Source organism: Camellia sinensis, chromosome 1, assembly GCF_055761805.1.
Source record: "Camellia sinensis isolate YWXY chromosome 1, ASM5576180v1, whole genome shotgun sequence".
NCBI lineage: Eukaryota > Viridiplantae > Streptophyta > Magnoliopsida > Ericales > Theaceae > Camellia > Camellia sinensis.
This window is the reverse complement of record NC_138961.1, coordinates 148,563,216-148,624,163: the sequence shown is the minus strand read 5'-3', so window position 1 is coordinate 148,624,163 and position 60,948 is coordinate 148,563,216. Positions and strand designations below refer to the sequence as shown.

Sequence of the window (60,948 nt, the reverse complement as noted above, 5' to 3'; positions counted from 1 at the left end):
CTGGCCTGGTACATGTATGGGCATACATCAAGCTCCCTACAGCTGATGCATATGGAATGTCCTTCATTTGTTTTCTTTCCAAGTCATTTCTTGGACACTGTTTTTCACTTAATTTATCACCTTTCATGATGGGTGCATCACCGGCTAAACAAAACTGCATATTGAATCTCTCCAAAACACGATCAATATATCCTTTTTGAGATAGTCCTAGCAATCCTCGAGATCGATCCCTAAAGATCTCTATGCCAATAACATAGTTTGCCTCACCCATATCGACCATTTTAAAGTTCTTGGAGAGATATTCCTTGGTTTCATGCAATAAGCCAAGGTCATTACTAGCTAACAAAATGTCATCCACATATAGCACCAACATAATGAACTTGCTCCCACTAACCTTCAGATATATGCACTGATCAACTGTATTTTCCTTAAATCCGAAATAGGTAATGGTATCATTAAACCTTAAATACCATTGCCTAGAAGCTTGTTTAAGGCCATATATGGATTTTTTTAATTTGCAAGCTAAATGTTTTTTACCTTTCTTTGCAAATCCTTCGGGCTACTTCATATAAATTTCTTCATCCAAATTCCCATTTAAAAAAGCAGTTTTCACATCCATTTGATGCAACTCTAAGTCATAATGAGCTACCAATGCTAAGATGATTCTAAGCAAGTCCTTCTTAGATACTGGAGAGAAGGTCTCTGTATAGTCTATGCCTTCTTTTTGAGTAAAACCTTTGGCAACAAGTCTGGCTTTAAATCGTTCGATATTGCCTTTTTCGTCACGCTTGGTCTTGAAGACCCATTTACACCTGACCTTTTTGCAGTTATTAGGCAATTCGACGAGATCCCAAACACTATTATGTTCCATGGATTTTAACTCTTTATTTATAGCATTGACCCATTTAGAAGAATCATCACTATTCATGGCTTGTGAAAATGAGACTGGATCTTTGTTAATCCCAATATCAAAATCAGATTCCTGTAGATACACCATGTAATCATCTGGAATGACAGGCTTTCTTTCCCTCTGAGATCTTCTCAGAACTGCCGGTTGTGGTGGTTCTACAATATTTTCAATGGTGGTATCTTCATGAAGTGGTGAAACATGAGGTGGTGAAGGATTTTCATCATTTTGTTCGTTTTCCTCAGCCTGTGGAATAGTCTGAGGAACAACAACTTTTCGATAAGGGTCAAATGTTGGCACATCTACCCTAATTTCCTCGAAATTCACCACTCGTGTTTTCTCACTCCCACTAATTTCACAATTCTCTAGGAATCTAGCATTACCAGTCTCCACTATCCTCGTACTGTGATTAGGACAATAAAATTTGTACCCTTTAGACTTGTCTGGATAACCAATGAAATATCCAGATATTGTTCTTGAGTCCAACTTTTTCTCTTGTGGGTTGAAGATTCTTGCCTCTGCTGGACAACCCCAAATATGTAAGTGTCTCAAACTGGCTTTCCTACCAGTCCACAACTCAAAAGGAGTTGTTGGGACCGCCTTACTAGGAACCCTATTTAAGATATACATTGCAGTTTTTAAAGCTTCACCCCACATTGAAATAGGTACAATTGAGTAACTTAACATACTCCTAACCATATCTTTAAGTGTACGATTACGCCTTTCAGCAACTCCATTTTGCTGTGGCGTACCAGGCATTGTATATTGAGCACAAATGCCTTTCTTTTCTAAGAATTTGGCAAATGGGCCAGGATTTTGGCCTGACTCATCATATTTACCATAATATTCACCACCTCTGTCTGATCTCACTATTTTAACCTTTCTATCTAATTGTCTCTCGACTTCAGTTATGTACACCTCAAGGATGTCAACAGCCTGAGACTTTTCATGAATTAGATACACATATCCATAACGTGAGAAGCCATCTATAAATGTGATAAAATATTTTTCACCACTAAGACATGGGATGTTGAGTGGCCCGCAAATATCTGTATGAATTATCTCAAGAAGCTTATTACTTCTTGTGGCACCTTTCTTGGTGTGTTTGGTTTGCTTTCCTTTAATGCAATCCACACATATCTGAAAATCAGTGAAGTCTAGGTTTTCCAAAATCCCATTCTTCACCAATTTTTCAATTCTATTTCTGGAGATATGCCCCAACCGTCTATGCCACAAGATCGATGATTTTTCATTAATTAGACCACGTTTTAAACCAATATTCGAATGCAGAGTTACTAATGATTGTGCAAACTTATGATTTAAGGTAATTTTATATAAACCATCACATAAATTACCAGAACCAATCACTTTTGAATTAAACATTAAATTGAGTTTTCCACAATGAAATAAAACTGAATATCCAACACGATCCAATTTGGATAACGAAACTAAATTCCTAGAAATTGAAGGAACATAAAAAGCGTCTTCTAGATCCATCTGATGACCCGTCTCTAAGATCAGTCGATAGGTTCCTACAGCTACGACTTCAGCTTTGAGACGGTTCCCCATATAGACAAATCTTTCACTTTCCTTCGGTTTCCTGGTTGAGAGGTATCCCTGCATGTCATTTGTAATGTGGGTCGTGGCCCCAGAGTCAATCCACCACGTATTAGAAAGTACTTCAGCAAGATTTGATTCATAACAAACAAAAGAAAATTTCTTACCTTTCTTTTCGAACCAAGCCTTTCGCTTGCTGCAGTCTTTCTTCACATGTCCCTTCTTGCCACAAAAGTAGCACTTGACAGTGAAACCATTCTTAGCCTGATTTTCTTTCCCAGGTTCATTCTTTTTCTTTGGTGGATTTTTCTTTGATTTTACAAACTTACCCTTCTTTTTCTTTATAGCTCCATGAGTTACAGCCAATGCAGTTTGACGTCCTTCCTCCCCCAACCTCACTTCCTCCTGAACACACATATTAGTCAGCTCATTCAAATTTCACTTATCTTTATTGGTGTTATAGTGAATTTTGAATGCGCTGTATTGTGATGGAAGTGAGTTGAGAATAAACTGCACGAGGAAAGTTTCATCAACTTGCATTCCTAAAGTTTTAAGCTTTGCAACTTTGTCAGCCATATTGAGGATGTGATCCTGAACTCCTCGGTTACCATCATATTTCATTGTTGTCAATTCAGCCATAATAGTGCCAGCAAGTGACTTGTCAGCAAATCTAAATCGATCTTCAACAGCCTTTAAGTATTCCAATGCATTAACAGTTTGAGGTAAGGAGGTCTTGATGTTATTTGCAATGGTCATCTTCATGAACATCAAACTGAGTCTATTGGACTTTTTCCAGGATTTAGAAAGGGCAACTTGTTCTGCAGTACTATATTCATTAATGTCTGCAGGTTTATCTTTAAGCAATGCCATATCGAGGTCCAACACACCCAGTGTAAACTGAACATGTTCATACCATTCCAAAAAATTCGAGCCAGTAAGTAGAGGGACGCCCGATGCAAGAGAGTGCAATGAGGTGGGAACTTTTACTGAAATAAGATAGAACAATATACATATTAAAGTTTTGAGAATTATGATGAACTATTGATATCACATAAGTTTTTCCTTTGGGCAAAACTTAGGTATATCCATTGTCTATTCGTCAAGAATCGCTTATGTAGGTCTAAAGTAATTTATGCAATTTTTCAGCTAGTCATGTTACCTTTGGGTATTCAATTCTAATCTCTCAAATTACATAAGTTACATTATCCTACTCAGTTCATAATTATTTGAAAGTGACTCTCCTTTGGGCTAGTCTCAATCTCCTAATTATAACTGCAATTGAGAATATTATCGACCTTAATGTTACCTTTTTTAACAATTCTTTTATGTAGTTCTATATTCATAAGTTTTACAAATCTAGGCCACTTTGGCAGCTACTAAATTAGTAAACCCTATGAATACGGAACTAACCAACAATATTCTCTATTCATTAATTTTGAGTCATTTAATTATCATTAATTCAATCACAATTTTAATGAGATCACTATTTTTATGATTTCTAAAATTTCTTTTATGTGATTGCTATTACCAATATAATAATAATAACTCTGGATGAATGGGAATATTTATATATGTATTATAACAATCATGAATATCTAAAATAATGGTTAATAAGAATTACACCTAATATGAATTAACCACTTTAATATTTAATATTCAATGTCATAAAATTATATCATGATATCAATTTTAAATCATGAAAATATATAAATATTTAACAATAATAGACAATAAGTGTGCATAATTTAAACAAAGCAAAAACATAATCATCTAATGTGATACAATCAAATAAATATATTTATTTAATAGTCCGAACGATTCAGCAAAATTCTAAAATTGCTTTTAATCTATGCACTTTATCATAACGGCAAGCAATACACTCAATTCAATAACATATTATGATGATTATAAAAATTATTATCACTAAAATTGATAATAAATCAAAACATGCATATGAACAGCATATAGAATTACATAAAAGTTTGCACCTAACATATCACAAAACAAAGTGAGTGAGGGAGTCCATGATGTGCATACTTAGTTACGATTTAGAAATCAGGAATGAAATCTTCTTTCACACAACCTTTGACTTTTAACAACACAAAAAGAGTTTCTTTGATGCATAATGAATATGAAAGAGATTAGATGTACTATTCAGACACTGCCTAATAATATGGCATGCAGCTTACAAGGTTGAACATACAGCGTATATTCAAGATAACCAACATATGCCGAGAGTTCAAACCTTATGAACAAAAAATATGTTGTTATGAATAATTATAATTATAATATAATAACAATATTTATAAATATATTATTATTCCAAGGTGTATTGATTCACAAACTAAAGCTCTGATACCACATGTAAGATTTAATAATACATGTAACCATAATAATAATGCGGAATTAAACTTTACAGGATCTTGAATTCAATACAACTCAAGAATAAAACGAATATACCTTTGTCAGCCATTGAATTAGAGAAGTTGAGAAAATACCCCTTAGAATTGAACCTTTAATTTTTTGGCTCACCTTCTTCTCTCTGTCTCTCTTAATTAGGATGACTATAAAATTTAAAGTGATGGAAAAATACTCATGATATGAAAGGGGAGTCACCCATCCTTATATAGAGGAGAGAAGAGGGCCAGATAAACTCTATCAGAAGAATTCCTAATCCATCAAGGTTTCCTTCTTATCTTAGAAGAGTGATTATATTAAAATTCTATTTACTGAACTTGATCTCAAATATTGGCTTTATCTATTTGTGGAGTCCAAATAAATTAAAACATGTAGAAAATATGTAGGCTATTGGGCCACACTAGAAAAATAAATCCAACAATTACTCCATGCACTTTCTTTTCGAAACATAAGAGTAGAGGTACTTTGATTGTTCACTCGATCACCCCGATTGTTCATTCAATCATCTTACTTTGATTGTTCACTTAATCCTCCCAATTATTCACTCAATCATCTTTCTCTATCTCCCTCATTTTAAATTTTCTTTCTCCATTTTCTTCATTCTTTTTAAAATTTTTCTTTTCTCTACACTTGGCAATTTTAAAGTCCTCTTCATTGAGGCAAAAGAACCGTCAACACAATCGCTTGATAATTAGTTTGAATTTAATCTGTAAGAATTTTTCAATCCCCGCTGGCACGCTTGTATTTATGATATTTTCCTTTGTAGAAAAAATAAGTCAAAAGTTTTTTGGCACGCCCAGTGGGACATCAAGTTTATGAAATGAAAAGTTAATTGAATTCGTCCATTCCAAATAGCCTAGATGAAATAATTTGGCGTAAATAAAAATTTTTGGATTTTCAAGAAAAGATCCATGTTCTTGATTAAATAAATTTTCATTCGTTACAATATTATTTGGTGGAAGAAAAAAGACACAATTTAATTGGAGAAATTCATTAATTTGATATAGAAATTCGCCAATAGAATGATGAGTTTTCAACTCTCATTACTAAGTCTTTAACTAAGGCTTTAAAGGTTGAAATTGGTGACTTTTTTAAAAAAATTTCCATGGTTGAAAATGGCAAAAACAAAGAGTTGATTTCATCAATGACATGGGTGATCGGAAAACCTATTTTTAAATAGCCAACTTATGAAAATAACATGGCTAAAAAACATGTTGTTGAGCCAAGCATGGTTAAAAATGATGTTCCATATGGAAACAACATGCTTATGGAGGATTTTCATAAGCCATTAACGGTTAAAAGAGAAAAACAGTTCATTAGGCCAAGAATTGATGAAATTCAAGTGGCCGAAGAATATATTCTTAAGCGAAACATGGCCAAGAATAATGAACAATCCAATGTTCATGAGTCCGAATTTTTTGAGATTGTTCAAGAAGTTAGGGTATGTGAATTTTTAAAGCCCTTTTCTGTGATGACTTTCGTTGTTCAAAATCTACTTTGGATTTGTGGATCACACCAAAATATAATTTTGATGATGTGGTTAATAAAATTAACAAATTGTTCTTATGAGTTCGAGACACTAAGAATAGGAGATAACCACTTAAAATGCATTAAACTTGGCTTGGAAAGGCCTCTGCATTTAAATCAGTGGTTAAGAATGGCTTATCTTTTCAAATTGATGGCCAATTGTATTTTTTATTTTTATTTTTTTGAAGGGCACAAATATGTATCCAACAATTGTTCCTGCATTTAACTGACAAAATTGTGAACATTTTGTGACTTATATGTATACAATCAAAGCATCAAAAGTACATTCGAAGCGTCAAGAGTTGTTTCGAAAGTTGATTACTTCGCCTTTGAAACTTTACAAAGCTTCAAATCATATCATGAAATAACATTACCTTCGAATATATATATATATATATATAAATATATATGCATATAGGCAATTGGTTGTTTAAAATTGCCTGAAATTTCGAAGCATATCATTATGTTAATAAAAATGGCCAAATATGTGGTTTGAACCACTTTGGTATTTAAGCAAGTTTGTTGCTCATACCAAGCAAAAAATGTTTTTTTGTATGTTTCTTATTTCATAGTTGAATATGAGAACCAATTTTTGGGTTTGATCTTTAAGTATTCAACCAATTACTGGTTTGATAAAAAAATATATTCGAAGACTAGCCACATGCCATATGTATTGACACACTTCATTACCACACCATTATATATTTCGAAGTAATTTACTAATCAATGTCAATATTAGCGGTTTTTTGTATTGAAGCCACATCTTTTAGTGATTTTAGTCTTCTTTTATGGTCTTAAACAACTTTGAAGCTTCATATGCTTATGAAGTATGCCGCAGGTGCCTTTGAAGCATGATTTTGGCTTGCTATTGACTTCTTCGAAGCATGATTTTCATATGTTATTAACACCTCTGAGCATGATATTGGTCTATTACTAATAGTGGCCACCCAAAAATTTATTTTCACTTGTGGTTTACACTCTAAGGTCACATATCTATATCCCTAGGCATGTGTTTATGTCAAATAGATTTGGCAAGTGTTCTAAATTAGCCTATAATGGATTTGTGAGTGTATGATGTTATTTGGAGTTACATGCAAACAAAAAGTTCCATAACGTATGATATGTTGCATCTAGGGGTGAGCAACGGATATACCGATCTGTCAAAACCGACCGAACCGAACCGATCAGCCGCATTTTGGACGGATGCGTGATGATGAGCGGACGGTTGCGGATTGATTTTCTCCAATCCGCCAATCTGGCGGATGGATGACGGATTTGAGATTTCTTTGGTCGCAACCGAACCGCCAAACTGCGAGCACCCCTAGTAATACTTTATGTGGATGAGACATGCTGTGATTGTAATATGTGGATGAAGTATGCAGTGATTGTGATATTCTAAAGTTTCAAACTTTCTTGCTTTGGATGAGACATGCAGTGATTGTAATATTTTTTTAAGTCATTAACTGTAATACTTTTTTCTTCTTCTTTTTTTGAGGAAGTGCACAAGTTGAATTATGTTGAAAATTTATAAAATTTTAAACCGCCAAACCGATTCGTATTCATCCGCCAAACTGCAAATCCGCTCAATCCACATCCGCCAGATTGGCGAACGGATGCGGATTGATTTTCTCCAATCCGCCAATTTGACAGACGGATGGCGGATTAGAGGTTCCGTGGCCGCAACCGACTCGCGCTCACCCCTAGTTGCATCTATGAAAAACACATGTTAGCTTTGAAAACCCACATTCGAAGCTGTATAAGTCTCTCTAAAAGCTTTTGTTAAAGCATCTGGTGACATTTTCAAAACAAAGTTTGTTCCTCTATCATCGCTCTCGACCTTCGAAAGGAGGATTTGGTCTCTTGAAACTTTGTTGCAAGTATTTTCGCAAGATAACCTTCGTCCTATAGTTTTCAACCTTCAAGGGGTGATTTTGATCCTCCAAAGCTTTGCCGCAAGACCTTCGAAGGATGAATTTAGTGATTTATAAACACTTTGACCATAAAAAGGGTGATTTTGGTCCTCTGTACCACCTTCGAAGTTTGTTACTAGTCCATAATATTAATAGCTAACATGTGTAACAACTTATTAAGGTGAATCATATTTGGATATTGGCTTTGCCTTGAAAATATAAGGTTTTGAATGATTCTAAGTGCAAGCAATATCAACCTAATTCAAAAGATTCCAAATTTTCTAAGTATTTAAAGTACAAATAAAACCAAAATTGTTTTATTTCTTTTGAAAGATTGATGCTGATTCAAAATACCACTACAACAAATTTAGGTTTTTACTGCACCAAATACACGCCGTGGATATGATTCTACGACGCGTAAGGTAAAGCCGTGTCATGACCAGTCATGGAAAGTCAATCACTTCGATGGCATGTCGTAGTACGTCGTTAAATATCCTTTAACAGCAAATCTTGTGCACCGTGGTTGATTTTTCTACAACTACTTTTGCACGCTGTTAATTCCTATCACAAATCACAACTCTTATTGCTCGTCGTAGAATATGCAATACAACGACCTATTATGCTTGTCGTAGAATATACATTTTTATTTAATTCTGCAAGTTCTATTTGACTTGTTCTGTACAATTTAACAAACATTAAAAACAAGCTTCACAAAATATCAATCAACCACCAAAATATTGTTTCAAACATCAAAAAGAAACTATATTCATAAATTATGAACATTCAACAATTGTCTATACATTTCAAATATTCAAAAACTATATCCTTAAGTTCTAAACCGTCCAAAAAGTTTAAACCATTCAAAAACTGTGCATATCTGAGTTTCTACACATTTCCAAAATTATTTAGACATTATCCAAAACTATCGGTAACAGTTCTTGCAACAGTTGCAGCTGCAGCAAACCCGCTTGCTCCTATCACATGGACAAAAGGGTGCCCAATATATGTGCTAAGGCACCTAAACCCGCAAGAATAGTTGGATCAGCTAACTATGTTGCCAATAAAATATGAATTCATCAGGAAAAAACAATCATGTCATTAGAAGCTTGTTGGCCAATGGCATTTAAAATGTTCAAAAGCCTAAGCTGAAGATGTCATACCACCAATAATTGCCATTAAGGTTTCTCAGGTTAATATAGCTGCACCTATTATACCTCCACGGTTCCACTTGTCCCAAGAGTTGTCTAGTGATTGGTAATTTCCTCTTTTTTATTGTTCCCTTTTTGCTAAAGCCATTGCAAAGCAAGCAACCATAATCTCCATGGCTTCCTATAGACAAAAATTTTCTCTTTAGTGAGGGTAAAAATCTAAAGTTGAAAAAAAGAAAATTTCTTGAGTAAGAGAGCAAAAACAAAGGGAATCAACACAAATGCCCTAACATGAAGATATTAGAAGAGAGTTGATATCAAAAAAATGATGAATACCAGCATGTTGAATTGTAGTTTTGTAAACTTAAGCCAAGTTTTAATCATTAGATTAAATCCTTTCTACGGTTCAAAGGCATTTCTACGACCAAAACAAGATGAGCTTAATTTAGGTTACGTTTCTCAAGAGAACGTAAGCGTTTAATTTGTGGATGCAAATTTACTATGCTCATGGCTAGACTCTCTTATGTTGTGTTTGGTTGGGGGATTTGGGGAGAGATTTGAAAAGAAAAAGTGAAAAGGTGTGTGACACTAGGTGAAATGTAGGAATATTATATTTACATTTCACCTACCTTTTTCATTTCTATTTCCAAATCTATCCTCAAATCCCCTAACCAAACACAACATTAGTGGTGAGAGTTAATCCATGTTGCCACATACGATGCCACTTGGACTATAAGGGAAAATTCTGGTTACATGAATGAAACTCTGGTTTCCATTCCATTTCATTTCACTCATCAAGCTTTCTCATCGTCGAGCTACTGATAAAAGGCTCAAAAGAAACAATCCATTACAACAATATTGAAGCTAACAAATCAGAATTAAGGGAGTTGTAGAGGGACATTTCAAATAGAAAACATCAATGCTTTAATCAACATCTATCACTCAACTATAACTTCCTAACTGCTCAACTATAAATTACTAACTGCAATTCTATTGTTTGGAATCATCTGCCGTGATGGGCTGAAGTCTATTTACTACTAGTGAACATGCACCAGTTTAGGAACCAATTGTAACTACACTATTTCATTCTCAATACAAAATGCTGTACATTCTAGAACCAATTTAATGGAACCAATAAGAAACCAAACACTTACATGCTTCTTTTTTTGCATCATTTAACATCATTTTCTGAAATTATCATTAGTGACTTTATGGTAATTTTAATACATTTCATCCATATTCAAGTATCTCTTCATACGTACAATACAGTGACTGACAATTTGCTACTTTGACAATCTTTGGGATGGTAAGATTCTAAATATACTGCATGCAAACTTAAAGGGGTTTTATAGGTATTGGAAGAATGGAACAACTAAGCCTATTCAAATTCTATCCATAACTACAGAGTAAAATGATTCATGAATAGGATCAAAACATACTCCTGAGCGGGACTCAAATCATTTGTGCTCTCTGCTGCCCTACAAATGCCCAAAGAGAACTAGTCCTACTCAAATCACTAACAAAACCTGCATACAGAAGGAAATTCATTAAAAATTAAACAAGCTGACATCATTTAAAAATAAATAAATAATTCAACTTCCAAGCCTATAGCTGATACTTCTTTTTTTTTTTTTTTTTTTTGATCAGTAAAATAGAATCTTTATTGATGGAGAAAATATAGATTACATATGAGATTACATCAATAAAGAGGAAAGAAGAAAGAAAGAAATAAAGGAACAAATCACAATGTTGGTGAGGAGCCAACACGAATTGAACAAAACAGAGGAACAGTAGTAGCAGCAACAAACATTAGCAGCAACAGCAAAGAAAGTAGAACTTCACAATATATTAGCAGCAGCAGCAGCAGCCAGCAACATACATTAGCAGCAACAACATACATTACATCAATACAGTAGCTTCCACACTTCTTCTATATCTGACAACAACAGCCACACCCAACAAACAGACCACACCTATTATTCAAACCAACAGTAGAGGAGCAAAGTAGAACTACACTTGATGCAGAACTTCAACAAAGCAGAGGAACAAAATAGCCACACAACCACATAGGCCTTCAACAACCTAATCTATATAACATCACACAGGCCTTCAATAACCACCCAAAGCCCAGAGTTACCTAGAAAAGACAAGAACAAGATAGCATCATAGCACCCCAACCTAATCCCAACTAGGTTGGCACCAAGAGGGGCACCCAATCATGTGCTAGTTCAAGTCTAAAAGTTGTTAGATCTACCAAACAACAGTCACCTAACCTACAAACAACAATCTTAAAATCCAAAAATTAGCCCAGATCTCTGCTTCTATTCTGCTGCCTTGAACAAGATCTAACTTGCTGAAGGTTGAACACCACATCATTAATAGAAAAAGGTACCCCATATGTATTATACTTCAACCATAAAGCAATTTTAACCTTAATCAGCTCTCCAATAGTTGACACTTACTTTTTCTTTACTTCCAAACAGGCTACTAAGTTCCTCAACTAGCAGAGCTTATGCTGCAATTCAACAAGAATGACAAGTTATTCAACTTGAAAGGAATTGCCGTGAGTGAGACAAATTTCAAATTTGCATTGCAAAAGACCCAATTTTTCTTCAATTTGATTTTCACTTGCTCTAATACCATGTCACTTGAAGAGATCAAAAGAATGATCATTTTCTTCTGGGTGGATCTCGATTGAGTCCATGCTTCTTCAAAGTTGTAATATAATTTCTTCTGAGGGTGAATTTCTTATTCCCAAGATGATACAAATAATTTCAGGTATGCCTCAATAAGCTTTGGTATGGGTATCACAATTTTGTCACAATAAGCTTTGGTATGTAATTCTTGTTCCAAAAAAAAAAAAAAAAAAAAAAAAAAAAAAAAAAAATCCTTTGGTATATGATTTCAGCTTTATTAGAACATTGATTGCAGAAATTGTTCTCTTTTAAAACAATTGTTCTACTTCTCATATATACCAAATTTGTTTTGTTTTTATGTTTCACTCTTTTCTTTGCTTGTTCAAAATATCAAACCCACTTCTAAAATTTGCATAAATTGAATTATTTAATACCAAGCAATAATATCAAAGAAATAGTACATTGCAGATGCATTTTTAAAGGATAAAACAGACACATGATACAAGAAAACCTCATTTTCAGCAGTCATAAAGTCTAGCCTACAAACAAAACATATATGCCAAATAAGGAATTTGAAATTCTCTTTAGTAGCTAACAAGAAGTTCATGTAACAATGAATTGATGTGTCAATCTTTTAAGGACATAACTCATGCCAAGGTTAATTTTTTGTTTTAAAAAAAAAAATGTTTTATGTAATAGGGCAACTTGGGTCAATCTTTTCAGGACCTAACTCATGCCAACAAAAATAACATATGGTAACAGCATCCCAAGTAAGCTACAGTAGCCACAACATAGTATTGCAAATGCATTTTTCATGCCACGTTAGGAGGTTAGAATCAAACTTATGGGCAACCTACCAGCCCCTTTTCATCAACTGAGCAGCTACTGAAGAAACTTTTGCTTGTACATAGCCCTTGGGTGAACTAGCATGTTGCATAACAAAGCACAAACAAAAACTGCAACAAATGTAGTGATTATAAGTGTAAGCGATATATATATATAAATATACATATCAAGGTTGTAGGACACTGAAATAAATATTTAAAATTTACAAAAATATAAAAACAGTGAAGAATTTCTGTGTAACAATTTTGGGAGGTACCACAAGCTAGCAGCCTAGCGGTACCAGGAAGGGGTCTCAAGTAAGGGGAACTTATGAACCCTTGGAAAAATAAATGTAGTGATATCTTTAATAATAACCCACCCCCCAAAACAAAGGAAAAGAAAAATTAAAAATAAAAAAACTAAAAGCTAAAAAAAAGAATTTGATGAGTAATCTAGCATGATATGTTCCACAGTACCAAAGGAAAATTGTCTAACATTCATAAAAAGGATATGCACACCCATGCATTAGTAGCAATAATATGGTACTATGAATGGATTTTATGGAGACTTCCAACTTATAAATTACCTAATCAAGCTTGTCTTCTCATCAGCCGTAAGAAACACCCACTCTCTGATAGCTGCATCTCGAATTGCTGCTGCAGCCTGCATTTGCCACTTGAGAATTCTCTGGATAAAATGAAGAATAGAAAGCACAAGATCCATAAAAAAACAGGACAAGTACAACTCCATATACTGGAACCCAACACTTACACAATGAACACATTAAGCCAAGCAAGCTACTTTCTCCTTCATTATTTTTAAAAACCACAAATTACAAAGAAGCGACCAAGGCTAATTTTCAAACAATGACAACTTTTGCTAATAATCCGAGCTTAAGTACTAAACAAAAGTGAATAAATTATAATAAAATATCTCTTGAATATCATCATTCTCACATTTTTAACTACAAAATTGATTTATCAATTAAATCATTTTTAATGAATAAAATTATTAATTCATTCAAACATAAATATTTTTTGGAAGCTTGATCAAATAATACATCTTAAGTTGGTAGAAAAAAGGAAGGACACAAAAAAAAAAAAAATCCACCATTAATGACAACACAACAAAAGAAATTTGCTAAAGCAAACAAAGAAAGTTCAATTCAAATGTCCGTTTCATTTCCAAAGCAAATTATTATTACTAACTGAAAGCAACTCATGCTAGAATGTTTCTTTGGCTGCTTTAACAAATCACAATTGCATTAGATGTCCAACACCCACAATCAATACCCAGTGCACAATCGCCACTTCAAACCCCCACTAAGAAGAGAATCAAAGCAAGAGGAAGCTCACCTCACTTGGGACTTTTGTCAAACACGTTGTCTTCAGCAACCAAGCACCATGACATTGCTCTGAGATAGGTTTCGGTGTTGGCAACTATAGCTGATCATGACCAAGTGTAGTAATATAAGTAAATGATTTTCCCAAATCAAGCAATTCCAACCCACACCACTGTTTCCACCCTCACTCCAATCACCTCCATCCACTATTACCCACATGTGTTCCCACCCTTACTGCACCATCTACACCCAAACCCCAAATCATTGCCATAGCTTCTAGTATGACTAAATCGTCGTCAACACAAAGATCCAAGAGATCTAGTAGAGCTTGGTACAAGAAAAGAGGATGACGATGACCCTAGTGCATCAAACCCCAATTTGTCGTCGCCACCGCCGCTTTAGAGGAGGAATGGGGCAAGAGAAGAAAACCAACGATGCTGCAAAATGCAGCTCTTCGTGAAGGGATTTTTCATACAACTTGCTTATAGCGCAGGGCTTTGCCTCTAGTTTTTCATCTTGTGTGGAAGGAATGATTAGACAGGAGTGGTGGAGTGGTTTTAGGGTTTAGAGAGCAATTGAGAAATAAGAGAGATGGAAAATGATATGATAAAGGGTGAGAGTAAAGAAGTAATATCATGTTTGAAATATATATATATATATATATTTTGGTGTTTGGCGTTAAAATTTTTCATTTTCACACCTACTTTTTTTCTGGTCGTAATATTCACAATTGTCATTATATATCGTGTAAAGTGCAATATTTTTAATGGTTAATTTTTTGTGTATTGTTAAAATATAATATTTTTAACGACTCTTCTATGCGTGTCGTGTATAATTGATGTATTAACAGCATACCATATGCATGTCATAGAAAATTTTATTATTTATGACTAACATTGCAAGTTGTAAAAAAATCATCTTTATTAGCATTCATAGCCTACGCAACAAACACACCGTGGTTGGCAAATTATTTACGACATGCAAAAAAAGAAAGCTGTAAAAGTGAGAAATCACGGCTTGCATTTACTGTGTGTCGTTGATGTGAAGCCGTATAAACTCAGTTTTATGGTAGTGTACATATATAATATCCCTCTAAGGCATATATGTATAATTCGAGACATGTAACCATAATTTATTACTCATTCGAAGCACTTTATTAGTGCTATTATATTATTCGAAACACTTTGTTGATGTTATTCGAAGCAATTTGTTACTCAGATTAGTCCTATGCTTAGTTCGGCTATAACAACTCTCACTTTGTCTTAGTCATGCTCACGTGCATTTGCATGATCTTTGTCTTGCTTAAACTTGCATTTTTCGGACCTTGATTTGTTTTGTCTAAGTGTCAGTTGCATGCTTTGTTTCTTGCTTAGTGTGTGTTAAGCCGAGGTCATCTTAAGCCTAGGTCACACCTTCGAACCTCTTACACCTAGGACCATCTTGAAACCACTTTGGTTGACCTCCACCTTCACCCTAGCATATTGGTCGAGATGTTATCATCTAGGCATCCTAGATCTTTGACCCTTGTACTTAGTGATCTTGTTCCTAGACTGGTATAACCCAGACCGAGATGTGGCACAACTGGGCCAAGTGTTATCCTTCCTAGCCGAGATCATTGAGACCTTACTTGCCAAAGTCTATGTCCTAATCCGAGATCATTACCTGCCAGAGTACCCATGTCACCTTACTTGTTGTACACACTTTGTCATGCTCTTGTCTTGTCATTCTGCCACCTTTTTTAGGAAACCCAATCCGGTAGTGCCACATGTCTCAGCATAGGGTTAAGTTAGCCGGCAGTAGAGAAAACATATCATTTTGTCATGTCCTTGCCTTTGAAGAGAGGAAGAAGAGTTCTTAGAGTGAGAATAGATTTCCAAGCTTGATCTTCACACCTTGAACCGTTAGATCCGTGTTTTGAGGTTAAATTCTTGATCTACTCTTGTTATTCTTTATGTTGATCCGATCACATTGCATGATCTAGCATGATTCATGAGCCATGCATTGATTTAAAGCTTGTTTTAGAAAGAGAAAATGATGTTCTTGTGTTCTTGAAATAAAACCATGTTTTGATCCGAAAGTTTGCAACAAGTTCCATCTTTTTGTGTTTGTTTTCATAAGATCTTCAAGCATGGGTACCCTGGTCCATATTTTTGAATTCATCTCATGAAATCTCAGATTTTGAATAAAGAAGTTATGATTTTAGCATTCATGTTCTTCAAAAAGAAACCCAGAATTTCCAGATTCCATTTCCCTGAATGTGGTCATCGGGACCACACCTCGACCAAGAGGTGTGGGACCTCGGCCAAGACCTGGTTGGTACCCAGCATGTTTTTCCGAGATGAGAAACAGTGTTTTAACTCCTAGCGTGTTTTGCTTTGTCTTAACTTAGTTTTGAAAGAAATGCCAAGATCATTTACACTCATGAAAAGCTTGTTTTAAGAATGCATTTCATACCCATCTTTGAGCATCTCTTATTGTCTTCTTGAAGTACATTCAGTGGACTTTGCCATGTATTTGTAGGTCTTGGATTCTTGCCTTAATCCCTACACCCGAAGAGCTATGTGAGTGGTATTTTTAATAAAGCTATGTTATAAAGTTTTGATAAAGCTTTGCTTTGTTTTGGAAAAGTGTTTGTTCAAGTATGAATGATTATCCCTAATTTTGTATCAAGTATTATCTTGTTTTGATGACATTATTGGAAAGTCCTTAGTGCTAGGGGACTATAATGCAACTAGTACCCTTGTTTGAGATATCTCCCTTGCCACCGACGGCCTTGTGCGGGTCGGTTTGTCTAATCGATTCTGGGTCGATTATTCCCTTGTTTTGTCAGGAATGTCATCCCTTGTATTATGTAGATACTAGTGAGCATCCCTTGAAGCTTTGAAAGACTTGATAGATGAACTTGATTCATCCCTTGATTTTGTACAAGCTATGATATGTATTGTTTTGATAAAGATCTCGGATATCATTCATTTAAACATTTATTACTGATATCATTCACTGAGTATTCAAGGTCACCCTCCCCCTTATATATATGTAGGTGACGAGCAAGAAGGCGACGACGCCTAGATGTGTTTTGCAAGATGTTTTGGATTCATGTTTTTTGCTAGCATCTTGAAGATTATGCTTCTTGGCTTTGTATTGCATGTCTTTGTATATGTCGGCTTGAGAAGCCTTTTGATCAAGGTGTAATATTTAGTTTTAATTCATTTGTATTCAAGTTGTAAAACAGTGTTATGTATGTCATTTCATTTGATCTATGCACAGCTCTTATGGACTATTTAGATTCAAATTTATCGCTTCCGCACATGTAGGCCCCATATGTATACTCTGATTGTGTGTGAATTTTTGTAAGTTGGCCTTTGGTAACCTCGGATTACTGGCCATCACAGCACCATTCTACTAGAGGCAGAATGGGGTCGTGACATCGGCCATTCAAAAATTTGAATAAACATCATTTTTAAAGGCTACGGGGAGTAATGTTGGCACCATAAATTTGTAATTTTAATTGTTATTTGTTGCAGGACACATGACACTTTACTCACTTGAGGTTATAAAAAGTTACAAAATGATGTGGAAAGATGATGAAAAAGTGGAAGAACATGGAGTATGAAGTGGAGGAGTTAAGAGATCATGGAAAGACACATGGCAAGACAATAATGAAGATGGAAAAATAGGATAGTTATTGGATAGTTTTTTTCTACCAATGTTTGCCTATAAATAGCTATTCATGGCTACATTATAGTGATTCCGGTTTTGACCCGTTACTTATTGCATTCCAGACTCGGGTTGGTTTGGTTTTGAATAGTTATTCATATCTCTTTCCCTTGTCTTCCCCTTTATTTTGATTATCAGGTTGTAGTCGTACGTTTGGGACAGGTTGATTGCTTGTTTTTCTAAACCTTTGTTGTCTAGATTTTGGCTCTTCCGCTCGAGCGGGTTTCACAAATTTTGCTCCTCTGCTTGAGCAGTCATTCTTGTGCTCGAGCGGGATTTGCCACTTCTCAATATTTCTTTTGCAGTTTTGAAAATACTGGAAAAGTGTTTTGAATGCTCGAGTGTCTAGTCCTACGCTCGAGTGAGGACTTTAGTCTGTAAAATTTCTGGAAATGTGTATTTTACGCTCGAGCGCCAACTTTCACGCTCGAGTGGAACCTTGTGTCTGACACTCTGTAGACCTCCCGAACTCGCTCTGCGCGCCCCCCCTTTCGGAGAGGGCGCGGATTATGTTCTAGCTACTACTGTTCGGACTCCTATCACGGTTCTGAATCTAATCTCACAAAGTGCAATGTAAGACTGACAAATCACCAAAGAGTCCAAATCCGGCAAATCGTTTTAGAAAATCGATTGTAATAAAAAAGCGCCAAACATGAACTGCATTGCCAGATTACAGAGTCGCCACCTAAATATTTTATTTTGGAAAATTTAGGAAACCCTGACTCGTGCCTAAGGCTACGTGTCCGTCATTACCAAAGTTGCCTCGGCTCGAGAACTTGGGTACGAGAGGGGAAGGCCTTGAAATGAGAACCCGCGCTCGCCCAATCAAAGATCGGCCTCTACTAACATGATATGTTGTTTTTGAAAACACATGTGTTCTTGTCCGGTTATTAGCTAGCTTACTATGTGATGCGCACAACATATACTGTAACACGTCCGCGAGGGACCCCGCTACAGTTCGGACTCGATTTGTGTCACGGTCCTTAATCTGAACCAAAGAGTCCAAATCCGGCAAATCGTTTTGAGAAAACAGAATTTTAGAAAAAGAAGTGCCAAACATAGACTGCTTTGCCAGATACAGAGTCGCCACCTAAATATTTTTTATGGGGGAATTTAGGAAACCCTGACTCGGTGCCAAAGGCCACGCGTCCGTCATCACCAAGGTTGCCTCGACTCGGGAACTTGGATACGATTGGAGAAGGTCAGCTATGAGCACCCCCTCTCGCCCGATCCGAAGATCGGCCTCTACTAACCGTGATATCCGCTTTTGAAAACGTTATGTGTTCTTATTCCGGTTATTAGCCTAGAATTACTATGTTGTGCGCACAGCAAACAAGTATAGACCAAATCGCCTAAATTGGAACGAAACATTGCATATCCGTTTGTTCGGAAAACAATTTGAAATTTGCTACTCCTAAGTAGGCTAAAAAAAACGGATTTCAATGAGTTGTTCCAACTCAAACAATCCAACCTTCACCCACAGGCATTCAAGCAGTAATATCATGTAAACATATAGCCGCATGGCAAGCATACTGTCATGTTAACATTCATACTCATGTGAGATGCTAAAGAATAAATACTTACATCGTACTCCGTGCCAAAACAAAGAACTCGTTAGCAATCAATGCATGATCCAAGTCCATGTTTAAATGCCTAATGTAACGCATACGGAATGTCACTAGAGCAGGCTCGGCTAATCTATGAATGACATGTGAAAATGCATAGGTAGCATGTATTCAAGTTAGATTTGAAATACTAATGCTGTTAGCATGATGCGCCGAGCCCGGTGCATGCAATACTGATGAATGATGCACGCATGCATAGCATAAGGTATGCTAAATTAAACATGACCTATTACTAACCATCAAAGCAGGTAAGTAAAAGGGAGAAAGAAGTGGGGGTTGGAAGACATGCACACACTCATCCACACTTATTACAAATTCGCCCTCGCTCGGAGGAACCGAAAGAATAATACAAATTAACTAACTCGCAAGCTAATTAATTATTACAAATTACCTAATTAATTAACAAATTAACTAAGCTAAGAAAAACAATAAAAAAGGGGGCCTCGGGAAGAGGGTCCAATGCACGCATGCTCGGGTCTTGCTCGGAAGTCCAGTGCCATGCACAAGCCGCCTCTGTTTTCCCTGCTCTGCTTCTCTAAAGACTGCGAAAGTCTCAGGATGTGCTCACTGGATGTTGGGGAATGCCACCGGCTGGAGGGAATCATCATCGACTGTGATTTGGTGTCGATCGGCCAAAAATGAATCCATCGGCCACAGATGGATTGCCGGTCGGCACTCTGTGCAGTCAATCGGCAAAAAGTTCCTGCAAAATCTATTTGACAGCAGCAGAGGACAGAGCTTTGCATGGCAATGCAATTCAAGCAATGTATGCACCAACCATATCCCTTATCATGTTTATGACTCAAAGGGACATGATCCTCGATTCTCGGGCCACCAATCACGCATTTCGATGCATGATGGCCCAAAGAATCGAGTGTGCAACTTCAATTTCAAATGTAATGCAATGCAAATAAACAAGCAAAGGGGCTCAACCTCTACCATACTCAACTCAAGAGGTATAGCATGCATGTTAATGCAATGCAATCCTAAACATGTGAGCTAGCATGCAACATAGGCAATGCAACGTGTACATGCAAGTATGCAAGCAAACATACAAGAGGAGGATACAAACAAGCAAGGAGATGGACTTAAACTAAATTAGGCCACTCTCAAACAAGCCTAAATCAGCGGCCAAAGTGCTCAAACATGAGGGCCAACACACATACACGCATGCACATGTTAAGACCTAAACACTTAAGCATCGAAGGATATCCTTTAAGCACACTTCAAGGGGAATAATCACGGACATATGGTATGCATTGGAAGCTTTAAAATCATGCTAAATATGATACCAAATCAATTAAACATGACAAGCCAAGGCATGCAACCAAGCCCAAGGCCTAAGGCTCACCAAAGAGGCATTGGACTACACTTATCAAGACCAAACATGGCATGATTTAAGCAACTAAAATCAGGGTTTTAGCATGTCAAAATGAACCCCAAAAATCACTTAGATGACATCTAAATGACTTACACATGGAAGCATGCACAAATGCACTTTCAAGGAGCATGAAACACAAACTCTTGAAACATCAAAGAGCCATGAAATGCAAGTATACAAGCATGCTAAGTGGACTGAAATGACATGGAAAATAGTCCCAACTCCTAAATCAAAGCAAGTAATGCATGCTATACACTCACATACTTGAAGCCTACAAGCTAAAATGCAAAGAGGCTATGCAACGCATGCTAAAGTCGACCCAAACAACTAAGGATAGACCTTAAACATGGCAAAATAAACATGAAAGCTTCACAAAGCTAAGCCTAAAGCATGCTAGAACAAGGGTTAAAACCTAGATGCATGTTAAGGCAACAAAATGGCATTACAAGGCATGTATGTTAAGCAAGCATGGTGTACCAAAACCACCATACAATAATGCTATATTATGACATAATAAGCATAAAAAACAGCCAAGGCATGGTCAACATGAGCCTAAGCTAGGTGCTCCCTCAAGAGGCAAAAAGTGCCCTTTTCAAGGACAACAAGGAGAGGGGGTGGCCCTTTCCTTCTTGGGACCTCAAGGCACCATCCTCACCTCTGAAATCCCTCAAGATTTCAGTGGTGAGGAGGCCCAAACACCAAGGTCTCGGAGCTCACCCAAAATGGCACAAAATGGAGCCTTACAAGGCTTAAGAGGGGTCAAACAACCCCAAAGCTTGAAGCAACCTTAAACAACTATTTAGAGGCCTTAAAAATAGAACTTTTACGTATTATATGCAAGGCCAAAAAAAAGTTGCAAGATAGGTAAAAGTAGTGTGCAAAAATGGAGGGATAAAAGGGAAAAGTGATTACCCTTGTAGACCTTCTTCAACAATGGAGCTCCAGCAGCTTCTTGAGGTTGAAATCAACTTCAAAACTCTAAAAACAACCCTCAAGGGCCTCAGCTCCAAGGAAAGGTGTGGTAGTGTGTGTTTGTGTACAAAACTAAGGCTTAAACACACACAATACAAGAGAAGGAGAGATATAGATATAGGATAGATATAAAACCCTAAACCTAGAACCAGAGCTCCTCTAACAATTTTTTCTAGCCCTAATGCCAAGAGAGGAAGCCTCTTCTTATAGGCAACTCCCTCTTGTAAGGCTTCCAAAACAAGCCATCCAAGAGGGAAATCCCTCCATACACGTGTATGGGGGGGAACAGAGTGGGTGCCAGCTATCACAGCTGGCACAAAATATCTACTAAAAGTAGATGAATAGTGATCGGCCATCCAAAATTGCCACTTTGACAAAATAAATGGCCGATCGGCAACAAAGAATACCGACCGGCAATATATATTGCCGACGGCATAAAATCACTGGCCGGTGGCCTCGAGCCATGGCCGGTGATGTGTGGGGATGCCTCACAAGGCATTCCCTGCCCCTTCAAGGCAAAACATAAATGTTTGGTGCAAAACCAGACACAAAACAGTCGAGTCGAGAGGTCCCGAGGCAAGGCGCGTAGCCGAGACCTCTGGGAACTCAAGACGAACACGAACATGGATGATCACCGAGTGTTCGAGCGGTGACGTCCAAGTCTTGAGGACGGTCAAAAATGGGGTGTCTGCAGTTGCCCCTCTTTGACAGAACTCGAAAGTCATAATAATGACGGGAGTGAATGTCAAAGCCCAGAGACGACCCACTTTTGACAAGGCCGAAGACTTAGACAAACATGCAAGACAAACAAGATATGCGCCCGAAGGCAGGGGCAAAATGCAAGACAATGCACAAAGCCGAACATAACTTATGATCATGCAAAGAAAGCTGTAACGAAGCATAACATGCGACAGTTTTAAGCTAGCATACACCAAACTACACTACAATGCAGAAAGGATGTAAGAGAATTATGTAATTCTCGATACGTCTCATGCAAATGATACAATACCTGTCCGGTTCGTCTGGTTGCACCAGCCTCAAATGAACCGTACATACAATATCGTGCCTAAAAAGAAAGCAAACTTAACAGGTACAATATCTTTAGCAACATGCATAACATGCAAAATGATATGCAATATATACAAAACTATGTATAAACAATGCAAATGAAAATGCAATGCAATTGAAACAATGCAAATGATATGCAATGCAATTGAATCATGATCCAATCATAGGCGGTTCAAAGCCACACAAATGTCAAATAGATTGATGGAGGTAACAAGTCCGTCTACCATAGCAAAGGTCACACAAAACTATGAGTAATGTAGACGGACACAAGAACAAGTAATTGGGTGGAATGACATAAGTGGGGAATGATCCGCTAACGAAAGAACATGATCCTAATGCAGGATGCAAAAATTACACTACAATGTAATATGTATGATAGATATGGCACGCGGGTCAAACCAAATCTTGCCGAGGAAGGGCATGGATACACACAAACCACGTCTAACATAGAACGGTCATACAGAACTATGAGTGTATAGACGTAAAAGGTATGGGCACATACCAGACCAAGCTCAACATGGAAAGGCGCAAGCCCTAGATGGAGGTGATGCAGTCGATGCATGCAAACTACAATGCACTATTTACAAATATGCAATGGAATGGATACAGTGGAATAAGGCCTACGGCTATGCCGTATCTTGCCTAGGAAAGGCATGGACACGAACAAATCACGTCTAACATAGAACGGTCATACAAAACTATGAGTGAATAGATGTAAAAAGTATGGGCACATACCTGACCAAGCTCAACATGGAAAGGCGCAAGCCCTAGATGGAGGTGATGCAGTCGATGCATGCAAACTACAATGCACTATTTACAAATATGCAATGGAATGGATACAGTGGAATAAGGCCTACGGCCAAGCCGTATCTTGCCTAGGAAAGGCATGGACACGAACAAATCACGTCTAACATAGAACGGTCATACAGAACTATGAGTGAATAGACGTAAAAAGTATGGGCACATACCTGACCAAGCTCAACATGGAAAAGGCGCAAGCCCTAGATGGAGGTGATGCAGTCGATGCATGCAAACTACAATGCACTATTTACAAATATGCAATGGAATGGATACAGTGGAATAAGGCCTACGGCCAAGCCGTATCTTGCCTAGGAAAGGCATGGACACGAACAAATCACGTCTAACATAGAACGGTCATACAGAACTATGAGTGTATAGACGTGAAAAGTATGAGCACATACCAGACCAAGCTCAACAAGGAAAGGCGCAGACCCTAGATGGAAGTGATGCAATGAATGCATGCAAGCTATAATGCAATATCTACAATATGCAATGGATGGGCGTAAATATAATATTTGCAGTATGATGCATGACATATGCACTATTTACAATGATGCATGACACATGCACTATTTACAATGATGCATGACATATGCATTATTTACAATGATGCATGACGTATGCATGTTTTTTTGTTTTTGTTTTTGTTTTTGAAATGCAAATGCATGATGATGCATGATTTTGAAGTGCGCGACAACGCGCGGCTTTTGAGATGCACGTGAACTTGAATATGCGATGACGCGAGTCGCTTGAAATACATGTATAATGCAATTTATCAAAAGTCGTCCGGGTACGACAAACACCGAAGGACTTGCACCTTCAGAGGATTTAGGGTCTCCTAGACCGTCGTATGTACAAGACGGTGTGATGTGCAAAATAGCGCGATGGAATGCATGCAAGATGCAATAAGATGCGCAAAATAACGCGATCGAATGCATGCAAAATGCAATGAGATGCGCAAAACAGCGCGATGCGTTAGACAACGCGAGTGCACAAGACAGTGCGATTGATTTGAAATGCACAAGACAGTGCGATTGATTTGAAATGCACATGGGGCAACTTTTGAGTTTTGTAAAAGCCAAAAGGATACGGAAAGGATACACCTCGCACGAATTCGAGTGCCACGCACAGAAGACACGATTCGAGGTCAAAACAAAGGCCGGTCTTGAGCAATGAAGGCCCTGAACCACACATATAACCCAAAAAAGGATGTAGGAGGCTCCAAAACCACTGTAAGAGACCACCGGATACCCACCGGCCATCAAAATGCATCACCGGCCGTCCATCGGCCATCACAAAATTCCATCGGCATAATATTTTGCCGACCGGCCAACAGTGTGGCCGACCGGCAAAATGTTCCTGTATCGGGGCAGTTTAGTCATTTGGCCACGGGTCTTTTTAAAATAGGGCTTCTAGCCCTATTTTCTTCACTTCCTCGTGCTCGAAATTTCTCCCCCTCTCTCTCTAGATCATTTTCCTCATTTGATTTCCTCGTTTTCTTGCGTTCTAGCCTTCATTTCGTCGTCCGATTCACGAATACCTTCGCGTTTCGAACGTTTTGAACCGAACGAAACTTCGTTTCGGTGTCTCATTTTTGATTTCCACCACTCGGGGCTTGTTTTCCTTGAGTTTTTCTCTATATCTGTGCCTTTTCCACACTTCAACTTTTCCGGCCCTTTCCGGCCCTCTCGGGGTTGACTTTTTGTTGACTCTTCACGTTCTCGCCCGGTTTTTCGTCTTCTGGCCATTTTCATATTCTCTTCGAGATGGCGAATGATCTTTCACAGGGCGGGACCCCTCCAGAGCACGAGATGGATCCCGAGGCTGAGCCATTGCCACTTCACATCCGGCCGTTCGATTCGGAGACCTACAGGCCAGTGGTTCATGTGATGCTCCCCGATGGACTGCGCCAGTTCAGGGGCTTTGAGAGGGGCGTGGCACCCAAGCTATTACTACGTGATCCTACCTCTCATCTGTCTTTTAGCGCTTCCGAGGTAACATTCTTTCCTCTGCTTTACTTTCCGCAATGTAGAATATAAAACTATCGTAGTTGGTCATATTCTGTAACTGCTTAATTCTGATACACTGATGCACTGTACACTGTAGTTGATCGCAAACAAACTTACAATCGGTATCTGTTTGAAACTTACATGTGCACACACACTGCACTGACCCTGAATCACCCAAACGCACGGCGCACACTGTATTTCACTGCATACACACTGGTACCCGATATCTGCTTGAATCTGAAAACATGCACACATGCTGTATATCTATATGCTTCTAAAAAAAACTGCATTTTGAATATTGCCTCGTAATTGTTGTTTTTGATTACAGAGGGATTCCCATACCATCCGCGGGTATGGGAACGTCGTTGCTCGGGACTGGTACATAGAGCTGCCTGACGCGGTTCGCCATATCGTCGACGAGGCCGGTTTCGGCATCTTCTGCAAGGGGCTCTCCCGGCTTACGACCTGCAGGCCCTTGCTTGTTGCTTTAGTGGAGAGGTGGTGGGATATCACCAACTCCTTCCACTTCTCTGCTGTGGGGGACATGACGATGACTCCCTACGATTTCTCGATGCTCACCGGCATCGGGGTAGGGGGTGATCCGATCCCCTTCGATACCGATATGGATGAGTGGGACGCCGCCCAGCTGTACCTGCTCGGCACTCAGCCACCCCTTGCCCAGGCAGGGTTTGTCAGGTACTCGTGGTTCGAGAGCCACTTCCGGATTCAGCCAGCCTTGGCGGAGGAGGCGCAGATGACCCCGGAGGAGGTGGATCAGTACGCATGGGGTTTCATCATGTTTCTGCTCGGGACGACCCTTTTCGCCGACCGAGCGAACATCGTGCCTTTATGTTTGTTAAGCGCATTGGTGGATGTCAGGCGGATCCGCCGTTATGACTGGGGTGGCGCAGGCTTGGCTACATTGTATGGTTACATGAGCTCTTCTTCCCGCCTCAGCGGAAAGCTTCTTAGCGGCTATTGGTGAGCTTGGGAGGTACATCTTCTTCCCCTTTTACACTTCTGCTTCACGTTTTCTGTATTCTGTACACTGCACACACCACGGTCTACCTCTCACTGACTATATACTGCACACGCGGCACACATATACTCTGCTTTACTTTGACTGTATACTGCACACACTGTATACTCTGTACAATACACTGCACAACACACGGCTCTGCCATTTCTGCTTTATTCTGTATTTTGCTTTATCTGATAGTCATACTTATATCTGTTCTGCAGTTGTGGGTGTATGCCTACTTTCCCAAGCTTGCCCCAGTACCTGATGTGGAGACCCCATTCGGCGTCCCCTTTTCTCATCGCTTTGATGTGCGATGCGTGCGGAGACCACGAGAGTCTTTTATTTTCTTCCGCCGCTACTTCGACACCATCACCGTTGCGGAGGTATGTTCAACTTTAGAATTTGCTTAGGCTTCGCTTAGCACTGTATGTTTGATAACAGATAGATAACAAACTACATATTTACCCACAGATCACTTGGCAGCCCTGGGCTCCGTTGCCGATCGTGGTGAGGGATCACTACGAGGGTGCAGAGGAGACTGCCCGTTGCCGGATTCTGTTGGAGGGCCCGGTCTGTCGGGCTTGGTACCTGGGCGAGCGTTTCTTGCGTCAGACCCTGGGTTTACCGGAGCAGATAGTTCTGGGTCCGCCTCCTACACATATGAGGCATACAGAGGGGTTTTCCTTTGAGCACATGAGGGACTACACCGTCGGCTGGGGTGCAGAGCGTCACAGAGGCGAGGGCGACTACGCAAAGTACGTCCGGATCTACATTATGCGACCCTTGAGCGGTGGTCGCCGAGCTGAGAGAGGGGGACCTGTGGCGCCAGTAGCTGGAGCAGGAGCTGGGGCAGGGACGTCGAGGACGGCTCGTGTCCGTGGCAGGAGCGGAGCTCGGAGGGGTCGGGGGGTTAGCTGGCCAGCGCTACCCGCGACGATGACATGCCGAGGGCAGGGTGGCGCGACGTACCAGATTCCCTTTGCTCCTCCTCTCGCTGACCATGAGTTGGTCGGGTTCTATGACTTACCTCCGGTATGTACTACTTCATCTTGCATCTTGCATTGGTCATTTTATTTCAGTTTATTTTGATATTCCGTAGAATACTGATGCCTTTGATACTTTTGTAGGCGTCCTCCAAGTACACCCGGCAGTCCCTGGAGTTGAATGCCTCCATGATGGGGATGCTACAGCGGACCTTCGACCTCCTGGCCCTCTATAGTATTCCGGTATGTTCTTCTGATCACGGCCTCAAACCATACTCATAAGCTGCTTAACATAATCTTGTGCACAACACAACACTTGATAAGCTGCTCACGTCATTCATATACTGTACTCATATACTGCATTCTGCACTGATAAACTGCTCATGGCATTTGCACACTGTACTCATACACTGCATTCTACACTGATAAACTGCTCACGGCATTTGCACACTGTACTCATACACTGCATTCTGCACTGATAAACTGCTCACAGTATTCACACTGTACTCATATACTGCATTCTGTACTGATAAACTACTCACGGCATACTGATGCGTTTGCCTCTTATACTTTTCAGCCTCCTTTCCAGATTCCCACTGTGGGAGGTGTTCCAGCTGGACCTTCTATTCCTACCGGAGGAGATGGCAAAGCATACCCCCGCACCAAGGCGGGGCGCGCTCACGTTCACGGGCACCCGTCCCTGATGATGACGATAAGGAGTCGGAGGCGGAGGCGGAGGCAGAGGCAGAGTCGTCGTCAGAGGAGACCGGAGACAGCTCAGACTCGGACTCAGATGACAGCGCTAATGATGTTCCTGGACCTTCGTCCAGGAAGAGGACGAGGACGGACCCCTAGACCCACGGCCTTTTGTCATTGATCCAGACTTTTGCTGGTTTTTCTTTTTTTCTCTTTCTTTTGTACTTTTTGCTGGTAGTAAGAGCACCTTGTACTGCCGCAGGCAGATTTTTATTTCCAAAACTATGTACTTGAAAAAAGATGATGAAATGAAACAAACCTTTTGTCTGAAAAAAAAGTGTTGTATTTGTACATTCCATATATTGTATCGCATTGCATCATGTTGCACCTCAATGTAAATGAAATTGATCCGTTGTCTGAAAATTGAACACTTGCATTGTAATAATCAGATAACGAACCAGTCAATAGCAAAAACAAACCATACCAACCACTGCACATTCTGAACATTCGACTCATACTCTACTGGGGATTAATCTGCATACAGCTCATAACACAGCGCTTGATTCATTTTGCACACAGCGGATCCTGAACAAACAGCCCACATCTGACAAGACGGACCATGAAGGTTGAATCCACTGAAGTTGAAGCACACTCAGATGCGATCTGAACCCAGAAGCTTCATGGAGGCCCAGGTTTTCCTGTTCACACTTATCGGGGGTGGACCTTGCAGTTTGTATGAAAGAACCAAATCATGTTTTTGCACAAATGTGGAGAATGGCACAGCATTCTGAGCACAAAACGATTAATCTTTAAAATGAGAAAAGGGTTCTCAACCGGGTATTGAGCCTACAACTGAACATAGCATACTATGACTCAACAGAAGGTACACGACTTAAACACATCGAGTAACACTTGAAAAAAACTCAAAACAAGAGTTGAGGTAAACAAAACAAAAGACACGACACACAAAGGTGTTACAAAGACAAGAGACCTCTTAGTTCGCGAGGGGGCAGTTTCTCCGGGTAGTATCTCCCACCCTTTCTCATTTGTGATTCTTACATCATTCGGCCCTCAGGCTCGGTTTTTTTTTTCAAAAGCCTTTGGCTCGCTTTTTCTCTCAACTTACACCTCTCTATTCTTTATTCTCTCATTTTTTTATCCCTCCCCGGGGTGTTTAATGGGCGAATAGAAAGTTGTGGGTTCATGCCCAACGCCGTTAGCTCACAGCTATTTCTTCTGGCGGGTAGAGTGCCCTCCTGGCAAGTATGTTGACGACGGGGGAAAGACAGAACGCCTGACTCAACTGTGCCCCTAGTTCATCATTTTGACCATTTTTTTGTTTTGGTTTTCTACTAAAACAATTTTGACCAAAATGAGAGTCGGATTAACACACTTGTTCGATTTTTGATTTGAAAACCATGTGAGTCAGACTATAAGCACTGAAAATTTTCCTTTTTGGGTCCAAGAAAATGGTTCAGTTTTGGAAAATGACATAATTTTTGAGAAAATGGTCAACCTCAGTAAAAATTTTCAAAAATTATTTTTGTAAACGGCCGCCGCCCAACGAGCGCGGAACTCATTCTCGAGATGCACAACCTAGGATCGGAGGCAATGGAAAATTGCCCCTGGCTTGGAAGGGGTGGATGGCAACGGAAAGTTGCCCCTGGTTTGAACGGCGACATCATGGCAACGGAAAGTTGCCCCTTGTCTAGATGACGCCGTAGCATTTGGTAAACAGTCTTCGTCAGTGATGATTGCAAACGAACTCTCGGATGCTGAGAAGACGGAGATAGTCAAAACCAATATATAGACACAGTCACTTTGAAGGTGTTGAGGGCTGGACTTCAGGACGAAGTTGCCTATGTATCCGGTTGTCACAACCAAACTATCGGATTCGGGGAGGGCAAGAATAATCAAAACCATTACATGGACTGAGGCGCTATGAAAGCGTTGAGGGCTGGACTTTAGGATGAAGTTGCCTACGTATCCCAAACATGGGAATCAAGCCTTACGTAGTTCGGGTTAAGGTACACTCGGGTATTTTAACCTTCACTTTTTAGGCTCTAACTTTTGCCAAGGCGCCCGTTGCGGGTTTTCGGCCTTGCGAGTTTTTTTTTTTTGTATATATATATTTTCTCTTTTTTTTTGTATTTTTCTTGTATATATATATTTTTTTGTATTTTTTTTCTTTTTCTTTTTTTGTATTTTTCTCTTGCTCTAACTTTTGCCTGGGTCGCCCTTCCGGGTTTTCGACCCAGCGAGCCTCTCAAAGGGTAAAAGTGTAACAAGTCCATGCCAAATGGTTTTGAGATCCCGAAATCATCTGAATCCAGGAGAATGGCTGTTGCGTTGATTTGCAGAAGGATCCATCACGGTTGCTTCACACGCTTCTTCTGGTGAGATCTGATCTTCTTGATCTGATTTTGGTGCCTCTTGTTCGAGGGCTACTTCTAATCTGGCCACATAGACCTTACATGGCAGTTGACCGTTGAACTTTCTGAACGGGTTCAAGGTTCGAAAACGAATGGGTTGAATCTTGAGGCTGAGAGCGATCCTAGGCTGCACAATCTCAAGAGCGATTCCACACAGGTCTTCACAGGGTCGTGCAAAACATTTGTTTTTGAAAGTTTTTAAGAAAGCGACAAATCGCTCGCGCCGAAGATAGTGTGGAACCAATCTGGATCAAGCCAAAGTCCTTCTCAGTACTCACGCTAACAAGCATGGTTTCATTCATTAAAGGCTTAATGCCTCTCCTTTTCTCAAATTGATCAAAGTTTTGCAAAAACTCGAGGAATTCCTTCCTTTTTGTTTTCACCGCAGTGTTAAAGAGGTTTTGAAAAACATGGGTCAATGCAATGATTTTCAGGGCACAAGAGAACAGGTGGAATGCACGGCCGTTCGATTCAAATCCTTTGGCACAACTAGCTCAAAATTAGCAATAAGCATGGAAACATGGTAGCCGCAGCTGCTCCATTCAAATTCCCTGATTGTAACTGGCTCCACAACAGAGACAGACTCAAAACAAAAGGGTATTTACAAAACCAAAACGGTGTTCAAGGCAACAACCCTAGAATCATCTGACACCCTATACAATGGGACTGACTCGGTACCACAAGATAGATCCAAAAACAAACAGACTGACTCAAAGCAAAGAGGCAGACTCAAAAACAAAACAGGGAACTGACTTAAAACCCAAGCTAGAAGCTACAAAACTGCATTTACAAATGCTCAAAAATGCGTGCCAGACGCCACATCTGAAATACACCGAGCGCCGCCCGTAGGTGGTCCAACCCCTGATCACATACTTACAGTATCCTCAAAGTCCAACAGCTCGGTGGTAACAGACTTCGCTGAGGTAGGTGGAAGAATGACCTCATTATCGATCAGATCCTGCACTTCATGGCGAAGGCGGAAACAGTTGTCGGTAGCGTGACCGGTCTGTTGGTGGTACGCGTAGTACAAAGCAGCATCATGTGTGAGAGGGAGATTCTTCGGGAGAGGCCGAGATTCAAGGGGTTTGAGGTGCCCCTTTTCGGCAAGAATCTGAAGTGCCTTAGACAGAGGCATGTAGAGAGCATGAAAGATCCTGCGCCCTCGGGGCAGGTACTTTGAAGTCTGAGTATTCTTACTAGACGCACTAGCAAAAGGGTCGGCAGGCACTGCCTTGGTTTTCTGATCTTTCCCAGGTGCAGGGTTGGGAATAGGAGGAACTGTTCTGGCATGACCGGGCCTATCCCGATTTTCCTACTGACTTGAACTACCCTCAGGTGGAGTGGGGAAAGCATCCTCCACAGTTTTTGCCACAACTGCGGATATCTGTTGCTTGTTCATCTCCCCGGCTTTTAAAGCCTCGACTGCCTGCAGCAGTTGTTCAATGGGATCGGCATCTGCCTTCATTTTGTTCTTGCCTCTGGCCTTAGCCTGATCGGGGGTTTGGGTTACTACATCAGAGCGAAGCCCGGTTGTTGCTGACACGCCGTTGCTGTAGCTGAAGGCAATCTCTGGTTGGCTGAGCTCTATCACAATCCGCCCCAGTAGCGGGGGCTCCTGTGGTATGAAGTTCCCGGCATACGGTGCCGCTGGCGGCGAAGCCGACATTCCATAGGCCAGATCGATCACGGATCTCTGGAGGTCACCAATTATTCCCATCAGCTCGAATGTAGTGGGCTCGCGAGCCTGATACAACTGGGGGGTCCAGACTGGGTGCGCGACAGGCGACCTGGGTGGATGTGGTTCATCGACATTGGTCCCGCTTTGCAGAGTGATTCCTTGATCTAATGCAGCCGTCATAACCACAATCTCCTCTGAATTTTGCGTCATGATAAGTCCGCTGTACTGAACGGTGACTGACGGATCAGATATCAGTCTTGCCTTAGCAAGGGGGAACACTAGCTATTCTGTATCAACTCTCTGAACTGAAAGGAAAAACAAACAACATTTCAGTCCAAACAGATCAAACACGGGTGTAGCCGAACAACTGCACTCTATTACTGATCACTGTTCCCTAGAATCACTGTTCCTAAAACTGAACTTGATACCCGCAGATAACTGATTTCTCAACAACACTGATACTGGTGCCCTCAGGTCTGATACTCAAACTTGTGAACTGATATGTGTGTTCCCCTGCATAGATACACTCTAAAACACATAGCAAGTAAAGAGAGCCAAAACACCCCTATAGAGGGGTAGGGTTTCTCTGTCCTATTTTGTCAGGAGCTAGGGTTTCACTATGCACGCAGCAGTTTTCAAACAACCTAACATCGAGTAAGCAACCTGTCCTAATTTGGAATGGTCACTATGGATTTCGATATGCACTAGGTCAAATGGTCGAAAAGGGTGCCTCGGTAAAACCGGGGTTTGTGTTCCCATACTGTCAGAGCCCACAACCGGTCAGCCTTATGGTCATGTCTTGACAAGACAAGCCTCCGACAAACCGTTCAGGAATGGCAGATGGCCAACACGGTGTCCTAGGCGCACCAATGCACATGCAATGCAAAGAAACACATAAATGAAATCAAAACAGGATATCACGAGTTTGAGTCAAGCTCTCTAAAATCCCCAGCAGAGTTGCCAGAAACTGTAACACGTCCGCGAGGGACCCCGCTACAGTTCGGACTCGATTTGTGTCACGGTCCTTAATCTGAACCAAAGAGTCTAAATCTGGCAAATCGTTTTGAGAAAACAGATTTTTAGAAAAAGAAGTGCCAAACATGGACTGCTTTGCCAGATACAGAGTCGCCACCTAAATATTTTTTATGGGAAAATTTAGGAAACCTTGACTCGGTGCCAAAGGCCACGTATCTGTCATCACCAAGGTTGCCTCGACTCGGGAACTTGGGTACGATTGGGAAAGGTCAGCTATGAGCACCCCCTCTCGCCCGATCCGAAGATCGGCCTCTACTAACTGTGATATCCGCTTTTGAAAACGTTATGTGTTCTTATTCCGGTTATTAGCCTAGAATTACTATGTTGTGCGCACAGCAAACAAGTATAGATCAAATCACCTAAATTGGAACGAAACATTGCATATCTGTTTGTTCAGAAAACAATTTGAGATTTGCTACTCGTAAGTAGGCTAAAAAAAACGAATTTCAATGAGTTATTCAAACTCAAACAATCCAACCTTCACCCACAGGAATTCAAGCAGTAATATCATGTAAACATATAGCCGCATGGCAAGCATACTATCATGTTAACATTCACACTCATGCGAGATGTTAAAGCATAAATACTTACATCGTACTTCGTGCCAAAACAAAGAACTCGTTAGCAATCAATGCATGATCCAAGTCCATGTTTAAATGCCTAATGCAACGCATACGGAATATCACTAGAGCAGGCTCGGCTAATCCATGAATGACATGTGAAAATGCACAGGTAGCATGTATTCAAGTTAGATTTGAAATACTAATGCTGTTAGCATGATGCGCCGAGCCCGGTGCATGCAATACTGATGAATGATGCACGCATGCATAGCATAAGGTATGCTAAATTAAACATGACCTATTACTAACCATCAAAGCAGGTAAGTAAAAGAGAGAAAGAAGTGGGGGTTGGAAGACATGCACACACTCACCCACACTTATTACAAATTCGCCCTCGCTTAGAGAGACCGAAAGAATAATACAAATTAACTAACTCGCAAGCTAATTAATTATTACAAATGACCTAATTAATTAACAAATTAACTAAGCTAAGAAAAGCAATAAAAAAGGGGCCTCGGGAAGAGGGTCCAATGCACGCATGCTCGGGTCTTGCTCGGAAGTCCAGTGCCATGCACAAGCCGCTTCTGTTTTCCCTGCTCTGCTTCTCTAAAGACTGCGAAAGTCTCAGGATGTGCTCACTGGATGTTGGGGAATGCCACTGGCTGGAGGGAATCATCATCGGCTGTGATTTGGTGTCGATCGGCAAAAAATGAATCCATCGGCCACAGATGGATTGCCGGTCGGCACTCTGTGCAGTCGATTGGCAAAAAGTTCCTGCAGAATCTGTTTGACAGCAGTAGAGGACAGAGCTTTGCATGGCAATGCAATTCAAGCAATGTATGCACCAACCATATCCCTTATCATGTTTATGACTCAAAGGGACATGATCCTTGATTCTCGGGCCACCAATCACGCATTTCGATGCATGATGGCCCAAAGAATCGAGTGTGCAACTTCAATTTCAAATGTAATGCAATGCAAATAAACAAGAAAAGGGGCTCAACCTCTATCATACTCAACTCAAGAGGTATAGCATGCATGTTAATGCAATGCAATCCTAAATATGTGAGCTAGCATGCAACATAGGCAATGCAATGTGTACATGCAAGTATGCAAGCAAACATACAAGAGGAGGATGCAAACAAGCAAGGAGACGGACTTAAACTAAATTAGGCCACTCTCAAACAAGCCTAAATCAGCTGCCAAAGTGCTCAAACATGAGGGCCAACACACATACACGCATGCATATGTTAAGACCTAAACACTTAAGCATCGAAGGATATCCTTTAAGCACACTTCAAGGGGAATAATCACGGACATATGGTATGCATTGGAAGCTTTAAAATCATGCTAAATATGATACCAAATCAATTAAACATGACAAGCCAAGGCATGCAACCAAGCCCAAGGCCTAAGGCTCACCAAAGAGGCATTGAACTACACTTATCAAGACCAAACATGGCATGATTTAAGCAACTAAAATCAGGGTTTTAGCATGTCAAAATGAACCCCAAAAACCACTTAGATGACATCTAAATGACTTACACATGGAAGCATGCACAAATGCACTTTCAAGGAGCATGAAACACAAACTCTTGAAACATCAAAGAGCCATGAAATGCAAGTATACAAGCATGCTAAGTGGACTGAAATGACATGGAAAATAGTCTCAACTCACTAAATCAAAGCAAGTAATGCATGCTATACACTCACATACTTAAAGCCTACAAGCTAAAATGCAAAGAGGCTATGCAATTCATGCTAAAGTCGACCCAAACAACTAAGGACAGACCTTAAACATGACAAAATAAACATGAAAGCTTCACAAAGCTAAGCCTAAAGCATGCTAGAACAAGGGTTAAAACCTAGATGCATGTTAAGGCAACAAAATGGCATTACAAGGCATGTTTGCTAAGCAAGCATGGTGTACCAAAACCAACATACAACAATGCTATATTATGACATAATAAGCATAAAAAACAGCCAAGGCATGGTCAACATGAGCCTAAGCTAGGTGCTCCCTCAAGAGGCAAAAAGTGCCCTTTTCAAGGACAACAAGGAGAGGGGGTGGCTCTCTCCTTCTTGGGACCTCAAGGCACCATCCTCACCTTTGAAATCCCTCAAGATTTCAGTGGTGAGGAGGCCCAAATACCAAGGTCTCAGAGCTCACCCAAAATGGCACAAAATGGAACCTTACAAGGCTTAAGAGGGGTCAAACAACCCCAAAGCTTGAAGCAACCTTAAACAACTATTTAGAGGCCTTAAAAATAGAACTTTTACGTATTATATGCAAGGCCAAAAAAAAGTTGCAAGATAGGTAAAAGTAGTGTGCAAAAATGGAGGGATAAAAGGGAAAAGTGATTACCCTTGTAGACCTTCTTCAACAATGGAGCTCCAGCAGCTTCTTGAGGTTGAAATCAACTTCAAAACTCTAAAAACAACCCTCAAGGGCCTCAGCTCCAAGGAAAGGTGTGGTAGTGTGTGTTTGTGTACAAAACTAAGGCTTAAACACACACAATACAAGAGAATGAGAGATATAGATATAGGATAGATATAAAACCCTAAACCTAGAACCAGAGCTCCTCTAACAATTTTTTCTAGCCCTAATGCCAAGAGAGGAAGCCTCTTCTTATAGGCAACTCCCTCTTGTAAGGCTTCCAAAACAAGCCATCCAAGAGGGAAATCCCTCCATACACGTGTATGAAGGGGAACAGAGTGGGTGCCAGCTATCACAGCTGGCACAAAATATCTACTAAAAGTAGATGAACAGTGATCGGCTATCCAAAATTGCCACTTTGACAAAATAAATGGCCGATCGGCAACAAAGAATGCCGACCGGCAATATATATTGCCGACGGCATAAAATCACTGACCGGTGGTCTCGAGCCATGGCCGGTGATGTGTGGGGATGCCTCACAAGGCATTCCCTGCCCCTTCAAGGCAAAAAACAAATGTTTGGTGCAAAACCAGACACAAAACAGTCGAGTCGAGAGGTCCTGAGGCAAGGCGCGTAGCCGAGACCTCCGGGAACTCAAGACGAACATGAACATGGATGAACACCGAGTGTTCGAGCGGTGACGTCCAAGTCTTGAGGACGGTCAAAAATGGGGTGTCTACATATACGTATAGACTAGATCGCCTAAATTAGAACAAAATAACTCAATGTTTGTTTTCGAAAATGGTTTGAAGTTGCTACCCTCAAGTAGGCTAAAGTGCGGATTTGCCACCTTCAAGTGGACTTAAAACATAATGATTTGCCACTTCAAGTGGGCTTAAAACTTACATTTTGATGAATTGTTCCAATTCAAGTAATAAAACCTTTATCCACAGGCATTCATGCAGTTAATCAATTAAGCACATAGCTTCATGGCAAGCATGCTAAACATGGCAATACTTACAAGCATGCAAGGATGCTAAAGCATAAACACTTACAGTGTACTCCGAACCAAAACAAAAGCTAGTTAGTTTGAAATATGCATGATTCTAACTATACAAGATGCCTAATGCAACACATGCAAAAATGCAACTAAATAGGCTTGGCTATCTAAGATGGCATATGAATGCAACACTTGATAACATGCTTTGAGATACATATTCAAGAAAGTGTATTGAAATACAATGTAGTTTGTATGATGCGCCGAGCCCGGTGCATGCAAGACAAATGAATGATGCACGTATGCAAAGCATAAGGTATGCTAATCGAAATATGCCCTAAACCTAACCATCGAAAGCGGTTAAGTAAAAGGGAAAAAGAAGTGGGGTTGGAAGACATGCACACATGCACGCACCCTTATTATAACATTGTGCCCTCGTGATGGAGGGTCGGAATAAGCTAAGCTAATCTAAGCTAAGCTAATTGGCTAACTAATCTAATTAAACTAATTAGACTAATTATTACAAAACAATAAAGAAATAGCTAAACTAAGCTACTTAATTATTACAACAATTAATTAATTAAAAAATTAATTAAATTACAAATTAAAATGCTAACTAACAAGTAAAGCACTAAATTCTACTACTTCAGCTCTGTTTGAAGATGTTGAACATGCATGCTCGCATTCGATTTCTCGCCTCGAAAAGTTCTCCGGTTTGCTCTTTAGAGGCTCTGTTTGCAAGATGTCTCCACGAATCTTCTGCTGAATCTTACCAAAACAAACTACATGAAAGCTACTGCCGGCCACCCACCAGCCAAAGATGGCCTCCTGCCGGCTAACAATGAGAGGGTGCCGGTGTAGACACCCCATTTTTGACCGACCTTAAGACTCAGACGTCACCGATTGAGCGCTTGGTGATGTTGCATATCGTGCTCGTTCAGAGAGTTCAGAGTCTTGGCCGCGAGCCTTGCCTCCGGACTTCCGAGCTCTTTCTCGCTTTGCCTCGGTTTGCGAACCAGGCTCTGTTTTCTCTATTTTCTCTTCTCTAAGGGAGGGAGAGGCCTCATAGATCATCTCTCAGTGGCCGTAGGCTACGTTTCGTGGTCGTAGGCCATTTTGCCCGTTTGGAGTCCGGTTTCCAGTTTTTCAGAGCCGTTGCCCGTGTGCCTCGGTTCGGGACCGCTTAACCACCTCCGTTCGCTCCGATTTTTGGCATACATCTTATTTGCTCCCTTTTGAGGGACACTGTGGCTCGAGAAACCAACTTCGTGGTCGAACACCACTTCCGGTGCCCAACAGTCAGTTTTCGGGGCCTCGGGCTGTGCGTTTCGGCCCCCGAACCTTCATTTTGCATCGGTTTGGGTTCATTTTTGGCAGGGACCTCTGTTTCATTGGTAAGAAGGTCGTAGAAGGGTGGGAGGAAAACAATTGTTCAGACAACCAGTTTTATTCCTCCATCGCCCTCCGTTGCCCTTTTTTTTCACTTAAAAGCCAATGTTGACCACCCTAAGGCCATTTTTTCTTGCCCCAAACCACATATTTGTGTTGTACACACTTGGGAGGCCACCAATATCACATGGCCGGGCAATAATTCTGGTTGACCCTTTTGAACCCCTCCTAAAAGTGGCCTTTCCTCTCTCCTGGTTTACTTTCTCCAGTTTTTGACTACATGGTTGTGTTGTGCACACATGAGAGGCTCTTTTTTTGGTATGGCCGGCCATTAATCCTTATTGAGCCTTTTGACCCTTGGCCGGCCGGCCATGGGAAGAGCCGGCCGGCCACCTGCAACTCCAATAACCGGCCGGCCATGATCCCCTCCACTGGTACAGTTCAAATATACATTCTGTTTCCTCCCAGATTTTGTATCCGGGGGGGCTGCATTTTGGGGGGAAACTTGAATTGTTTTTTCCCCCATTTTTCCCCCTCTTTTCCACCCTTTTTGGTCTATATATCAGACCCTCTAGCTCTGTTTGGAGGGTCACAAAAATTTCCCCCAAGCCTCTTGCCTTGTATCTCTCCCTCTCTACATCCTAACCCTCAAAACCCTTAAGTTCCTACACCATTTCTACACCACCACCTAGCACCACACCACCACCTCCATTCCAGCCACTTGGAGCTGCTTTCCAGTGCTGAGGAGCACCATTTCTTGTGCCAAGAGGTTGTCAAAGATTGGTCTACAAGGGTGAGCCTCTTTTCCCCTCTTTTGAGTTCATTTTTGCATGCTTTCTTAGCCATTCTTGCTTACACTTTTGGGCTTCGACCCTAAATGAAAATAGCATTTTTTTGAGCTCTTTTTCATGTTTGTTTAAGGGCCTCTCACTGTTTGAGGCTTCCTTTTTTCACTTGCTTCTTTACCTCTCTTGTATGCCTATTTCTTGTGTAGTATTTTTGGCCTACGTGTAAACTGTTTTGAGCTCTGTCATAAACTATAAAGTGGCTTATTTTTAGCCCTTATTCAACATTGTTGAAGGGCTCATCACTTTTTGAGGCTTCCATTTGCCACTTGCCTTTATATCCCTCTTTTGGCCTTATTTTTGCATGATTTGTTATCCCCTTGTGTTTGCATTTTTGGACTCTGGTCCAAACTGTAAATGGCCTCATTTTGACCCCCTCTTCATGTTTGATCAAGGGTATTTTGCTTTTTGAGGCTCCCCTTTTACACTTTGTGTTTAAGCCTCTTTTTAAGCCTTATTTTGCATAGTATTTTAAGCTTACTTATTCACTGTTTTGGGCTCGGTTGTAAACTGTAAAGTGCTTCATTTTGATCCCCTCTTCAACTTTGTTGGAGGGCTATTGGCCATTTAGGGCCATCACCTGTTACTTGCTTCATTACCTCTCTTTCGGGGCCATTTTTGCGTGCTAGTATAGCCCTATTTGTATTCATTGTTTGGCCTTGATTAAAACTGTAAATATGCTTTTTTTGGGGCTTCCTTGAATCTGTCTTCACATTTCATGATCAAATAATGCATGTTTTGTATAGCTATAGGCCAATGCATATGCCTAGTTTCGTGTTTCGGGTTCATTCCATGCATCGGGTGCCATGTTTCCATGATTCGGGGCTGTTTTGGGTCATATTTTAGCGCTGAAATTTGCATGCTAGTATGCCATATTCCATGCCTTGCCATGTCTTGTTAGAGTGGCATTCGTGCCTTAGATTCGGTCCTCTGTTTGCGTGCATGTGTGCACGCATTCCGAGTTGTCTCATTTTCATCTCATGGCCTCTTATGTGAGTGTGGCTGAGTCCACTCATGTTGGTGTAAGCCCATATTGCATTGTGTATGCCATTTCATTTCATAGCATTGTGTATGCTAGGTTGTATGTTAGCGCATTGTGTATGCCATGTTATCTCGTGCATCGTGTATGCCATTTCATAGCATTGTGTATGCTAGGTTGTATATTAGTTGCATTCATGCATGTCATGCATATTGCATTGTGTTTGGGATAGGAGTTAGCCCGAGCACGGGAAACGAGGGACGTTTCGTACTTCGAGTGACGGAACGTGTCTCAATTCCTAGTCACCGACACTCCGGATTATCCATGATGGAGTTTAGGTTTTGTTGTGTTTATATGTGCATTCATTTCATATTGAGTTGCACAATTCGACCCCTCGGCCATCATGCATCGAAATGCGTGATTGGTGGCACGAGGATCGAGGCATGCATACATTTGTGAAAATACATTGCCATGCCCCTTTCCTGCTCTCTGTTGCAGCAAATCAAGAATCAGCAGTCTTCCGAGGCTTGGCGCGCTTTCCAAAAAATATTGCAAAACAGAGGCTAATTGGGGCATCACAGTGGATTTCCGTGCAAAGGCAACCCGGACATGCATCATTCATCATCTGAAGAAGAGTCAAGGCAGTCCCTAGCTTGCATGCTAGTTTACAGCTTACCTAGTTTAATTTGTTAATTAATTAGGATTTTGTAATTATTTGGACTGTAATATTTATTCGGGACTGTATATTATTTATTCGGACCCTCTGCGCGAGGGCACAACTGTAATAAGTGTGCGTGTGTGTGATGTATGTCTTCCAACCCCACGTCTTTCTCCCTTTTATTTACCCGCTTATGATGGTTAGATTAGGGCATGTTTCAATTAGCATACAGTATGATAACATGTTTGCATTCATTCATCTGTTTTGCATGCACCGGGCTCGGCGCATCATACTAACTGCATTGTATTTTCAAATCCAAGTTGAATACATGTTAGCTGTAGCATTTCATATGCCATGTTTAGAATAGCCGAGCCTATATTAGTTGCATTTTTGCATGTGTTGCATTAGGCATTTCTGTATAGTTAGGATCATGCATGGATTTCTAACCTAGCTTCTGTTTTGGCTTGGAGTACTCGGTAAGTTTTATGCTTTAGCATCCTTGCATGCGTGTGAGTGACTGCCATGAATAGCATGCTTACCATGAGGCCATATGCTTATGTGATATAACTGCCTGAATGCCTGTGGGTGAAGGTTGGGTTATTTGAATTGGAACAATTCATCAAATGTGTGTTTTAAGCCCACTAGATAGTGGCAAAATCATGTTTTTTCTAAGCCCACCCGAGGGTGGCAAATCCACGTCTTAGCCTACTTGTGGGTAGCACCATCAAACCACTTTAAAAAATAAACATGAAATGTTTTGTTCCAATTCAGACGATCCAGTCTATACTTGTATGCTGTGCGCATCACATAGTAAATCTAGGCTAATAACTGGAATAAGAACGCATAAAGTTTTCAAAACTAGATATCATGGTTAGTAGAGGCCGATCTTTGATCGGGCGAGCGGGGGTGCTCACGAAGTGACCTTCCCCAATCGTACCCAAGTTCCCGAGCCAAGGCAACTTTGGTGATGACGGACACGTGGCCTTAGGCAAACGAGTCAGGGTTTCCTAAATTTCCCCAAAATAAAACATTTAGGTGGCGACTCTGTATCTGGCAAAGCAGTCCATGTTTGGCATTTCTTTCAAAATCTGTTTTCTCAAAACGATTTGCCGAATTTGGACTCTTTGGTTCAGATTTAGAACCGTGACAATTTGAGAGTCCTGAGCTGTAGTGAGCCCAATATCGAACGGAACGGGGGACTCGTTCCTTCCCGGGGCGTTCGGGGACGTCTACAGCCGGCCATCAATGTGGCACTGCCGGCCACTGGTGTGCTGCGACACCAAACTGCAACAGAGCACAAAATAGAGGAAAGAGAGGGTCTCCCTAGGACATGTCTGTGTTATGCCCCTCATTATCATCTTAAAACATCAAAGGAGAGGAACCATTGGATCCAAAACCATCAACCAAGCATGTAATGCATGATGGCCAAAGATCCAACTTACACAAATTCGATGAATGCACAACAAACAAGACACTAAGACCACAACCTTATCATGAGTGATCAAAGGCAATAGAGACAAAGGGGATTGGCTCACTTTCATCACTTTGAGTATGAAGTGGACCAATCCACCTTGTGTTCAACATAACGTCTGGTTGAACACGATGCAATGCAAACAACATATGTAATGCATGCTCAAATGCCAAATACATTAAGCTAGTAAAGCGCATCACTCAAGTGGCATGCATTATCAATCTCAAATGGTCAAGCCAGCTATGGACAGAGCTTAATCATGCCAAAATAATGGTCTAAACATGCCGAAATGGGAGCTCAAAATGCTAGAAGAACATGCACACATGTTGGCCTATAAGCAAGGCATAATACACAACCCTCAAACGCAATGAAGAAGTGAAGTATATGAGAGTATGACTACACTATATGTACTGAAATTATATGCTAAATGGTGCCATACCATGCAAACATCACATGCATAACATGTTGAATGCCTCAAAACCCAAAGCTAGGCGAAGCCCTTTACACTACAACCATACTAAGCAATGCTCAAATGACCTTGACCACACAAAACAGACCTAAGGCAGGTCGAAACAATGGCAAAAACATGCTAGACTTGCAACATAGATGGCAAGAAAGATATGCTCATATATTAGCTCACAAACAAGGCATAAGGACACAACTCTTAAACACAATGAAAGAGTGATAAACATGAGAGTATGACAGTGAAACATGCTCTGAAATCACATATTAGATGATGCCATATCATGCAAACAACCCAAGCAAAACATGCTAGTGGACTCAAAATACAAGACTAGTGAAGCCAATTACACTATAGCCCTACAAGGCAAGCCATACATGACCAAGAACACTTTGAACAAAGTTTAAGCATGCTAAAACAAGGCCAAAAGCATGCTGAAATAGAGCCAAAACAAGCTAGAACAATAGGCCAAAATGCTAAGCATGCAAGGCTAACAAGTAGGATTATACTACAAGTGCAAGAAGCATGCAAGAGGTGACCAAACTAGCCAAAAACAGAGTTATGGAAGGTCCAAAAAGTCACAAAAATATGCTCAAACTAAGCCTCAAGAAAGGAGAAATACATGCTCATTTGATAGGCCAACAACACATGCTAACAAGATAAGAGGATGGGGGACCACCCCCTCCTATTTGGGACCTCAAAACAAGTTTTCTACCACTGAAATTCCTCTAGAATTCAATGACTAAAAGGTCAAAATAAGATGGTTTCAAAAGCTTTGAAAGGTGGTTCAAAAGGCTTTGCAAGCCAAAGAGCAAAGGGAGAGACAACCCCCTAACATAAAAGGGGGTTAAACTACCATTTTTAGGACTGAAAAACAGAGGTTTTTGTAGTTCAACACCACCCCAAAAAACAGCCCCAAAGTAGTTGAAAACTATGGCAAAGCTAGTATGCAAAACAAGCTAAGAGGGATAAGTGATTACCTTTGAAGCACAACAGCAAAATGGCCAAAATTCTAAGCTTAAACCAGCTTTGAGAGCTCAAAATAGGCTCCAAGGGATCTCAGCCCAAAGATATACAACTTTGATGAAGATGCCTAGGCAAACTAGAAGTGTTTTTCTACTTCTATGCACAAAAGGGCAAGGGAGAGAGAGCTCTAGAGAGAGAGGTAGAGATTTTGCTCTAAAAATTGTAGAGAGAGAGAGATTTTAGTGTGAGAAGCTCCCAAACTTGCTAACTTGTTCTCCCCTCCTAAAATATGAGATATAGCCTCTATATATAGCCAAAACAAGAGCTTGGTCGAAATATCTGATGTATAGGACAGCTAGAGCAACATGGAAACAGTTGGAGCTAAATATCTACAAAAAAAATGAGTTTTTCCACTGTTGGCCAGTAGAGGATCATATATGGCCGGCACTACACCATTTCTGGCCGGCAAGGACCATAAATGGCCGGCATTGCATCATCCATGGCCGGCACCCTTCACCAGTGGCCGGCAGAGAAAATCTACTTTCCAAGTCCAACTTCAAATGAACATAACTCCTTCATCTGGAATCCTTTTCAGGTCATTCTTGTGTCCAAATTAAATCCCCAGAAGTAAGCTTTCCAATGGTGGAAGCCTTGCATTAAAATTATAACTGTGAAAAAAGTTATGCCTGTTTTGGTGAAACCGCTCAATTTCGATCCTACTCGGATTCATGTCGAACTTCTCTTTAACTAGTTTTCTTCTCTACTCTCCCATTTCCTTCAACTCCAAAACCCTAAGCAAGGTGTTTTAAAGATTTTTCAAAGAGTTCACATCTCTTTCATGCATTTCCACTTTGTCCTTGCTCGATTTATCGAAAATCGCGACATTTAACAAAATGCGAGCGTCGGAACATCGTAGGAACTTCTTTTCAAAAATATTTTGAAAGAGAGGGTTTTAAGGTCTAAAATATTTTAGTTAAAATAATTTTGGTCCAAAAAGGGGTGTGAGGTTGGGATTTGTCTCTCTTCTTGCCGAAGAAATCGAACATTTGCATAGCATAGCCTACATCATTAAGTAAGCAATTAGTAGTGCCCAAGTCTTAAGGGCGGTCAAAAATGGGGTGTCTACACACTCAAGCGGGGCTTCTCACGCTCAAGCGGATTGCGCGTTTAACAGTCTGAGAAGATGATATTTTGAACCACTTTTTCATATCTCTCTCTCTCTAAAACTTTCCAAGAAGGTTGTTCTTGAGCCTCTCTCTCTAGAATTCACATTCTCTATTAGATTTCATCTAGATCCATTGATTGTTTCACCCTAGTGCCTTTGAGAAAAAGGTAGCGCTCCTCAAAATTTACATTTTGATCTGAATAGAAGTGGGTTTTGGCGTTCTTGGAATTTTTCTCTTGTTTGACTCATCTTCTTCCTTTGAGGTAGGGATCTTTTCTGCACCTTCATATGATATTTAGCTTAGTTATTTGTATCTCGTGTAACAATGGTGTGATTTGAGGGTGTTATAAGCAAACTTAGGGTTTGGGTATAATATGGAAAGAGGGATTGTTGATGAACATGAAATAAACAAATGTGGGTTATGAAAATGAAATTATGTTGGGTCAAAATGGTTGAAAATGATATTTGGGTTGATAATTAGAAAAGGGACGGTTTTGCCCTAAGATGACTATTATGATTATTTTATATAGATAATTAAAGTTGTCATTGAAAGTGTGAAATTGAGAGGGTATTGGTATAAATGGTGGGATTGGTTATGTATTGACTCATCCTTTGGAAATTTGAATAAATTATTTGTCATAAAATTGAATATCTGTTTAGAAATAACTATATTGGACTATCGGTGGAGGATAGCTACGATTGTTGTAGAAATTGCATGAGGATTAGGTGAATTGAAACTAATCTCTTGTTGTTTGTCATTGAATATGACTATGTTTATATATATATATATATATTGTACATGTATGATTATGTGGGAGTGGAAAGGGAATGTGCTCAATTATTTGATGTTATGTTTAAATACATTGCATATGTATGAATGATTGTTTGGAAGGAGAAAGGGGATGGATTCCATTATAATTAAGTTGGCCGGAGTGTCTTGGGTGAAAGTCCCGAAATTATACATGGGTGCCTAGCCCGCGGACGAAATATCCGTAAAATAGCAATTGTAGTGCTTGTATAGCCTACGTTTACATGAGTCCCGTTTGACGGCTGGCCACGGATGAAATTTCCTTAAAAGAAAAGTTTGAAGTGTTCATGCATTGTTGATGTGATTGTAGAATTAATGAGTTGAAGTCTCATTTAGATTGTCAAAAACATAATGAAACTGGTTCATGTAATGAAATGAATGGAAATTGGTACTTTATGACTGTATAACTGTGGATGTCTTTATCACTGACGTTATGTATGCATAGTGTACTTATACCTTTGCAAAGTTTCATATATTGTGCTAAATGATTTCTACTGGGCTGTGGCTCACTCTATTTGAGAATAACATTTTTAGGTGTTGGTGACTTACCTCTACCAAGGCAATAGCTTGGAGGAATATTTTGGGGGCAAGAGCTTCTTTAATTTGAATTGTATATTTTTGTAAAGCCTAGGGCTAAATGTGTATGAGCTAGTCTCCTTTTGTGCAACCAAGTCAAGGCTTGGAAAGATGTAAGCCAATAGGGCATTTAATTATGTTAAACCCCTTTTGTATCATTAACTTCATGCAATGACAAAACTATTTACTCTGATTCATGTTGTTTTTAATATATGTTTGGGTTATATTTATTGTATTATTTTGGGGCCGTTACATACATTGCAAAGGGGGCAACTAAAAAAATAAAATAAAATCAAAGACAATTGATTTTTATTTTTCTTTTTAATTTTTCTTTCTTTCTTTCTTTCTCCGTCTCCTTTCTCATTCTTTTAAATTTTTTTTTCTCTACACTTGTGTAACATGCTCGGGGGGTACTCGTGCACGTTAAACAGTTTAGACTCCCTCGGTCTCTTTGATCTAGTCTCACTAGTGCAATGTGAAATATAGATAAGCGTCTAGATATGACAACTTTTAGAAAATCCATTTTATTGCAAAACCTTTTGCCAAAAATGGACTGCGTCATCAGATCTCAGAGTCGCCACCTAATATTTTTGGAAAATTAGGAAACCCATGACTCGTGCCAAGGCCACTGTTCGTCATAACCAAAGTTGTCTCGGTTTGGAACCTTAGGTATGAGAGGGGAATGTCATTAATTGAGCACCCTCACTCATCCGATCAAAAGATCGGCCTTTACTATACCGTGATATGAATTTTATTTATTTTATATGTTCATATTTCGATTATTTAATAAATCCTAAAAATTACTATGTGAAGCATACAAGTATAGACTATATCATTTATTTTGGAATAATTTGATTTCATGTAGTTTTGAAAGAGTTTTGGAGATGTACAATCCAAATAAATTGAGTTTACAAACATGAAAATTAACATTATTCCAAATTAAACGACACAACCTCCATCCACTGGCATTCATACAGTTATATCAAGTAAGCAAGTAGCTACATGGTAGGATGCTTAAACATAATAAGAAAAACGCACACGAACGGGATGCTAAAGCATAAAAACTTACATATTCACATAAGAATTGATTAATAAAACATGCATAATCTTATATACAAAATCCTAATATAATTCACTCATGAGATGCAACTAAAGACTCGGCTTCTAAGATATGACATGTGAATCATCTCAAGAATATGAGATAGGGCACATAATCACATAAGAATTGATTAAATCCACAAATGCAAACTTAGCCGAATCAAGATGTGTGAAACAAAGATGCAAAGCATGGATATATATAATGACAAAAAATAAAATAAAATAAACATGATGCATATTTACAAATAAGGAAAGCAAGTAAAAGAACGGGATAAAAAGAAGTGGGACAGGAAATTATTCCAACACTTTGAATAAATTATTACAAACAAATTAGAGGGGGGTGAGGAGAATATTACAACAAAATAAAAACCTCACAATACATTCAAAATAAAATAAACAAAAGAAAAAAAAGTTTCATGTACCTTAGAAACCACTGGAAGTTAGTTAACATCGGAAGACAACGCCGTCTTATCCAAAAGAAGTTAACTGGCCGACCAAATAGGTCGGCTGGCCAACTAGGCCTAGCAAAACCTGTCTTATTGCGAAACCAAGAAACGGAACAAATAAGAAATATATAGGTGGCTCAACTGACCACTACCAGTTAGATTAAAAACAAGAAAACAAATATAAAATAAAAAAAGTGCAAACTTACAACAAAACTAACATGAACCTAAAACAATAAAACAAATATAAGGTACAATATGCAAGATTACAACAAAACTAATATGAGACTAATACGAGAAAAATATAAGCTAGGAAATGCAAGATTACAACATAATTATTATGAAACTAAAACAAGAAAACAAATATAAGATAGAACATGCAAGATTACAACAAAACTAACATGAACCTAAAACAAAAAAAAGACAAATATGAGGTGGAACATGCAAGATTACAACAAAACTAATATGAGATTAATATAAGAAAAATATAAGTTAGGAAATGCAATATTACAACATAATTACTATGAAACTAAAACAAGAAAATAAATATAAGATAGAACATGCAATATTACAACAAAGCTAACATGCACCTAAAATTAAAAAAAAAAAGTAAATATGAGGTAGAACATGCAAGATTATAACAAAACTAATATGAGACTAATACAAGAAAAATATAAGTTAGGAAATGCAAGATTACAACACAATTATTATGAAACTAAAACAAGAAAACAAATATAAGATAGAACATGCAAGATAACAACATGAACTTAAAACAAGAAAGCAAATATGATTCGAACATGTAAGATTACAACAAAACTAATATGAAATTAAAGCAAGTGAATAAAAATAAATAAATAAATAAATAATTATGAGCTAAACAAACCACTTAGATTATAACAACACACTATGAAATATAAAGTAAGAAAATAAATATGAGATAAACAAACTACTTAGGTGGTGTTTGGCAAGTGGGTTGGGGCTAAAATAGCCACAAAAGACAAAACAGGCTATTTTAGCCACAACAAACAAAACATCAAATCCAACCCATAATCATTACACTCTTCTCTCACAAAAAAAAGCCAAAAAGCCAAAAAGCCAAAAAGCCCTTCCCAAACCAAGCTTTTTAGCCCAGGCTAAAATAGCCAAAAAAGCCAAAAAGCCAAAAAGCCAACCCACTTCCCAAACGGAGGCTTAGACTATAACAAAACACTATGAAATAAGAAACAAGAAAATAAATATGAGATAAAAATATAAGAAAATGAAAGACTAGAAATTCATCTTCTAAAGAAATGTTGAACTTCTTGATTTCCAAACTTCCCCTTGATCACTCTCAAGTTTAGGAAGTGTGTTCTCAATCCTCAATTTGAAACTAGAATGGAGCTCTGGATATGTATGGTGGAAAAGTGGCTATCTCTCTTATTTTTTTTCACTTTCAACAACACTCACTCTTTTCTTTGATCAATCACTACTGAAATTTAGCTATTTCAGAATTTTTGGAGGAGTTTTGGGTGTTAGAAAGATGGAATTTCAGTTTGTATGGAAGGTATGGGGTGTATATGGAAGATAGAAGTATTTTTGGCTCAAAAACTCTTTTTTTTTTCTTTTGTTTTTTTTACCATTTTCTCACTCTTTTCTCTTCAATTTCGTGGTCCTCTCTCTTTCTCTCTCTCTCTCTCTCTTTCTCTTACGATATGATCATTTTATATAGGCAATAAGGGAAAGTAAAGGTCAAAAACAAGGTGGGAGACAAGAATGTGATAGGAAGGCAAATTTTCAATGTGGTTGCATGGAATACTCCTTTATGGATACAAACAAAACCTCTTTTTGACAATGGGGGATGATTAGGTATAATGGAGGATGAGTGGGTGCATTTAAATGGATTAGAAAATAGGTAAATATGGTGTCCCAACCGAACCAAAACCAAGAAAAATGGGGCTGCTATTGTTTTGGGCCGAGTCAACAAAATCTGCTATTAAGCCCAACTTCAAATCGGCATATCTCATTTATTCGGACTTGGTTTTAGATGATTCTTGGGTCTAAATTGAAGCCCAAGGAGTCTAATTTCCAATGGTGGTGACCTCACATTTAAATTCCAAGTGTGAAAAGAGATATGCTTAATTTAGTGAAGGCTGTTCATTTCTCTTGGGCCAGGTCAACAAAATCTGCTCTCAAGCCCAACTTCAAATGGGCATATCTCCCTTATTTGGACTTGGTTTTAAGTGGTTCTTGGGTCTAAATTGAAGCCCCAAAAGTCTCATTTCCAATGGTGGTGGCCTCACATTTAAAATCCACGTGTACAAAGAGATATGATTAATTTAGTGAAGGTTGTTCATTTCTTTCTTAACAAATTGATGCTCATCCTTTCCCTAAACTAGTTTTCTTCCATCCTCTCCTGTTTCCTTCAAATCCAAACTTATCCAAACCTATAAAGAAGATGTTTTTAAATATATATATATATATATATTTAAAGAGTTCACCTCTCTTCCATTTATTTCTACTTTGTCCTTACTCGATTTACTAAAAAGTGTAATATTTTAATTAAAATGGAAGCCTCGGAACATCGTAGACATATTTAGAAAAATATTTTGAAAATAGAGTTTTAAGGTCTAAAATAGTTTGGCCAAAAATATGTGAAGGTTGGGATTAAAGCTCAAATTTCATTTTTCTTGTTGAGGACTGTTGGGGAACACATTCTGATTGTCATCATCGGGTAATCAACCAAAAGCGCCCAAGTCTTAGGGCTGGTCAAAATGGGGTGTCTACAACTTGGCAATTTTGAAGTCCTCTTGTAATAACCCACATTCATATCTTAGTCATGTTCATGTGCATTTGCATGGTTTTGTCTTGTTCAGCTTGCATCTGTAGACTTTGACTTGTTTTGCCTAAGTAAAGGTCCCTGTCTTGTTTTGTGCTTATGTGATTTGCCTAAGTGTTGTCGCATGCTTTGTTCCTTCCTTGCTGCCCTAAGCCTAGGTCATGTCAAGCCTAGGTCACACCTTTGAACCTCTTACACCTAGGACCATCTTGGAACCACTTTGGTTGACCTCCACCTTCACCCTGGCATATTGGCCGAGATGTCATCATCTAGGCCGAGGTGTGCATCACCTAGGCCGAGATGGTATCATCTAGGCGTCCTAGATCTTTGATCCTTGCACCTAGCGATCTTGTTCCAGGACTGGTATGACCTAGACCGAGGTGTGACACATCTAGGCTGAGGTGTGGCACAGCTAGGTCAAGTGTTATCCTAGGTCAAGTGTTATCCTTCCTAGCCGAGATCCTTGTTCCCTTACTTGCCGAAGCTTTGTCTTAGTCGAGATCATTACCTGCCGGAGTGCCCATGTCGTCTTGCTTGTTATACACACTTTGTCATAGCCTTGTCTTGTCATTCAGTCACATTTTTTAGAAAAGTCAATCAGCCGTTGCCACGTGTCCCAGCAGAGGGTTAAGTCAGCCGGCAGAGTTAGAAATATATCATTTTGTCATATCCTTGTCTTTGGAGAGAGAGAAGCTCTAGGACGAGGAGAAATGGGTTCTTGGAGAGGGAGTAGATTCCCAAGCTTAATCTTCACACCTTGAACCGTTAGATCCGTGTCTTGAGGTTAGATTATTGATCTACTCTTGTTATTCTATATGTTGATCCGATTGCATTGCATGATCTAGCATGATTCATAAGCCATGCATTGATTTGAAGTTCGGTTCTAGAAAGAGAAAATGGTGTTCTTGAGTTCTTGAAGAAAAGTCTTGTTTTGATCCGAAAGTTTGCATTAAGATCCATGTTTTTGTGTTTGTTTTCATAAAATCTTCAAGTATGGGTACCAAGGTCCATGTTTTCGAACTCATAGCATGAAATCCCAGATTTTGTAATAACAAGTTATGATTTTAGCATTCTTATTCTTCATGTTCTTCAAGGAAGGAAACCCAGATTTCCAGACCTTACCTTTCCCTAGGTGTGGTCACCGGGACCACTCTTGCCTAGATCTCACACTTAGGCCAAGCATCGTATCTCACCTTGGCCTACCTTGCATGACTACTTGCACCATTAGTCTATCTTGCATGAACACCTCGGCAGACAGCCGTTCGCCGAAGCCTTGGTAACCACACCTCGGCCAAGAGGTGTGGGACCTCGACAAAGACCTGGTTGGTACCCATCATGTTTTTCCCCGAGATGAAAAATAGTGTTTTAACTTCCAGCATGTTTTGCTTTGACTTGACCCAGTCTTGAAAGAAATGCCGGGATCATTTGCATTCATGTGAGGCTTGTCTTGAGAGTGCATTTCATATCCATCACTGAGCATTCTTTCTTGTCTCTTTGAAGTGCATTCAGTAGACTTTGCCATGTGTTTGTAGGACTTGGACCCTTGTCTTGACCCCGACGTTTGAAGAGGTATGTGAGTGGTATTTTTAATAAAACTATGTTATAAAATTTTGATAAAGCTTTGCTTCGTTTTGAAAAGTATTTGATCAAGCATGAATGATTATCCCTAGTTTTGTATCAAGTATTAGCTTTGTTTTGATGACATTCTTGGAGATTCCTCCCATGCTAGGGGACTCTAAGCCCATGTAGCATCATGTTTGAGAGATCTCTGTCATCGACGGTCTATGAACGGATGGCCCCACCGACGGTCTGGTGTACGGGTGGATTTGTCTAATCGATTCTAGGTCGATTATTCCCTTGTTTTGTTCAGAATGTCATCGTTTTGTATTATGCAGATGTTATTAACATCCAAGAAGCTTTGAAAGATTTGATTGATGAACTTGATTCATCCCATGTTTTGTTACAAGCCTTGATATGTATTGTTTTGATAAAGATCTCGGATATCATTCATTCAAACCCTTATTACTAATATCATTCATTAAGTATCCAAGCTCACCCTCTCCTTATATATATGTAGGTGATGAGCAAGAAGGCGGTGACGCCTAGATGATTATTTGCAACTTGTTTTGGATTCGCATTTTTGTAGCATCTTGAAAATCATGCTTCTTGACTTGTAGTTACTTCTTTTGCTTATGTCGACTTGAGAAGCCTTTTGGTCAAGATGTAATATTTGTACTTTATTTTATTTGTACCCAAGTTGTAAAACCATATTAAGATGTATGTAATTTCATTTGATCTATGCACAGCTCTTATGGACTACTTAGATTCAAATTTGCTTCCGCACATATAAGCCCCATATGTATACTCTAATCGTGTGTGAATCCTTGTAAGTTGGCCTTTGGTAATCTCGGATTACTGGCCATCACGGCACCATTCTACTAGGGGCGGAATGGGGTCGTGACACCTCTTCATTGAGGTAGAAGAACCATCAACACAATCACTTAATAATTGGCTTAAATTTAATCAGTAAGGATTTTTCAATCCTTATTGATACACTCGCATTTATGATATTTTCCTTTGTAGGAAAGATAAGCCAATAGACCTGAAATGAGTCCCATGGATGGAACAAGTCATCCAAAATCCTTTCTTAATTAATGTACTCCAATCTCTCTTCAATTGATTACCTATATATATATATATATATAGAACAACAATGTTCGAGACCCATATTTTGCTCCTGCAAATGCATCCACAATGATGTGACAAAGGTGGTGGGTTCTGTGGGTGTTGATTTTTGACTTCACAACTAAACAGATCTCTTTACCGAGATCTAGAGAACTTAGCTGGAGAGCACACAAAAGAATAGATTAAGCCAAACACCTGCACACAAGAAGATAAGAAACACCGTGGTGGCTTGTCTACTCGGATGCACTTTGACGATCAAGTCAGTCAACTTATCTCATAAGATACAAACTCAAGTATTCAACTCACAAAGAAAAGTGTACCTTAGACTCATGGGGGTGCCCTCTTTATATAATGATCAGTGTCCAATTTTCTTTAAAAGTCTTACTTTATGGGATTCCATCATTTAGAAGGATAATATCCATCACAACTCACACTATTCAAACTAAGATGAACTTTCTCAAGAGTCTCATTTCTATCTAAATAGGCAGTTTGATGTCATCTCGGACTCTTGTCCTCCATCCAAATATCTTGGAGTTCGATATAGTAGCACCATATCTCGGCAACTTAGTTCATCTACGTGGCACCTCGACTAACAACCTTGGCCACGTGGACAATCCTAAAAATATGTCCTCACGGCTCCTATATCGTTGAGTGTGTAACTAATCAAAAATTGATACTTGTCAGATCACATCATTATGTATTATTTGGTATACCATATACACCTTTGTTATTTATTTTTATAATATATAATATTTATTTTTGTGGTGATTGACAATGAAGATAGTGTTAGTGTTGGTAAATTTAAGATGGTTACTACTGCGATGGACATGGAGACGATGAACCACCAAATATATGTGTGAGAGAGGGGAGCCTTTATTTATACACCACCTCTCATCTCAAGGCACACTATTAATTATTTTATTTTTTATTATAATATTAACCTAATATAAAATGATCACAAAGGACAAAGGACTATGATACACACATTACGTAAAATTACCATAAAGGACAATAATGAATACAATACACACCTCTCTTCTGAAACGTTACTTACGTATCTTCTCTCTCAAGAATCCAAAAACCCTGAAACAAAATCAAAAACCCTTAAAGAAACTAGCAAAAATATATGTATGATTGAAGATTTTGGTTGGACTGAATGATTGATGCATCTGGCAATATTGGTTTGGAACAATGGAGAAGGAAAATGTTGTTTTTCAATTTTTTTTTTTTTTTTTCGTTTTCGTGTACTTGCTGAGTGGTAAACCATTTGTATTCATTCGAATACCCAGATTCGAACAATGTACTCATGTTCGACTATCTACAACTAAACAATTTCCAATTGTTCGATTTTCCAGTGTCAAACATAGTCCACATGTTCGGTTAATCAATTCCGAACTTATAGCATTTGTTCAATTTTCAACAGTCGAACTTATGAAATGTCGAACAATTTCATTATGTTCGACATAAACACTTCGGACAAAAGGTTAAAGTTCAAAAGACCAGTGTCGAACGGTTTGTAAAATTAAATTTTCAAATACAATGCTCATGGCAATGGAAAAACGTACATACTAAAATCTAAGTCAAATGAGAATTATCACTTACTGTATCTCCAATGTGGAGTTGTTTCCAACTATGATGATAACAATGATCACCACCGGCGTCTTTGATGAAACAGATAATGGAGGGGGTTGTGAACTAGAGGAGAATGGAGTGAAGTCGTCTTCAGCACGAATGGAGACCGGAAACAGTCCAAACCTCTGTGATGACAATAAAATAGAGGGGGACGTTGTGTGTGTTTTTAAAGTGGAGGTGTGTACTACAAGAAATATGGAAGATTGAAGATTGTGGATGGGATGTGTGAGTAAGGGTAAAGATGGAATATTGTGGTGTGTATTGAGCAAATTTCTTATTTATCAAATTACTAAATGTGTGCCTTGAGTAGTGGTGTACCTTGCGATGAAATGTGGTGTGTAAATAGAGGCATCCATGAGAGAGAAAGATGTAGTTCTTTAGCTAAATGACAAAAATTGTCATTAAAATTACTTCCCCACTCACTTGTGTATCCTTCACACACTATTAAATTTAAAATTAGGGATGTATTGCATTTAAATTTAGGGGTACTTACGTATAGGTCATAATAAGTGGGCTTATTGCCTAATAGGCCCTATGAGAAAAATTTGTCATAAAAAAAGTTACTAATTGTCAATTTTTAGCAACATATATAAAAAATTGTCACAAAAAATATTATTTTTAGCGATAGTTTTACTAAGACTTATTTTCAATATGACTTGATGGGAATTAACCCCAACTATTAGAACCTATTAATAGTTTACTCTTAAATTTTACTAGGGTGTACTTTAAAATTCTCTGTTACTTAGAGGAGTTTTCACCAAAATTCGCATTCATTCATAATTTCACATTTATTTGCAATGATAAAATCTCATTGTTTCAAATTAATAAAATAATGGAATTTACTTTTCTTAAAGTGACGAATAGAAGTAGAAACATTGTAATCTACTTCCGAGATGGCCTTCTATGCATTTGGTTGGTTCTATTAGGTTGCCAAAATATTAAAATAATAATAATAATAATAAATAAATAAATACATAGCAGCAAACATGGTGGATGGGAGGTAGGCTGGATAGCAAAATTAAAAAATGGATAAAAAAGACAAATTTTAATCTCTCAAGTATGTATTTATTTATTTATTTTTATCATCATTTTAGAGCCTTAAGTTTTAATTTTTTTTAATTTTGGTCATTAAAATTGTCAATTTAAATTAATTTAGTCCTATCTTTAACATCCATTTAAGTTGATAACATAAAAATATTTTATCCTTATTTTTAGGATTGAAGAATTTTTTGTAAGGTTCTTAATATTAAGATTTTATAAGATAAATGATATACAATATTTTCATAGTAGTTGGGGTCCATCAACATTTTCATAGAGAAAATTTAATACAGAGAAATTTCAAAAAATTTCAAAACTTCACAAAGAAATTTTGAAATTTCTCTAGTATGACCACACAGGACCTTAGCTAATAAAAAAATAAAAAAATATATTGGATCTCTCCTACTATCCAAAGTTGGAGAGAGATATTTCACTAATTTTTTCAAATTACATTGACACCCCCTCTATTTTTTTGAAACATCACTGTCACTTCTTTTAATCTTTAAAATTACATTGACAACCCTTATTAGCTAACTCCATTAAATACAATGGTTAAATGACTATAATGCCATTCTAGATTAGTTAAATTTCATCTATCAACCACTCCCTCAACTTTACTTAGGTTATATTTGGTTCATGAATTTAGGGATGAATTTAGAAAAGAAAAGATATTAGGTAGGTGAAATGCGAGTAAAATATAATTATATTTCACCTACATTTAACACACATGTTTCATTTTTCTTTCCATTTTCAAATTCATACCAAAATTCACGAACCAAACACAATTTTAAGATTGGTTTAGGAACTGATTTTTTTAGCTTTTGCCTAAAATGTGAAGTGAAAAAAAGTATTTAGAAATAACTTTTTACCAAAAAAAAAATGTAAAAAGTAGAGAGAATGAGAGAGTTTTTTTGACTATTTTGAATGATTTTTTGAATTTTTGACTTTTTAAATATTTTTTGATTTTTAAACTATTTAGCACCATCCCTAATGATTCATTAATTTGTTTCTCCTAGGATCGTCGTGATTTGAGATTTGAGTTATTACCTAGAAAGAGAGGGAAATGAGAAAGATATTGTGTATGGGGATACAATACAATAGGATATATATTCAAGGTAAATAGACATGTGACATATTATAATTGGAATTAGGACCAAATTGATTCAAATTGACAATTTTAAATATTAAAATGAAAAAATTGAAATGTGAAGGATTAAAATGACAAGGAATATATACTTTATGGACTAAAACTGTCTTTTATCTATACTGTTCTCGTTATCAATGTAGATAGATGTTAGAATTAAGATCAAATTGACTCAAATTGATAACTTTAAAGGCCAAAATGACAAAATTTAAATGTAAGAGATTAAAATGATAAATAATGCATACTTTAGTAAATAAAACTATCTTTTACCCTTCAAAAATGAATTTTTTATGTAAGTATTTATATATATATATTGTGAGTGAGATTTCATAATCTGGCTTTGGGCCGTGGTAATGACCGAGCTAAAATTGGTCCGAGCATGTTTGAGCCGAACTGGGTTGGGACAATCCAGGTGCAATGCGCTCGGTTAAAGCCCAGGTCCGATTTGGCCAGGATAATTTCTCTGCTAGCCCGGTTCGTGTTGTTTGCTCGTTGAGATTGGTGTACAAGATCCTTCGCAGACTAGCCAACCGAGCAAGTGCTCAGTCATTATGGGGGGCTGCTAAGCTCGGTCATAACCGAGCTCGACTCGGAGCATTGCATGTCCCGGAAGTAATACGGTTGTAGAAAGATAGGGCAATGCCGCCGGGCTATCTGTTCGCGCCAACGTCGTTTGGCAGTTTGGTTAAGTGGTGTTTAGCTGTATTTGCGCTGACATGTGGAAAAGTAGGATAGGGAGCAGGTCTGCGCGTCAAAAGGTGAATGGACGTAGAGGCACGCACAGAAGGTATGTAAACGTGACTACGCCTTCCATGCTGAGGATGAAACTTCATCTGGTGAGAGAAACTCTCTTCCTCTCTCTCTCTATCTCTGAGTGTATGCCGACTTGATCGTCGGAGGGGTTTTTTGGCAACACACCGCCGGGTAGCTTATCGTCGTTATGCTCGCAGGTTAATTAGATTGAAGTGGAGCTTGGACGCAAAGAATACGGGCAGTACCGAATATTTGCCGCCCGTACAATTGGCACCGTCTGTGGGAACTTTTGCAGACACAACCTTGTCCTCCAAGCTCATTTGATCATCTTCCATGGTGAACAACGACGAAATACCGTTGTCTGCCATTGACGGTGTTACCCCGGAGTCAGTTAGATGGAGAGACGGACTCCCCGCCGTTCCGAACATGGTGGACCTGGAGACTTCCCTAAGAGGACTTCCAAGAGATGCACGAGATAAGCGCGCCAGAAGTTTTGGTCACTCACAGAACCCAGACGAACACCGGCAGCGAAGAGAATCGCACGCTCGACGTCTGGAGCACAAGTTAAGGGACCAAGACACCATCATCCAGAGAATGACAGTAGAGATGGAAGCTCTCAAACAATAGGTCAAAGGAAAGGGTGTTGCTGGAGTGGGAGACCACAGTGAGCGCATCCAACCCCGCCGCTTAGGCAGCCATAGCCAGCGGCACACCCCCTCCCTTTCTATTACCAGAAACTATAGAGTTGGAGACCTGGACACGCCTACAGAGAAGTCTAGCGTGCAAGATAGTACTTACCATCCCTCACGTCCGTCGACCACGTCAAGATATTCCTACTCTGTCCGTTCAGAGAACTTGAGGGACATCTTGAAGGAGCGAGCTCGCCGACAGGAGGCTAAAAGGGTACCGGCACTCCAGCAGTTATCCTACGGAGGTCACCATAGTGAGGAGGTTATGATGCCGCCACCCTGTTTGGCTGTACCAGTCTCTTTGGACACAGACTTGGCGAGGCTAAACGCCTCCCCCTTCTCCCTTGAGATAGAGACCACGTCGCTCCCAGCGGGCTTTCACCAGCCCAAGTTTACACTTTATGACGGAAAAAACGATCCGTACATGCATGTAAGCCACTTCCGGCAGGTCATGGCTGGACACAGGCGTAATGATGCTCTCATGTGCCTTATTTTCCCATCAAGTTTGGGCGAACTAGGCCTAAAATGGTTCGAGAGGCTGCCGGAGGAGAGCATCGAGGGGTGGCAACAGTTGGCAAAGGCATTTGTCACCAGATTTAAGACAAATGCCAAAATGCCCAAGGAAATTGACCATCTCTTGAGAGTAAAGATGGAGCTAGGTGACTCTTTGAAGGCGTATAACACTAAGTATTGGGAGACTTTCAACGAGATCCTTGATTGCCCGACCAACCTTGCAATCACTTAGTATAAGCGCGGTCTTCGAGTTAGACATCGACTGAGAGACTTGCTCACAATGAATCAACCGTTAACCATGGAATTGCTCATGCGACACATTAATGAGCACATCTAAGTCGAAGACTATGCAGCTGTAGCTACCATGATGACAAGTCTGGTAGTAGAGAATAAGAGAGTAGTACGAAAGGTTCACGTAGTCGGGCCAGATGATGGCCATGCAAACCACCATAGAAGAGATATAGGGAGCTTGGTTTTTGGAAGACGTCCGTAAGAAGGCCGAGGAAAAGGAGCATAAAACTTGCAGAATGTAAATGGCTGATCCATTTTTAGAACATCGAACTCTGCTAATCTAAAGTTTTGTTCTTAGTTCTATTTTTGTAACCCTTTTTGCCATTGGCATAATGAAACAAGTAGACCATTTTCTTGAGAATTGTTGTATTTTTGCATCGCCAAGCAGATTTAGTGCGGTCCAAGGGGCAACTAATAATCATTTTGATGGAAAGATCAAAATTCCTTGCAGGGCGGATTTTGCTCGGCAAGAGATTTGTTGATGGATTTGATCAACTTTGGAATTCCTTGCCAGACGGATTTTGCTCGGCAGGAGGTTTGCTCAACTCTGGAATTCCTTGTCGGATGAATTTTACTCGGCAATAAGTTTGTTGATGGTTTTAATCAACTTTAGAATTTCTTGCCGAGCTGATCTTGCTCGCTAAGAAGAAAGTTTCCAAGTTGACCTTGCTCGCCGACCTTGGAGTTCCTTGTCGAGCTGATCTTGCTCGCCAAAAATAAAGTCGCCGAGCGGACCTTGCTCGTCGACCTTGGAGTTATTTGCCGAGCTGATCTTGCTCGATAAGAAACAAGTGGCTGAGTGGACCTTGCTCGCGACCTTGAAGTTCCTTGCCGAGCTGATCTTGCTTGCCAAGAAGTAAGTCGCCGAGCGGACTTTGCTCGTTGACCATGGAGTTCCTTGTCGAGCT

General features: G+C 39.4%; 3 long non-coding RNA genes across 5 annotated transcripts; 1 reads left to right on the top strand and 2 right to left on the bottom strand.

Annotated features, from left to right (window-relative positions):
* Window positions 1-2,261: 2,261 nt before the first annotated feature.
* Window positions 2,262-3,050, bottom strand: LOC145790029 (uncharacterized). Its single transcript, XR_014328660.1, has 2 exons — window positions 2,632-3,050; window positions 2,262-2,524 (listed from the first exon to the last, which is right to left on the bottom strand). It is a non-coding gene; the product is annotated as an uncharacterized LOC145790029 (long non-coding RNA).
* Window positions 3,051-9,056: 6,006 nt separating this feature from the next.
* LOC114296022 (uncharacterized) lies at window positions 9,057-14,906 on the bottom strand. 3 transcript variants are annotated; one of them, XR_014339623.1, is made up of 8 exons: window positions 14,284-14,906; window positions 13,515-13,615; window positions 12,961-13,059; window positions 11,930-11,982; window positions 11,310-11,403; window positions 10,907-10,993; window positions 9,480-9,648; window positions 9,057-9,368 (listed from the first exon to the last, which is right to left on the bottom strand). It is a non-coding gene; the product is annotated as an uncharacterized LOC114296022 (long non-coding RNA). The 3 variants fall into 3 exon arrangements; XR_014339625.1 differs by having other exon boundaries at window positions 9,057-9,337; XR_014339624.1 differs by lacking the exon at window positions 11,310-11,403.
* A 12,863-nt stretch (window positions 14,907-27,769) lies between these two features.
* LOC145798565 (uncharacterized) lies at window positions 27,770-28,532 on the top strand. Its single transcript, XR_014339620.1, has 3 exons — window positions 27,770-27,896; window positions 27,992-28,090; window positions 28,425-28,532. It is a non-coding gene; the product is annotated as an uncharacterized LOC145798565 (long non-coding RNA).
* Window positions 28,533-60,948: the final 32,416 nt, after the last annotated feature.